We start from the raw sequence: 72,089 nt of genomic DNA, 5'->3' as shown, positions 1-72,089 counted from the left end.
CCATGAATATATGATAATATAAAAATAATTATACGACATCACCCTTCGTGCTTTTACTCTCGTCCTCACCTGATAATATAAATGAAGTAGTACGACATCACCCTTCGTGCTTTACACTCTCAATGGCACGGCATCACCCTTTGTGCTTTACACTCTCAAATAGCACGAAATCATCCTTCGTGCTTTACACTCTCAAATGGCACGACATCACCCTTCGTGCTTTACACTTTCAAATGGCACGGCATCACCCTTCGTGCTTTACACTCTCAAATGGCACTGCATCACCCTTCGTGTTTTACACTCTCAAATGGCATGGCATCACCCTTCGTGCTTTACACTCTCAAATGGCACGGCATCACCCATCGTGCTTTACACTCTCAAATGGCACGACATCACCCTTCGTGCTTTACACTCTTCCTTACCAAGTACATGTATATCATTAACACTCTTCCTTATCAAGTACATGTATATTATTAACAAGCAAGGTATGAAGCATAAATAACATCAAGGAGAGTGTTTAAACCAAAACACGATACAACAATTCATATCACAAATTTTTACTGACCACAACCAAATTTCAAATATGTAGCCGAATCAATAAATTTATCAACAAATAGCTCAAGGCTCCACACAACATATAATAAACCTCAAAACAATCAACAGAGGTAAAAAATACTCAGTATAGGGCAACGCCTTCATTAATCCAAATTTTTGATAATTATATTAACTCCTCAATTTAAACTTATTTAATAAATATTTGCAGATAAGGATTCCGTCATGAATTTAATTCCAAGAAAAATATCAAGTCAACAAACACATGGAATTCACATAAAATCCAAGTGATAATAACACCAAATTATTATATAAAATACACACTTGACAATTAAGGAACGAGGCGTGATAATTCAAGGATTCACTAATGCTAATAATTATCTAATTTAATACATAAGAATGCTTAAAACTTTAAATCAATAAAATTTGCACATATAAGCCCGGGTACTTATCGTCACCTCGCGTACACGGCTTTTCACATTTCACAAATGGCACATAAGACTCGATGCATAAGGGGTAATTCTCCCACTCGAGGTTAAGCAAGACACTTACCTTATTGAAATTATGCCGATATTTCAAAATCGCCTTCTTGCTTGAATTGACCTCCGAACAGCTCAAATCTATCCAAATTAATTGTACCACTTCATTAAAATTCATCGAAAATAATTCCTAATAATAAAATACCAACTTAAAATTTTATTCTAAAAAGTCAGTGCGGGGCCCACCCCTCGGAACCCGATAATTTTTTTACGAAATCCGAATACCCATTCCGATACGAGTTCAACCATACCAAAATTATCAAATTATGATAAAGGATCGCCCTTCAAATCTTAAATTAAAGTCTAGAGGATTTCTACCATTTTCAACCCAATTCACTAATTTAGTGATAAAAATAATAATAGATTCATGTAATTTAACCAAACTCAAGTTAGGAATTCTTACCCCCCAACGTTTTCCTTGAAAAACTCTCGAAAAATCGCCTCACCCAAGCTTCCTTGGTCCAAAAATGAAAGAATGAGACGAATTTGGACTTTATTCTGCTGCCCAGGGATTTGTTCTTCGCGTTCGCGACCCTTCCATCGCGTTCGCGATGAACAAATTCTCCAACAACCATTTTAAAACTCTTCTCAGACGGCCTCTAGTATAATGGTCATAACGTTTTGTACAAAACTCTAAATGATAAATGGTTTAACTTTCTGAAAACTAGACTTAACTTTCACTTATTGCTTATCTCCCCATTCCTTATAAATTGCGAGATATAAGCTTCCAAAGTCAGCCATGTGCAACAGAAATTTCCAAACTCTTCCCAGATAGCCTGTAGTGTATCCACCATAACCTTTGGTACACAACTCAAAATAATAAATGGTTTACCTTTCTGAAAACTAGACATAAAGATCTACAACTTTCATTTTTGGATCATCTCTAAATTCCTTATATATTGCGAGATATGAGCCTCCAAAGTCAGACCATTGCAACAGAGATTTCCTTCTTCGCGAACGCGAGAGTCCCTTCGCAAACGCGAAGAACAAGATCCCAGAAGCCAAATCCTTCTTCGCGAACGCGAGAGGCTCCTCGCGAATGCGAAGAACAACACCAGATATCCGAAAATCGGCATCCAAAGTAGCCCAAAATGATCCGAAACACACCCAAGGCCCTCGGGACCTCAACCAAACATACCAACGCGTCCCATAACATCATACCAACGCGTAGAACCTTCAAATCACTTTCAACAACACCAAAAATATGAATTACACACGGATTCAAGCCTAATGAACTTAGAAATTTCCGAATTCCACAAACGACGCCGAAACCTCCCAAACCATGTCCGAATGACCTCAAATTTTGCACACAAGTCAGAAATGGCATAACGAAGCTATTCCAATTTCCAGAATCGGATTTCGAGCCAGATATCAAAAAGTCAACCCCCCGGTCAAACTTTCCAAAAATTCATCTTTCGCCATTTCAAGCCTAATTCCACTACAGACCTTCAAATAATTTTCCGGACACGCTCCTAAGTCCATAATCACCATACGGAGCTATTGACATCATCAAAATTCCATTCCGAAGCCGTTTGCTCAAAAGTCAACTCTCAGGTCAACTCTTTACATTTAAGCTTCTAAATAAGAATTGTTCTTTAATTTAATTCTTAATTTTCAGTAATTCAAACTCTACCACACCCGCGAGTCATAATACATTGCGAAGCTGCTCTAGACCTTAAGTCACTGAACGAGGAGTTAATTCTTAAAACGACAAGTCGGGTCGTTAGAGGGAGAGAATGAAAAATGGTATAGGTCAATAAAATAGAAAAAAGAGATCCGGAGAAGAAGAAAGGATGAGAGAAATTTGGTGCTTCGAAGCGTTATAGGATTTAAACTTCAAAACCAGGTCCAAGGGTCCCTATTTACAGAAGTCATGGCACTAAAACCAAAAATGGTTCATCATGATTGGCACCGGAATTGAAGTGGTAGATCTAATTAAAGGTCACACACAAAATGAAGCTACACATCGGGAATGTGCGTCATTATGACTCATGATGTCAAGATTCCATCCTAACCCTTGGACAGGGTAAATCCAGCAAATCACCCAGGAAATTCGAAGCATTTGAAATGTGCGGCTCACAGAAGGCCACGTTGCCCGTTCGTCGCAACAACCACGACCCATACAGTTCGCTTGATAAGCTTAAATACCAATAACATAATCCGCTCATCGAACTCGCCCGCGAAGTCGACCATAATAAGCTGAGGGACTAACTGTATGAGTCAAAATTTATCTCTAGAATGCTTAAGTCATGATAGTATTAGTGAGACATTCACATGCCGCCATATGTCGAAGTGCTTAAATCGAAGGTTGCGGTCGAAGAGTCAGCAATGATTAAGGTCGAGGATTCATCAAAGATCGAGGTCGAACACCCTTGGCAGAGTTATAACGGCTAGTTTTAAGATAAGACACTAAAGAGAATATCCTAGTGGATATTCTCTGCACTTGTACTATTAGGGTTTCTAGGAACATGTTCCCTATAAATAGAAAGACACACAATGAGAGAAAAGATGGGATATTCATTTGTAAAGAACACATTTATTTTCTCTTAATATCACCACTATGGTGAGAGGTTAGGCATGGCCTCAACCTATATGTTAAAACCACAAAAAGGGAAGATTCGATACAAGAAGGGTTGATAAAACTAAGCTAATTGTCCCCTTAGTTAAAAGTAGAGGAGAACAAAACAGAGAAATACATAGCTAAAGATCCAAATTAAAAGCTTGTGAAGGAAAAAAAAACTCTTTCTCAATAGGACAAACCAAAATTGGGAAGGCTAAGCATTGAATGACTTTTTGGTAGTCCTAATTCGGAAGTTGACCAGCTGGTCATTCTTCAAAGCAGCTCTCACCTTCATAGGTAAAGTGTTAGCTTCCATGAAGAAAGTAGAATATTTCCTATGTATGCTCCAATTAGCTAGCAAGTCGGCAGTGCAATTGGCTTCCCTGTAGCAGTGTGAGAACTTAATGTGACCTTCCTGCCTCATCTCATGGATATGTTCAATTAAATGGGCAATCTGCCAAGGTGTTCCAGCCTGATTGTTTATTGCATTGATTAGGATTAGAGAGTCAGATTCAATTTCGACCTATTCATATCCATTGTCAATACACTAATTTATGCCTACTAGAATAGCCCTTGCTTCCGCCATATTGTTAGTACAGGAGCCAAAGAAAGTTGAGTAAGCCATAATGAGGTCTCCATATTGATTTCTTAAGCATCCTCCTCCACTTGCTAAACCTTTGCTACATCCATCAATATTGAGCTTTAGACAACCATCAGGTGGTTTAATCCATTTAACAGGAATAACCTTTAGTAAAGGCTTGCATATTTCCACAACATAGACTAAATGTTTCCACTCAGTAAAGATAGGCAAGGATGAGAACTTGACAGTAATCAGAATGCAAATCATATTCTGGATCTGGGCTACAAGTTTTTTGACAGAAAGTTTTCCATCTCCATATCTGATAGCACATCTTTGTTTCTAAATTTTTCAGCATATCAATCATGGGATGCAGTGTAGTAAAAAAGAGTGAGTAATACAGGGTGCCAACCCCCAGTTACACTTCTTTCAGTAATACATGGTGTCAGCCCCTGGTTACACTTCTTTCTGTAATACAGGGTACCAATCCCTAGTTACACTCCTTTCTGTAATACAGGGTGCCAACCCCTGGTTACACTCTTTTCAGTAATACATGGTGACAACCCCTGATTACACTCCTTTCTGTAAATACAGTGTACCAACCCCTGGTTACACTCATTTCGATAATACAGGGTACCGACCCTAGTTACATTCCTTTCGCTAATACAGGGTACCAACCCCTGGTTATACTCCTTTCGGTAATATAGAGTACCAACCCTTAGTTACATTCCTTTCGGTAATACAGGGTACCTACCCCTGGTTACATTCCTTCCTAGTGATATAGGGTCCCCGACCCCTGGTTATCTTCCCTCTTTATAATACAGGGTGCCAACCCCTGGTTACGTTCCCTTTCAGTAATACAAGGTACCATCCTCTAATTCCATTTTCTTTGGTAACATAAGTTACTTCCCCTCGTGGTTGCATATCCCCACATAGTTAGTTTATACTACTCATGATGTCTTCATTTCAACCAAATCAGATACTTTATATCTTTCTCTAGCACACAAAATTTTCCTAGTGCCAAACTGGGGCAGAAAAATTTTGTTCATTTTGTTCGTCTTTGATGGCTTTGCAGGCCCCGACGTATATCACAAGTGACGATTAAAGCTTGTTGTTTTATTTTCTTGAATTCTGATACAGAAAGCAAGCAATCGAGAATGAGCCATGATTTTTTCCTCAAAGAGCAGCAAGATCCAATCTAAGGTCAACACAAGCGAGCAGGTTAAGAATCAAGATTTGACTCCACAAGACACATAAATTAGGAATTTTATAACTCTTAGTTTGCAGACATATGTAGTTCTCTTCTCTTTTCCTTTTGATATAAGCAGCAAGTAACAGTAACAACAACAACAATAACAACAACAACGACAACAACAACAACAGTCTTAAATATAGTGTCTGATAGTCCCAGCTACCAAATTTTCCCAGAACTACACTGACCTGATTCCTCTAAACAAGGTTATGTAGGCAACCTCGGAAGCAGTGTTTGGTCACCATTCTTTTTTAAAAAAATGCTTTCATTGGAGTGATATGTGAGCAAAAATTAGCCATGGCATTCACTTTTCTTTGCACGAAAACTCTTCATGTTCTCGAGCAAAGAGGGGCAGCTGTGAATACCTAATTTTTATACTATTTTAACACCTCCTAAAGTCATTAGTGTTTTGTTACTTTAATTATTTTTCCCAATTTTTGTGTCTTTGATTGAATATTTTCTATCATAAAAATACCAAAAATAGTTCTTTCTTTGTTTGTGCATTTTAGGAATTAACTAACTATTCAATTGGTGAATTAATCTAGTTAATTGATCATTTGAATAAGTTACTTAATTAATTTATTTGTTTGTATAAATTTAGTTAAATAAGCAGGATTAAGAAAGTAATTAGGCCAAATTTGAAAGAGAAATTGGCCAAAAGTGCAAGATAAGGGGCTGCCCTTGAAAGGGACTGAAACGACGTAGTTTTGCCTCAAAACTACGTCGTTTCATTAAGTGACCCAAGATCAAATCTCACCCATTGATCACCCATTAATCTAATGGTCCATATTTGATCTCTCAAGAGGTATTTAAAGCCTCAAAAATCTGAAAAATTCCCTCATTTCCCCCATAACTCTTTCTCTCTTCTCTCTCTCTCTCTCTCTCTCTCTCTCTCTCTCTCCTCTCTCTCCTCTCTCTTCTCTACGCCGCCGCCGAAAATCATCCACCGGCGGCGGACCACCTCCAAACACCTCCAAATTAACACCATGTAATCTCCACAATCTCCTCTTCCCATATCTCCAAACCAATTCCTTCAAAAAACCCTCAAAACTCCTTAAAATTTAGATCTAGGAAACTTTAGCCGCCACTTTTTGGCCCAAATTCTTGAAGCTCCGGCCAACACCACCCTAAAACACATACATTAATGGATAGAGCTCCACGAGACCTATCTTTTCCTACCCATTTCACCCCCAAAATCCTCGTTGTCGTCGGCCCGCTGCCCACTGCCCGCCGCCGCTCACACTGCCTCACCACCACCAAAATGCCCCGAGCCCCTATTTTAGCTATTGTTTTACTCAAAGACACTTGTTTCTTTTGGCGAGATGCTGAAACTCATTTCGTTCTTAGCATCTACCCAAAAGAAACATGCGTTTCGGAGTCGGTCAATCACCTCTTGGCATCCCTGGAGTTTTTTCGTGGCTCGCCCAGTTTCAAGCATACTCGTTAGGTGTAATCGTCATCACTTTAATTAATTTCTGATTTTTTATATTAGTAGATTAGTTTCTGATTTTTGATTTTTCTGTTTTGGTTGTTTCTTGTTAATTAGAGTTTCAAGTTAGGTTTATTTAATTGGTTATCTCTATTTAGTTTAGCAGTTTGTTAGATTGATATTGATTTAAACATGATCTTTAGTGTATTATTTAAATCGTTCACTTAGTTTGTCGATTATTTAGTTATTGTTAGTCGTTGTCCGATTGTTAACGATGCTCGTTCTGGTTTGAGCATTTAGTTTGTGAATTTAGTTGTTTGTTTAGTAATTAGTTTGCAAAAATCGAATTCATTCCAATCAAGTTGGTTTGAATACTTAGTTCGATTATATTTTTAGTTTCGTTCATACTTTGTCCGTCCATAGTTATTTAAATTTGATTTGTGTTGAGCAAGTAGTTTGGTGTTGATGGTTAAAATCTAGTTTATTTATCACCAAATAGGGTAATAGTAGCTTACCTTTTACTAGTAGGGTGACTGAAATGATATTTTTTCTCCTTGCTTCTGACATAGCAGATTTTTAGGCTGTCCATTCATATTTTGGACAGATTTTGAACAGTGTTTAGCACACAAAGTCAGTCTTTTGGACAGATTTTTGGGGAACTGAAATCTGTCCTAAAAAGTGACTTTATTTGCCTATTAAGGGGGCTGCTGTTTCCTCATCTGAGGACACTGGATCACACATTTGTTGGATAATCTTTACACCCTAAAAATACAACTTGGAGAGTAAAAAAATCAGCAACTAAAGCACCCTTTAGTAAGCTAAAATGGTGAGCTTTGTGAGTAAATTTTAGAGTGCAAACTTTTAGAAAAGTATAAGTCTTCTTTAGAGCTGGTTCTGGGTTTCTTCTAAGGTTTTCGGGCTGTTTAAACACGAAACTGTTGTTGTTTTCTATTGTGTTTGCTGTTGTTTCCTTTTTCCTGCCGAGCTTTATTTCTTCACTGCTGTATTTATTTTTTGCAATCCAGGTATTTTCTTAAACTTTGCAATGCAAATTTTTATATTCAATGGATAAGAGTATGGCTCTTTTTCAGCTCTATGGATACGCTTGATGTGCTTTACTGGAATAAATGAATGTTTAACATGTTATTCATATTTCAGCATATACATCTGTAATTTTTGGTTGATCTTCCATTTTTCTTTACATGTGTAGCTCAAATAATATTATGTTAAGTGTATCTAGTTAAGGAAAAGAAACATCTTTTAGAATTATTATGTAGAGTTTAGTTTCCTTTTGCCTTGATTTTATGTATTTGTGGTTTTGTCATTTTAATTTTTCTTTTAGTGCTAAAAATAAATGATAGTAATACTTCTCTTCTTGGTTAGGTTGAAATGAAGTTGGGGAATAGTATGTGATGAGTGTGCGGGAGAGAGGAGAGAACCAGTGAAAGATTTTCTTAAATGTGTTATTGCTATTTTGAACTTCTATTTGGTTGAGCTTGATGCATATGTTTTTTCTCAGTTATATGTCTAGAAGTCCATGATCATTAATGCATTATTTTTAGCTACATGTCCTAGTTGGGTTTACATTAATTTTAAGAATATTTTAGGCCACTATCACCTTTGGTTTAAATTTGCTCGCCATTTTTTTTAACATCAAGGCTACTGGAAAATTTGAATTTGTCAAGTTTAAAGTAGTAAACAAGTTTTGACTCAGTCTTTTAAACACTAGGTTTCTTTATTAAATAAATAGTTTTAACAAATAAATTAATTTAAAAGCTAGGCAATTAGTAGGCGCATTTTTAACTTCACGAAATTGCTTGCGTAGCGTGAAGTTTAACATTCAATAAATTAATTCAATAACCTCACACCATAACCATTAGTTTTAGTTAATTCTTTGCTAAAATCGCGGATTCACTTGCATAGCGCGATAGTTAACTTTTAAAAAATTTCAAAAAAAAAATAATTTTCTCAAATGTAGTAATTTTTTCCAAAGTCATATCATGCTAATAATCCTTGTCATGACTACGCATTCGCTTGCATAGTGTGGTTACGATATATTGTTATTCTTTATCAATTCTAATAAAGCAAGTATTAAAAGCGGATAGGTAAAACATGAAAATCATATAAATCATAGTTTGTCCAAATTAATTCAAGCCAAGTTTTAAGTCAATAAAGCGACCGTGCTAGAACCACGGGACTCGGGGAATGCCTTACACCTTCTTCCTGGTCAACAGAATTCCGTACCTGAACTTTATTTTCGCAGACCAATAATAATAGAGTCAAACCTTCTTTTGACTAGGGATTCAAATAAAAGGTGACTTGGAACACCCAAAAAAAAAAAAAAATCAATTCCAAGTGGCGACTCTAAACAATAAAATAATCCATACCCAAGTTTGTCACTTTAATTGAAAAAACTCTTTAACTCATAATCAACACACATATTATTTTGCGGGTAGAAAGGGGGTGTAACATGACAAATATAAATTGCTTGCAAAAAGCACTACTCAATGAATTGGCCAAACATAAATTGTTACTTTGTAAAAATATTTTTTTAAAAAGCACTTTTGAACAAACGTACTTTTAAAAATAATAGGTTTTGGCAGCTTGGCCAAACGGGCTCTAATAGAATGTAATTTTCCCCTAAATTTACTTTCCTTGGTGGATGTGGGAAAGTATGAGGAAAGAGGGTAACATTTCCATGGGGCGTTTGTAACGACCCGACTTTGTCGTTTTGTGAATTGGCATCCCGTTCAATGGTTTAAGACACCGAGCAATTTTGTAATATGTATTATGACTTGCATGTGCGGTCGAGTTTGATTTTCGTAAGATTCGTAATTTAATTGAAAGAACAATCCTTATTTTTGAACCTTAAATGAAAAGAGTTAGTCAGAGTTTGACTTTTGAGCAAACGACTCTGGAATAAAATTTTGATGATGTCAATAGCTTTGTATGGTAATTTCGAATTTAGGTGTATGTACGGATTTGAATTTGAAAGTCTGTAGGACAATTCGGCACATTTCGGCGAAAAATTGGAAAATGAAGTTATTGAAATATTCATAAATTCGACCGTAAGTCAATTTTTTAATAATGAGGTTGGATTTTGATTCCCGAAATTGAAACAGCTCCATTATGATATTTATGACTCGTGTGCAAAATTTGAAGTTATTCCGGATTGATTTGATACGTTTCGGCGCAAATTATAAAAGTTGGAAGATTTGAAAACTCATAATTCGATTCGAGGCGCGATTCAAAATTTCGACGTTGTTTAATGTAGTTTGAGGCCTCAACTAAGTTCGTATTGTATTTTGGAATGTGTTGGTATATTTGGTTATGGTCCTGAGGTCCTCGGTCGATTTCGGAAAGTTAACGGATTGGATTTCGGACAATGGGAGCTGATGGAAATTTCTGTTAGCTAAAGCTGGGCAGCAACTGGTGTGATCGCTTCTGTGATGTCTTGGTCGCAGAAGCGAGGTCGAGCTCGAGCTCGAGCTCGCAGAAGAGACTGGGAAGGGGGATTGGACAGAAGTCACATGTGCGACGCATTTTACGTATTTACGTGATCGTAGAAGCAACCACTGGAACGCAGAAGAGGACAGAAGCAGGTGGACATGGCGTCGTATAAGCGATTGTTTTGTCGCAGAAGCGACATCGCAGATACGAAATTTCTCCCGCATATGCGAGCTTCTGCTGGGTAGTGTAATGTGGGGCTTCGTATATGCGCATGTTGGCTCGCAAAAGCGAGTCCGCAGATGCGACAACTTGTCCACAAAAGTGAAAAATGGATAGAAACTTAAGGACTAAAAAGGGTCATTTTGCTGTTTTCGATTGAGATTTTGGAGCTCAAATTTTGGACGATTTTGGAGGAGTTCTTCACGACTTCAACTTGGGTAAGTGTTCTATATCCGAAAGTGATTATATATCATAAATCCATGGTTATATTCATCGTTTAATTCGGATTTGAATGGAAGAAATTGGATTTTTTGCAAAATCTCTTCAATAATGAAAATTTACGATTTTGAGGTCAAGTTGTTTTCGGAATTTGATAAAATTGGTATGGTTGAACTCGTATCGGAATGGGTGTTCGAAGTTTGTAAAAATTCTGTCGGGTTCTGATAGGCGGGCCCTGCGTTGACTTTCAGTTGACTTTTAAATGTGAAATTTTAAGTCAACATTATATTATCCGAAATTATTTCCGATGAATTTTGATGAAGTTATCAAATTAATTTGGATAGATTTGAGCTTTCCGGAGGTCAATTCAAGCAGAAGGCTATTTTGGAATATCGGCCTAACTTCAAAAAGATAAGTATCTTGCCTAACCTTGTGTTAGGGAATTTCCCCTTTGGCATTGAATCTTATGTGGAAATTGTGTGGTTGAAAGCCATGTACTTGGGGTTGCGAGTACATACTTGGTTTAATTGTGCAATTTATACCTGTTAAAATTCGTAGACACTCTTATGTATTAAATTAGAAAAATTGTTGGAGCTTATTAAATCCTTTATTTGTCATGCCTAATTCCTTGTTTGCCAGGTTGTTTTTATATCCTAATTTTGTGTGATTGTCACTTTGATTTTTATGTGAAATTTCGTGGTTAGTTGGGTTGACATTTCTTGAAAATAATTTCATTATGGGTTTCTTATCTGCAAATAATTCTTAAATAAGTTTAAAAAGAGGCATTTGTATATTTATCTGAAATTTGGATTAAAGAAGGCGTTGTCTTGTGCTGAGCTATTTTTCCATCCTTGTTATTGTTTTTGAGGTTTTACATATATTGTGTGAAGCCTTGGGCTATTTGATGTGAAATTAATTGATTGTATGGTACATTTGGAAAGGTTGTGGCCTACGGGTAATTTGTAATTACGAGTTAATTATGTGGTGTTGTTGTGATAATCTTCTGTGTAAATTGTTGTGCGATTTGGGTTATTGTTGTACGACGTATAAGGGTGGCATTCCATTGTTAATATTATGCAGGTATAAGGGTGGCATTTCATTGTTGTTATGTGTGTTGGGATATTGTCTAGGCGGAGTGATAGGGGAGGCTATTAAATGAAGCGATAAGGGAGCTTATTAAACAGAGCGATAATAGAGGCTATTAAACAGAGGGATAAGGGCCGCTATTATAGGAGTGATAAGGGTGGATATAGGAGCGATAAGGGTGACTATTGATATATGTCAGGGCGGAGGAATAAGGATGGCTATTGATATTGTCGGGGCGGAGGGATGACGGTGGCTATTATATGGAGTGATATGAGTGGCTATATGAGAGATAAGTGTGGCTATTGTCAAGGATGATTTGTGATGGTGTGAGATTACTCTGTTGGTGATTTTTATGTGACATTGTGATTTCCTTGTGATTTCTTTTATATCTTGTCAACTTGTTTTGTTAATTCAGTAAATTTGATCAAAATTTGACGAGCTTAAAACACACACTTTGAATTGTGCTCGTTAGTCAAAGATAGTATAGTATAATTATCGTGTCTACGTGGATTGGATTTAAACAATATCATCGTAGTTTGTATCTAGATTGCTATCCAGGAAGATCAACAGTTGAGGTTTATATAATTAATAATTTAAAATATACAACTATTAACTAATGGCCATCGCAACAAAGGTGAGCAAGGGAGTTATCAATAGGAGAAAATATGAGTTGATGGGATATGTGCAAGATAATTGTTTGGAATTTAACTCTATGTAATTCACTTCTAATGTTCAAGCGAGTCTCTCAAATTTACTTAATTATCAGTACAATTATTTAGTAGAAACTTCTCTCTCGATTGAGTCTCAACCTCACAATATGAACCAATTTAAGCTCGGTGAAGATATGCAAGAATTCGTAATTGATTGGTCTTTAGGAGAACCTCTTTCGATTATCCTCCTAACTAGGTTTAATTAAGGATTCAACTAGCCTCATTCAATTACTTAGAAGAGTCTATGAACTCAACCAACAATATAATGCAAATATATCACAAGTTATACCTCTTTCGATTATAAGAACAAGTGAACATAGATGCAACAGTTAAATCTTCCAAAAATAATTCAAATACATAAAAATAGAGTTGTAATCCACAAACAACCATCAATACATTAAATCCATCAAAACCCAAAAGGTTCTACTCTATAGACATAGAGAAGTTCTTCACAAATAAAACAACAGTAGAAAAAAACAAAAATACAGTCCAAATCCAGATTTGAGCGAGGAAGGAAGGATAAAATCCTTGTGCTCTTGCTTCTCCCTCTTCTCATTAGCTTTCTTAGGTCTTGGTATGTCAAAAGTGTATCAAAATGGTGTTTTGGGGTATTTAATCCGCCCCAAAGCAAATTTCGGACGAAACTACCCTTTGTTAGCAAAATAGGGCTTTTCCCGGACAAGACATGCGCGACCGCGCACCTGGTCGCGCACTTTGCACACCATTCTGCCCCAAGTGCGCGACCACGCACTTGGTCGTTCACCTGGGTTGTATAAGTTGGGAATTTGGAAAAGTGCAAAACATGAAAGTTGTAGCTCTTTTAAATATATTTCCAACGATATATTGTGGAGCCCAAGAAGATTTCCGAGAGAAATGTTATGTGCATTTTACTGGGCACTACGTAATATGCCTGCTCGATTTTTTGTTTCGTTCCACTATCATCCGTTGATCCCTGAACTCGATTCTGACTTAATACTTGGACTTTTACTCATACTTCAAAGATCTAAAATAGCATGAATTCATGCCACAATATCTACACAGCTCGGAATCACTCCTACAAGGCATAAAACACACAATAAGTACAAAATACGCCTATTTAAAGCTCAACATAAGTAAAGTGCAGTGAATTAGCCTAAATGACTAAAATACATGATTATAGCCTACAATCAATAACAACCTAATACATGTTGAAATGGTGAGCATGTGACTATTAACGGGCAGATTATATTATTGACACGTGAGTTGTCCGCGCGGTTGTGATATGAAATGTGGGCACGAGGTGCCGTGGATATATAATAATTACGATATTGGCACGCGAGTTGTCCGTGCAGTTGTGAAATGAGATGTGGGCATGAGTTGTCGCGAGTAAATGATGATTTTATTATTGGCACATGAGTTACCCGTGCAGATCTTATATATTGATATTTTGGCACATGAGTTGCCCATGCAGTTGTGATAAAAATATGGACACGAGGTGCCGTGGTGGGCTGAGACCCGTACTACAAAATATGAAAGTGGGCTGAGACCCATACTTTTATGATTATGAAATGAGGTATCACAAAGTGACTTTTATTTTAAAGAATTATATTCAAAAATATTATATGAAAGAATTATATTGAAGGATATTTATTTGAAGGGAGTATATTCGAAATATATTTATTTGAAAGGATTATATTCTAATGAATTTTATTTGAAAATCTTATAGGTGAAGTATTTATATTTGAAGGACTTGATTACTTGATTGTACTTGTGTTCATTATTCGTTTGAGCAATATTTATGGTGTTCTCGTGGCCTTGTTACTTATATCTTTGATTGATTCTTGTTGCCATCATTGCTATTTGTTTCATGTTATTTTGTATGCTATATTTCACATGTTATTAGACCAGTGAGTGTCTTGACTGTATATCGTCACTACTCCACTGATGTTAGTCTTGATACTTAATGAGTACCGACCGTGGTGTACTCATACTACACTTCTGAACATTTTTGTGCAGAGATAGGTACTGGAGATATTGGACTCGAGCAGAGTTAGTATATTGATCGCAGGGATTTAAAGTAGAGCTGCTTGGTCGTCGCAGCCCCTTGGAGTCTTTCCATTTTATTATATTATCAATTATTATTCGAACAGTATTGTATATTCGATCCTTGAGATCATTTCATGTATTCAGTTAGAGTTCGTGACTCAGTATTACCAGTCTTGGGAGGTTGTTTGAATATTTTCGTTGTTTGTTTTGACACTTGTATTCAATTAAAAAAAATGGCTTGAATTGTTATTATGATCGGCTTACTTAGTCTTAGAGACTAAGTGTCGTCACGACGCCCATGGTGGAATTTTGGGTCATGACGCACTATTTGGTCGCCGCTATTTAACCTGTACCCAAAGTACAAACAACTTCAGATTTTTTCCCCCTCATCCTCCTTATCCTCCTCCCTCTTCTTAACTTTGAAGATAAAGGTTAGGGTGAATTTATATGGTGTTTCTGAGCATGTTTTAAAGTGATTTATGGTCTTTTACAGTAGTGAGTTGTTGTGACATTTTATTTTTTTACTAATGTTTAGGGTTTCTTCTTTTTATTATTCTTCTTCTTAATTGCAAAATAGGTTTGTACGATTTATCATTGTTTGGCAAATTGATGATTTGAGTTTGCTCTTGATGATATTTGGAGGTTACGTTTTAAATTTGAGCTCATTTAAAGTAGATTTAGGTATCAAATCGTATATTGGATTGTTGAAATTCGAACAACAAGTTTATGTTTCTGGACAATTTGCATTTCAGACCTATTTGGCCTTAAGTGCATGAAAGCATTGGTTGCACTTCAGACCTATTTGGCCTTAAGTGCGTCTGAAGTGCATTTTTCACTTAGACCAATTTGGCCTTAAGTGCATGAAAATATTTGTTGCACTTCAAATCTATTTGGACCTAAGTGCATTTTAAGTGTAATTTTTTACTTTAGATTTAATTGGCCTTAAGTGCATTGCACTTCAGACAAATTATTTTCGTTCAACTACTTACAATTTTTTCTATAAAGTGAGTACTTAAATTGTGACCCCAAAATTGGGTATAGATACAAATGCCCAGAAAAGAGATCCAACTGTGGATGGTAGGCTTAAGAAGTATGTGAGAGCCCGGGCCAATCATCAGCACACAGAAATCACCTATCACACCTCATCCACGGAATCACAAGCCATCGACGCACAACAGATACCGAGCGCTCACATGCGCATACGAATGCGTGAAAGAAATTCAAATAGTTACGCTTCAAGCTGAATTAATGCCTCACGATAAGGAAAGAAAAATTAAAAATTTATCCTAAATGCCCTGTAGTTAGAGGCGAATCTAGGATTTGATGGTGGCGGGTGCCATAATTTTCTTTAATGTAGCCCTTGTAATAATTAATATAGAGTTTGTTCGGGACACTTATTCTGTTTATTTTTTTAATTTATTCGGGAAATTTAATTAGCATTTTTTATTTGCAAATATGAAAATTACATCTCTATCGCATACCCTATTTGTGAAATTTCACTGGATATGTTGTTATTGTTGTTGTTGTTAAATAAAAATTACATCTCAGACATCAAGAAGCAAATGTAATTAGCATTTTAAAGAAGGAATCACACCTTCGTTATTAACAACACAAGTAAAATCAATATTTTCAATTGGGAACTACATCTTTTTTGTATGCTAAAATAAATCTGTACAAGTAAAATAATATCTTCAACAAGAGAATTTCACCAATCAGAATAAGAATAATAAAAAATATCTTCAATAGATAAATTATACCCAAGAAGTAAATGCAGAATTAGATAAACTACAAGATCCCAAAATATAAATTAATAAATCTCATATTTTCTAGGAAATGCTTGCGAAATATTCATCATAATTTAACAGTAAAGAGATTTAAGTTGTATTTAACAATTATAGAATAACATAAATTTTTATGTTATAATAAAAAATTATAAAAATTAAATTTGATCTCAATCCAAAATTTCTATCAAGACCCGAGTTTTTTGATTTCGAAAGAAAAAAATTAAAAGATTTGAGATTAATAGAGATGCTTATTTTATGAAATTTTCAATTTTGGAGGTTCATTTTTGAGTGATCTTGTTAAAGATCACATATAAAATAATAGGATATAGAAAAAAATATAAAAAATAATAATAAACGATAAATAGAAATTTAGGAGGTAGTCTAAAAGAAAATGATTGGGACAAAGTAAATAAAAAGCACAACGAAAAGAAAAAGTCAGATAAGGTTCAAGATAAATTCGAACTTGAATTTTACAGAGGAGAAAAGCGTTTGAAAAGGTCTACTGGCTATGTCACCTTTGACTAGTTTGCAACTTGGGGTGGCGGGATCAAATATTTAACCTCGTTTAAGAAAATATTTGTATAAATATATGATAATTTTACTAACGTAGCGGGTGCCACCCTACCCTACAAGGTGGATCCGCCAAGTCTCTCAGAAGATAGGTATGGATGAAGCTTTGCAAATGAACAAAAATGACTAAAAGGTAAATGGACGTATTCACGAATAAATAAATAAATGAAATGGAGATTCATCATGTCACGTCTTCATGTTGATAGTTCGTAGTGTTTGTAAAATGGAGATAAATGAGAACAAAATCGAAATACTTAAACAAACATTCATATTTTAATTATTATACCTCTTTCAAAATGTTTATTTATGATACTCTATCCAATTGACTATTTATTGTTATTTGAAGTGAATTATTCTACCATTTGACAGGAGGCAAATTTTTTATCTTATAATATATTTTATTCAAATTTTGGCTTTTCAATTTATATGGGGACAATTTATCCACTTCAATTTCAAAAAAATTGGTCGAATAAACTCATTCAACAACAGAAAGTGTCAAACAAACAAGAAAAAATGAAATAAAAGTGGCTGGATCGTTGCTTTTGGCTCTCTAGCGCGGGGTTGAAGTCCAAATTAGAATTCCCTCGACCGTACCCCTATTTCCCCTTTCCTTCACTTTCAATTCAAGTGTTCCTATCAAAAATCCGGATCTTGTCGTATAGAGAGTTTTCCTACTGCTCCCTCTTCTCTCGATTCTCATCAGATCCAGTGCTACATTTCTTCTCTTTCATTCGGTAAGCTCACGCCGTCGCTTTTACATGTCTTAGCATTTTTGTTTTGCTCTGTAATTTTGAAATTATTTGATAATTTACGAATTTTATTTAACCTTTTGATGCTTGGATCTAGAGAATTTCTATTATGCTCGGATAAAGGAAGATTATTGATTGGCCGTGAATTCCCAGCATTCAGTTGTTGCTAGCTAATTAAACTAAGTAGTATTTACTGATCAAATAAAAAAGAAAAAGGAGGGCGAGTGCCCTAGGTTTACGCCAGCTAATATTAGTCTAGAGATAATGAATAACATGGAAGATACAGAGTATAGAGGATTCTTAGAGCTGATTCAGCTAGAGGCATAGTTGATTGATTGATTAATTGATTAATTGATTGGTAGATCTTTTGTATATTCTGGTTGGATTTATGCGTCTTCCATTTATTTTCGCGTTTAAAGTACTATAGTTGCAGGTTGCAAGGTGGTCCTAGTTGCTTAAATTATCGTAATCATTTTCTCTGCTTCCTCCATCTATGTTTGGGAGTCTTGTGGATGCTCCTGCCAACAGTCCACATCTACGGAGGTCTGGAAGCCGAGCAGTTGTATCTGATCTTGGTAAGAAAAGTTGTACTTTTCATGCGATTTTTGATGCTTGCTCTCTGTTTTGTTTTTCCTCAATGGTTATGTCATATAGACTTTTAATAAACGTAATCATCTAGGTGTTATTGAGCTTGGAGGGAGTCCTGAAGAATCCCTTTTGCATAGCATAGAAGTCGATGAAATGAAGGGTGTGACGACACCATTGAGCAGCGCGGCCATAATGCCATCTCCTGTTCTCTTATGGAGATTTAAGGTGTGAACTTTAAGACAGTTTCAGTATATGAACATTTGATCTTTGTGCTCTGTTTGGGTATTTTGAGATCAGGATCAGGCCTGAGTTCAGATCTGTATTATGGTGAAACTAATCTAGAGCTAGTTTTCTGGTTCATGTTTGATATTTGTTTGTCACAGTTTAAAGTTATTTAGGATTCAATTCAGTCCTAGTTCTAAAAATCAATATCTGGATTTGCAATTTTTTTACATGAATAAGACTAAGTTTGACGAATTATTCTCCATGATGGAGCCTATGAAATGAAAAATGTAGTAGCGATGTATACGTAATCATATATCATTTACAACGCAGTACAACTTAGCAAACAAATAATAGCCTCGAAATCATCCTATTGCAATGTTATGTTCTACAAAATTGATGGTGTTAAGTTTAGTGCTCTATACATAGTACTCTCTCTGACTCATCTTATATGACACCATTTGATTGGACAATAAGATATCAGTTTGACTTGTATATTACATGCGTGATAGTTTAATCTAATTAGTTAGATGGATTCGTGTGTATTAATAGCATAATGATTTCAAACATTTGCAAGATAAAAATGATATCACGTATTTGAACCCTGCTGTAGACAAAAGCATGGTGTTTAAGTAGAGAAGGGTATAGGGGTGGGCCTATTATCCACCGAGTTTCAAACCGTGTGCTAGCTAGCCCTTGAAGATTTCTCAATTAGAAATAAATTTGGATATAAGTAAAAAAAATTAAAATTCATAAAAGTAAGAAAAAGAATAGAGTGGAAACTGGGAAGCAAAATGATGCAACAGAATAGATAAAAGGAGAGATAATCCACTTTTTTAGCCAAAACAAATCAGGACAAGTTCAATCCACATTGAGACATTTATAGCCAATTTTGACCCTATATATAGTAGGATCTCACCATTGCTAAACTAAGTCTTTTCAAAGAAAAAAATTCAAACCAGATCGGAGTGCTTCCCCAGTGTCTATATCAGAAAACCAGTTCGGGTTCATGCCGTGTCGCTCTATTACAGAAGCTATCCATCTTATTAGGAGGTTGGTGGAACAATACAGAGATAGGAAGAAGGATTTGCACATGGTGTTCATTGATCTAGAGAAGGCGTATGACAAGGTCCTAAGGATGTTCTTTGGAGATGCCTGGAGGTGAAAGGTGTGCCGGTAGCTTATATTAGGGCGATAAAGGATTTATACGATGGGGCTAAGACTCGGGTTAGGACTGTAGGAGGTGACTCAGAGCCCTTTCCGGTAGTTATGGGGTTACACCAAGGATCTGCGCTCAGCCCGTTCTTATTTGCCCTAGTAATGGACGCATTGACACACCATATTCAAGGGGAGGTGCCATGGTGTATGTTTTTCGCTGATGATATAGTTCTAATTGACGAAACGAGAGGTGGCGTTAATGAGAGATTGGAGGTATGGAGGCAGGTCCTGGAGTCTAAAGGTTACAAGTTGAGTAGGACCAAGACGGAATATTTGGAGTGCAAGTTCAGCGATGTGTCGGGGGAAGCGGACGGGGAGGTGAGGCTGGACTCGCAAGTCATCCCTAAGAGAGAGAGTTTCAAGTACCTAGGGTCTATTATCCAAGGAGATGGGGAGATCGATGGGGATGTCACGCACTGTATCGGAGTGGGGTGGATGAAATGGAGGTTAGCGTCTGGAGTCCTGTGTGACAAGAAGGTGCCACTGAAACTTAAAGGAAAGTTTTATAGAGCGGTGGTTAGACCGGCCATGTTGTATAGGGCTGAGTGTTGGCTAGTCAAGAATTCTCATATCCAGAAGATGAAAGTAGCCGAAATGAGGATGCTGAGATGGATGTGCGGGCACACTAGGCTGGATAAGATTAGGAATGAAGATATTCGGGAGAAGGTGGGCGTGGCTCCCATGGACGACAAGGTGCGGAAAGCGAGGCTTAGATGGTTTGGGCATGTGCGGAGGATGAGCCTAGATGCCCTGGTCAGGAGGTGTGAACGGTTGGCTTTGACAGGTATGAGGAGAGGTAGAGGGCAGCCTAAGAAATATTGGGGCGAGGTGATCAGGCAGGACATGGCGCAACTTTAGATTTTCGAGGACATGGCCCTGGATAGGGAGGTGTGGAGATCGAGCATTAGGGTTGTAGGTTAGGGGGTAATTGAGCGTTTTTCTTCGTGTTCTGGCTAGTCTTATAGTGTTTTATATAGGACTGCTAGCGGTTATTGTTCCATCACACTTTTTATTTTTGTTTATTGTTTTTTACTTTTATTTTTTATTTTTATTTTCAATTTTTATTATTGAATAATTATTGTCCTTCCCACTTATTTGTTGTCACTTACGGTGCCGATCTTATGTGTATGTTTTCTGTTGTTGTTATAGATTTTTTGTTTTTGAGCCGAGGGTCTCCCGGAAACAGCATCTCTATCCTCAAGGGTAGGGGTAAGGTCTGCGTTTACTCTACCCTCCCCATACCCCACTAGCGGGATTATTACTGGGTGGTTGTTGTTGTATTGGAGTGCTTCCCCAACACTACTTTGATCATGCTTTAGTCTTTGCTTTCTCCATAAGTTCCTTCATTTGATAGCTTATTGTTTCTTTGAAGGAAGATAGATTATGAAATTGGACAAAGCAGTGAACTATGAAACCATACCCACCCAAAGCTATTCTATTTCTTGAGACTAGCTATTACTTTATCTAGTGTTTAACGGCTTACTTTGACGTAGTAATGGGGCTCATCGGTGTTAGCTCATCGGAGACAGTATCACAGGAATATTGACCTTGAAAAATGATTCCTTGATTTTCAAGTAGGTCTCAATGAGTGATAAGTTGACCAATAAGATTTGGATATCCGTTTAACAAAATCCGAAAAAAGGATTTGGATATTCTTGAGATAATATTTGTTTACTTCTCTTTGTTATTTCTTCAACTTTAATCATCCCATGGGGCCTCTTTTCCTGCATTTCTTGTTGTTGATGTTGTTGTTGTTGCTGCTGCTGCTTTCTTTTCTTTATTTCTTATGCTTCTCTGAAGTCTGAAAGAGATGAAATGCTCTCCTATGATTCTAAGCACGCTGTTCTGTTCAGGTACTTCTGTTCCTCATTTGGGGTGTCAGTTGTTGCAAGGTTAGTATGACCAAATTTTTGGGAATGTACTTGGATCATTGTGAACATATTCGCGTTATGTTTAACGAGTATTTCTCCTAATTTGCAGATTGGCTGGGATTCAGTCATGAGAATGAGTGTAAACCTTCGTGATCTATTCTTATATGAGGCTTTTCTTTATTACAATCCTCTTCTTCTTGTGGTTAGTGAAGATCATTATACTAGTTTATGTAAAGTCCTTTCTGCAACATTACTCTTATTTGCATTTCTTTGTTTTTGGTGCTGCAGACCATGATGGTTTGGTTTTGGGGCATAAACCTATGGGTTTTCGCGCAGGCTAATGTCAACTATGCTAAAATTTTTGATCTTGATCAGAATCATCTCTCTCACAGAGAGATTTGGAAGGTAACTTACACTTGTCATGAGCTTATAGTCTTGCAACTTAATGCATCATTAACCAACTCATTTTCACTTAAATGCTGTGGTGCTGATGCATTTATTTTAAGATGGCTAAGTTAAAAAAGGAAAGAGATGGCTTAGTTCCTAATGTTCTCATTAAAAACTTCCTAGGGAAATATCATCTGTTACTTAAAGTGCAATATGTAGATTTACACTACATTCTTAAGCATGGTTAACTGAGTTATTTGGGTTTACTTTTGCCTCGATATGCTAACTGTGGAACTTTGAGCATTGAGGTTTGGCTATATAAGTCTGTTTCTCAGTAAACATTCTACAGCCTTTTAAACCTAGTGTGGTAAGATTTAAATATCAGATAAGACGCCATGTATTCCACGAAGCTCCCTCTTTTTATGCGATATATCTAATATCATTTAAATATTTAATAAACTCAATACAATTTGCAGAAAAAGAAGATTTCTGATATTTCTTTCCTATGAATTCACCATGTCAACCTTTTGAAAGTTGATTTTAATACCCCCTATATTAGCTTAATGGAACTTTTGCCCTGCTTGAAGTTTCTGAACTTTGTTTTAAGATTTTTTTAAGATACGTAAAGTGAAATTTATTTCAAACCAGCTAATCCATATTGAGATTTGAGAGCCATGTCGCTCTTACCCTGATAAGCCATGGTTCATGAAGTCGAAACAACAGTGTTATTGATGAGAGTGCTGCAATATTTTTGTCTCTTGCATATCAGATTGAAGGAAAGAAGTAAAGGGAAAAACTAATCTATATTGCATGACATTTGCCTCCTTCATAACTCTCCATGAGCTGTCTTTTAGATTTTTGTTTTCCTTGTACAAATAGAAAATTTTAAAGGTCCCTTGATAATGCAGTGTGCTACTTGGATGACGATCATTGTGCCGACAAGCATGACGGCCTATCTCTATCTCTATTCACATGGAGAAGTTTCATTGGCTGCATCTCAACCAGTGTAATAGATGCTTCCTTCCCTTTTAATTGATAGCAGTTTTTGCTTTATCCAATTTAAGTCATATTCAATGTGAACTGTTGTTTTGGTTCCTGGAAAAGCTTCTGATAAATTATCGAAAGGGAAGATGATCATTTGTTCATAATAACTGTCCAAATTTGGTTCGGACTTCAAGTTCCTCAGCTTGGTCATACTGTTATACAAAATTCTCAAGTTTGTCAGTTGCATTGGATCAGAAGTATTAAGGATTCAAAACTTCTTATTCTCTTAACTAGAGGATTTGGCATCAGAATTTGTATATTCGGATCTTACTTTTTCCAGTTCAAAGAAAAAAAAAAGAGAAAGAAAAAAAGAAGAAGCTGTGCCAAACCCTTCTGATTTTAGGGGCAATTACTGTAACGAAACCTCGCTGATCTTTAGTTTACTCACTCTACTGAATAGGCAGGTGCCGCAGAAGTCTTGTAAATGTGATACTTCTTATCTACAATTTTAATGAATCTTATGTCATTGTAGGTGCTTCTATACGCTGGGTTTGCCATGACTCTGATATTTCCATTTGACATATTCTTTTTGTCATCTCGCTACTTTTTGTTAAGGACTCTTTGGCGGATAGTTTTCCCGTTACAGGCAAGTTTGCGTTTCTATGTTACATCGAGAAATACTTTTGACTTTTAGCCGTAAAAATTGTACCATTGATCTCTCAATATCAAAATGAAAATGATATGAAGCTCCATTGATTATCCTTCTCAAAAAAAAAAAAAAAAAAACTCTATTAAATTTTACCGGAAAAAGTTATGCAATTCATTTATTTCTATATTTTATTGCACTTTTTTTTTTTTCAATTGAAACCATTGATACCAGCATGGGTGAATATTTGATGATTACAAATTGTAATGTACTTTGACTGGCATTTTAGTTATAATTTTGAAGTAATCGAGTACTTTAGTACTAGCTGATATGGGCAGAATTAGGTAGCTTCTAAATAGGATTTCATCTTCTTCAAATGTCCATCATTCCCTCTAGATCTGATTGGATTTGGTGGAAAGAAATATTCCCTTTCCCCTAAAGTGGATTTCTGTTTGATTTTTCATAGTATACTTACTGCGTCAGAGCATTTCTATGTTAGTTTCTTAATATTGTGAAGCATCTTTTAGAGGAATAACCATTTACATTCTAAATCATGCTTACAGAGATTCCTGAAATTAATCAAAAATATCATACTAATTTAGATAGAGGGTTCCATATTATTATTGGTTTGATACTGTGATTAATTCTTTTTGGTATCGATGCAGGCTATATCATTTGCTGACTTCTTTCTGGCTGATATATTGACTTCTATGTCAAAGGTATGCATCTTCTTCTCGCCCAAAAGAAAAGAGGACGTTAACTCATTAGCTTGTGTATCCTTATCAAAAGACTCACTACTTTGTATATTTGTATATACTGTGACATAGTCTAGTTCATCCTTTTCAACTAAATTATTCTGTTTCTGAAGTAGGATTATGCATCTTTTTGTTTTCTAGTACCCATTTCTTTTCAATAAGTAGGTCACGCCTAGTTCTATCAGTCACGCCTAGTTCTATCAGTTCATTACTAGCTTGGAAACTATACTTGGAAGTTGTAATTTGTAAATGTTTTGTCGTTTTTCTTATTTGTACTTAGCATTTGATATTGTTATTTAGCCACATTTCATGATGATACTATCAACAGGAGCTCTATAGTACCATATTCCAAGCTGCATAGACTTACGTCAGATTTATCATCATATTAATGCATTGGTCAGGTTGTACCATTGTTGCAGACTGGCAAAGTTCGTAGTTGATATCCCATGAAATGCGGCTTTTGCTTAGAGAATATGTTATAGCTTGGGCAGATCATGTCATGACAACAGAGACCTGAACTAAACTTTAGGTTCTGCTAGTCTAGGGTTCAATTTGTTTTGACTCTTGAGTAGACCACAATAACCCCAAAAGTAAAGAATGAACCAAAGAAGATTGCTCATCTCCACCCATTGAGACTTGGTCCTTTACCCCTCTCAAAAAGCTGCCAGCTTCACTACGTTTCTGTCATCTTAGTTCATCCTCTTTTTGCAATAATTTCTTCTCATATTAAAGTGATTCTTTTATTTTCCTTGATAAAAGAAGTTCTTTCTTATCTACCGATACCATTAACATGGTTGATAAACAGATTTGAATTCTTTCCAGAACAATTGATCCTCCTGGAACCTCCTTGTTCTTTTGCATTGTCAGCTGAGCCAGAAGAAAAATATTTGACTAAGTTACCCTGTTAATCCCAATTTGACGATCTATTTCCAGAGTGATTGCTTTCAGATTCAGTTTTTCCTTTAGATGGTGAACTGTAAGCTCTTATGAGTTATCCCTGTGCTTCATTTTGGCCTTGAGCCAAAGCTGTGTCCAGTCAAATCAATCTCATATATACTTGTTGTTTTAATATGTTAGGCAAGTTAAAAGATTATTTATTCCATCAAAAAGCCTGGTAGTGATTCTTTTGTGGAACTTGCACATTTTGCGATCAAAGCCTTGTAGATGTACAATAATTCACCTGCTTGTGTCATACCTATTGCTATAGTTTTTCGTCGAGAGTGTTATTGCATAATTTTTGTCACCTGGTGTGGCAATGCCCAACGTTTTCATACGTTTGTGCAGGTATTTTCGGATCTGGAACGTTCGGTCTGTAGAATGGTTCATCGACAGGTTTGTTCCTTTCTGTCCTATCCTTTTGGTGAGAATAAGAAATTCTGATATGATATTGTTAGTTTTTTCTTTTTGTGATAATGCGAGATGCGTTTAGTTGTATCTAGAAGAGAGGGTTGTCTAGTGGAAGAGACCCTCCACCTCTATCATGAAGTTCGGTATTCAAGTCACCGGGGGAAAAAGTGGCGCCACTAGTGGTCAGTGGGGAGTTGGGAATTTACAATTTTAATGAAAAGAGTGTTGCATTTGGTTGTATCACTCTCTTTCAAACTATGATGTATGTTAACATTTAACACCATCACTTGCTGTAAAATTATGTTCACCCATCACATGTCCATTCATGTATAAGTTTTGATCAGTGGACTAATATTTCAACAAAAAAAGCAGCTTTAGATCAGTATCTGTGCAGTGTTATAGTCTAAAGTCAAGGAAATTTTTGATACACCAGGTGACTGACTGTCTTCTTGTAATGTTTTAACCAAGTCAAGAAATAATTGGCCCTTTTTGGGGCTCCTAAGTAATCTAGCAAATTGTTGGATTGACATCTAAGCAAAGCTGATCGCTTCTTTCTGTTCCTCAGCCAAATTAGTGGTGTTTGCTTAGTTTGTAGATCTAGCTGCATTATCCTCCCTTTGCGAGGAGTTCTATATCTGACAAGAGAGCAGTTTCTCTGGGTTTGATAAAGTAGTAGGAAAGTATTCTCTACAATAATTTTCAGTTTATATATATAAAAATACGCACACATTAAGCGTAGGTAATCAGGCTTTGAGATTTTCTTTGTCACTTAATATCATTTTGTTTTCTTTGGGTGAAGTTTGTGTCAGATTTTTTATTGCCTCTGTACAGAGAATCTTCTAGAATGCCCCTTGCAAGTAGATTTTTGTGAAAGCTTGCTCTATTACCTGAAAGATAACTAATGACATGAACAGGTTGCTACCATTGCATGGTTTGAAGCTGATTCTGTTTGTGGAAGTCATGCTGTTGCAATTCCCATTGTTCTTGTATTGCCTTATCTATTCCGTCTCTTTCAGTGTCTTCGGCAATATAAGGATACTAGAGAGAAGACTACCCTGTTGAATGGTAAATTCCTGTTTTTGCTTTTGCATTTTCGTTGTTAAGGAATCGTGAGCTGCTTTGTTGGTAAATTCAGTGGGTACCTTTGTTTTGGATTGGTTTTCAGTTACATTTTCTATTAAAGATTATTCCTTGATGCTTGACGCTGAAGGGAACTATTCCTCTCTGAATATATAGTGCATTTTAGCTGTCTTATAACCATGGTAAATATCGAAGTGCTGATGAAGGAAAGTGAGGGGTCGGCTGAAGTTTTCTAGAAATTGGCGGGCCTTGAGGGTTTAAATAGTAGAAAACTTATTGTGTATTTGATGATTAAAGCCTTGGAAGAAATCTGTGCTGATTCATTGTGAATAGCAACTGTTGGGAGAATGGAGGAAAAGAGGATGATGAATAGTTTAATGCTTTTACTTACCATTCATCATCTTGGTTTTGTTCTATGCTTATATCTTTTGCTCCCTAAAATAAAAAGGACTATGAAGTTTCCAGGAGTGTCTCACATAATTTATAATGTTAGTCTAGTTTATTGTTGATCCTAAGAAAAGTAGTAATGTTCCAAGTTCTTCATTTTTTAAGCATGGATTTATACATAAGCTATCTCTCTTCAACTTGCTTTTAATTTTCCTGGTTTCAGCTTATCGTTGGGTCAATACTTAATAGTGCTAATTGTCCTTAATGTTTCATTTCAGCGTTAAAATATTCAACTGCAGTACCTGTGATATTTTTCTCAGCCCTTAAGTATCACGTCTTCCCTGACAACTGGGTTAATATTTATCGTCCTTTATGGCTTCTGTCGGGTGTGGTGAACTTTCTCTACTCATTCTATTGGGATCTGACAAGAGATTGGGACTTGAGGTCAGTGACATCTTTTTCATGCGAATTCTTCAGAGCTTTAGCTAATTTTTCAAACTGTATGCGGGCACTAATGCTTTAGTTTTGCACCCAGTTATTGCTCATCCAACTCAGACTTTGATTTAGTTGTTTATATTTTTCTTTGATTTTGCTGCCTTCCAACTGTTTTAACTGTCATGCTTTATATCTTAGTGTCCCAATGTTGACATTGTTCTTAAAATAACAAAATTCGTCCTCTAACAATTCAAACTAGTATAACAAAATACCACACCATTTTATTGATGTGACATTTTCCGACCAGCTTCTCTACCTTTCTGCATTTTAAAATTACGTGGTTATTACTAAGGTACAAACAAGTTAACATGTTAAACATATTCCTACAAACTTGATATGCTTGTCTATCCAAAACTATATTACTCTTAACCTTCAGAAAATGGGATGTAGGGAGTTCTGCGTAGAGACTGGATATTGAGTTCTCATGTTTGTGGTTTGAACTATTTTGCATAGGATATTTTGGAAATTGATTTGTACACTCCACTTTTTTACTCCCTGTGTTCTAATACTTGTAGTCGTATAAATGACAACTTTCCCCTTCCCCCTCCCCTCCCCGCCCCCCAAAAAAAAAAAATTGTTTTACATTGCACTCTATCTCTCGCGATGTCTCCTTCATGTATTTCCATAATTCTAGACGAAAATATTGTATAAACCCAAAAAAGTAAATGAGTAAATAAATATTGAAATCATGAAATATATGTTTTATTCATTGAATTCCTAAGGTTTTTTAAAAAGCATATAATTCACAAACATAGACAATAACTAAGGGGAGAAGAAGGCGCATTGATTTTATCAAGAATTGTAAGCTCTTATTTCACAAAGCATTTGAAGCAAAAATGACAAAGATATTAGAAATGAATATAACGAAACAATGAAAGTGTGGTCTCGAAGGGGATGCCCTAATGGTTGAGGCATGAGAGTAACAACCTAGAGATCCTAGATCCGAATCAACAACATTTATATGTTTGAACTCAGCTACATACAACACTTAATATGTGTCCTTGTGCTCCCTTCAGGTTCAATCCCAGCCAGCTACATACAACACAATAATGGTTAAATGTGTAAAAGCTGGACTGCACGAATCAATTCCCATGTTTTCTATTTTAATCACGCATTTATAATTGGGAAGTCTACCACAATACACTTCCCTTGGCCACCTGTTAATGTGCAAGAATGTCTTTTTTTTTAATAGGCAATATGCAAGAATGTCTTTTACTAGAGGTCTTTCTGAGATTATTCTTGTTAAATCTGATTACTCGAAATTGCTTCTTTCTGCTAGTTGCTTCACTCGGATTTTCAAGTTCAGCAGACCGAATGCATTATCACACTTGTTATATGGGCGGAAATGGGTAAGCCTATACCTTTTGTTTATCATCACTGCTTCCGTAACTTTGTGACATTCTACTAGTTGGCTAATTTTCCGGCTTGTTTTCTAGAGCAAAATTAAGGGAGAATTCAATGATACTATTAGTGTTCCCTTTATTTTCATAATAATCTGGTTGAAGCTGAATTGATGTTACATTTTTTTTGGCCAACTTTTTAACACCCTGCACAGAAGAAGATTTTATTGCCTCAGTTGGCAATTCTGACATTTTCTTGTCGTGAAATATTAAGGGTGTTAGTTTCTGACCTTTTGGGAACTTGCAGGTCTACTTTTGGGTAATTGGAAGCAACCTCATCCTGCGATGCACGTGGACATACAAGCTGTCTGCCCATCTCCGGCACAATTATCTCACTGTGTTCGCAATAACTGCGCTTGAGATCTTCCGTCGCTTCCAGTGGGCGTTCTTCCGTGTAGAGAACGAGTGGAATAAAACGAACTCTAAACCAAATATTCAACTCTCCACGAGTGACAAGCCAACTGATGAACAAAAATTACTAGACCCAAACGGTCACAGTGTATAGACTATGGAACATTATCGATCCTAACAGCATTGTAGGAGGTTGATTCAGCCTTCTTTAAACCCGGCAAAAAGGTTAATGGAATTCCATTTTCCCCATTTGCACATAAGAATATCTGTCAATAGTATAGTATGAGATATAAGGTCAAGAGACATTAAATAACATACATGATTCAACCGGCATTCCTTTTTGGAAGACTTTATCCCTGTTCTTTGTTGGGATTTTTAATCATTTTTTGTAAGATACTCATTACCGATTTTTGATGTAACATCCCTTGGAGTTGTTTCTAACTTTATGGTGTCTCGAGATTATTGCATTTTCGAATCAGCAAATCAAGCTGGAACTTATATTTCTGTGGATTATTCATGATCTTATTTCAAGTACTGAACAACTGTAATTGTTAACCTTTACTATGAAAAGGACGCAATATCTGAGTTCTTGATAGAGTGGGACTGATGGGAATATTTGTTAGTTGCACTTGCTCTTTCAGTTTTTTCTCCACATTACTCCTGTTGTGTCAGATGCTGGCATGGGTAGGGTTTTACTGTCTGGACTTTTTATGTTGTCATACATTATTGGTTATCATACTTTATAAACATGTCATTTGACCCTACTTTTATTCCAACATTTGAAGAACTAAAGCTACATAGTTAAGTGGGTGCATATAGATTGATTGAACCAGAGAGAAGTTAAATGATAACTAAAGTACTGTAAAAAGGGCAGCCCAGTGCACTAAGCTCCCGCTATGCGCGGGGAAGGGTCGGATCACAAAGGTATATTGTAAGCAATCTTACCCTGTATTTCTGCAAGAGGCTCTTCCCGCGGCTCGAATCCGTGAAAGAATTTGATTCAAATAAGAGATGAAAGCAATTAGAGTTGTTTAGAACAGCATGTGAATACAAAAAAAGCACTTAAACTTCCTTCACATATTCAAGTGGTCCTAAAAATCCATCATTTCAATAACACAGACTAAAAGGGGAAAATCTAGAAGAGTGAATTTTTTCTCACCAAATATTAGGTGATTAAGGAGAAACTGAGCAAGAAAAAATAGAATTTGCTAGTGAGGCAAATATTCTTTCTCCTTTTGTCTTTTTGCAATATTGTCTTCTCTTATCCACACTATTCACAGCCATAACATTATCTCACCAGCATATCCTGTGGCTTCAGTTTCCCACTAAACTATTAGTATTGGGTATGTAGTCTATTCACATAAAACTGTCGTAACCCCACTTACCTGTCTTGTGAACTGTTCATAACTTCCAACCACATAATTTTCAATTTTTAAGCATTTAACAAAAACACATCATTTTCGTGAAAATCTTAGAATTCAAAACCAAAGTACACTTCGAACATGCATTAATTTCTCTCAAGGTTCCCACACATGTTCTTGCATGAACCTAGGTTGCCCAAAGAATTGGAGTTTCAACAATTTCCCGCCATTTTTTTTTTGTATTTGAACTTATTGTTTAGCAGTTATCCATTTTTGTAATCTTGGTTTTCCATGGAGAGAATTTCCCAAAAGGAAAATGTTTTATTCGAATATGGTCCTCAAAGATCATTTGAGAACTCACCTAGTGACATGGACATGGATTTTAACGATGTTTTCGGGGGTCCCCCCAGACGTTTTTCAATCCAAGAAGGGAGAAAGAGGCATAGTTTCAATGACCCAATGGAGTATGAAGAAGATTCAGCAGGTTCATCGCGCAATTCATATGAAAAGCCAGTTTTTGGGGCAGAAAATGCTAATAGAAGGCGAAATCAAGGTGAAGATTTCTATGATGATATATTTAGAGTTGATGAATCACCAAGGAGGAGTGATAGGGACCCTTTTGGCTCAAATCCCGGTTCCAGAGTTTTAAGCCCCGTTCGTCCTTTGTCACCAAAATTTGAAGCTTTTGCTACTTCACTCCCTGCTCAATTCAGGTAATTTGTATACCTCTTTTCTCTTGCTTTTGCTTTTGATTTAATATGTGGAAGGATTTGAGTTATATACTGACAGTGTGAGTTTTTCATATTATCAGTGCAATTTAACTAGTTATAGCAGGTTACTACAATATTAAGTTACCTGTTGTAGGTTGACTTAACCTGATTGTAATTTTTTTGTTCTTTACATCGTCAGTGCATAGAAATTAAACTCTATATAATTGTGGAGTTGGTAATAATTTTGATATCCTCCACTTCCTGACTTGGCAAATAAGGGAAAAGGGCTGAATTTTTGGTAGCAGTAGGGCCTTGACACTGTAAAACAGGAAAGAATGTTAGCTTGTAATTGCTGTTGAATTAATGAAGATAATCTGTACTCCTTTCGCGGTCCCTTTTTGGGCACAGTGGTAGTATTGTAACAACGGTATATCTACTAGAGTTGTTTCAATCTTCATCTTTAACAGGAAGTACATAATTTCAGTTTAGACTAACTTTATGTGGCAACAACTGATCTACTCTCTAGCTGATAAAGGAAACAGGTCAATTCTAGTTTTTTTTTTTTTTTTTTTTATAACCTTTGGTAGTAGTAAGATTTTCTAAGGAGGGGTAGTGAAATTGTCATATTGTTGCTTCATAGATTGGTTATTAGTGTTTGTTTGCTCTTCAGTCTTCCTGCCAAGTTGACGAAAGCAACAGATCTTCCCCTATTTGCTTCGGGAAGTCATAGTCCACAAAAGAAGCGAGAGAAAGAGATGAAAAATGATGCTCCCACATTTTATCGACAAAGTCCATTATCCCGTGAAGGTACTAGTATTGGTGATGAATTAAGATACATGTCTGAATCTGATGAGCAAGACATAGGAGGCAATCTGAAGAAGAACGGAGAAAGCAAGGAAGCTTCCAGTACTGAATATCAATTTCATTTCTCCATATACAAGTGGGCAGGCAAAGGAGTTCCCGTACTTATTCCACTGAAGGGAGGGAAGCATTTCAAGTCTAAAGAGAAAATTAAACTTGAAATATGTTCTAGCTCCAATGGAAGGATAGAGAATGATGACATGGATACCAGATCGCCGCTGGGAGAAAACCTCAACATATCCAGGGACGGGAATTCTCAATCCTTTAGTACTACAAGTAAGAACTCAGAGAGAAGTGACAATGCAAATGGTATTGTTGGGGAAACTGTCGGCATTCCAAAGTCAAAATCCCTTCAAAGTGTTAAAGATGACACTATATTAAGAACTGAAAGGGAAACAGAAGAACCTTTCTTCAGACAGAAGTCAGGTTTAGGTGAGGGAATCCAGAAAGAAGTTCCAAAGAACTCTGAAGAAATTATAAAGGATGAGTTGAAGCCTCTTCGTGCATTTTTAGTTAATGAGGCCGAGGAAAAAGGTACTTTCTAATTTCAAACCTGGCAACTACAGACATTTGTAGTCTGTCTTACACAAAAAAAATGTTATTTTTGCTTTGCAGGCGGTGTTAAGATGGCACAAGACACAGAAGGGAAGAGTAACACGGTCAAAGCTAAGAAAGAAGCAGCACGATCAAAAAATAAAGTCAAGGAAAATGTGAAGAAAATTGATGCTGAGGTTGACACAAATTTGAAGAAAGGTGATGTTGAGGCCAGTGACAACAAGCAAAAAAGCGATTCACAAGCTAAGAGAAAAGGGAAGAGAGGTTTAGACAAAAAGCCTATAGTAGATACAGGAGTTAACAGAGGTAGTCCGCAAGCTTCTCCGTTAAGATCAACCGAGAATTCTAGTAAAGCTGGAATTAAAGGAAAGGTTCAAGACTTTGTAAAGATGTTCAACCACGAGGTTCATTCAACACCCCAAGAAGGTGAAAGTCGAAGTAAAAGCTTTAGATGGAAAGCTAGCAGCAATACTGGAGTTGAAAGTGAAAAGAGTTTCAGCATGCCAAAAGCAAATGAGAAAGTTCAGTTGCCCACCGTTAACAAAACGCAAGATGCAACCCAAAATGTACCAAACTTCTCTTTAGTACTCCCACCAATTCTAAGATTTTCCTTTCTTAATTAGACTTCCAATGTAAGGGGGACAGTTGGTTCACTGTTGCTCCCTGGTAGTTATCTGTAGAAGTTCTGATTCTGTGTCTTGCTTTTTGCAGGTACACCAAAATGTTAACAAGCAGGAGAAAACAACTAAATATTCCCAAACGAAAACACCAACTCCTAAGACTAAAGATTATTCAGATCAAAAGGCAGCTCCATCAACTAATGGTTAGTTATACTTATTTTGTAAGAAACAAAATGATGAACCTTGTTTCAGTTCCTTTACTAACTTGTACCTGCTTCTACCTTGGTTAAGACACGAGAAGCCCGATCCTACTCTCTTCTGAAAAATCTATTACCTAAGGAAATGTTGGGAGTTCATTTAAGGTTAACTATAAGCAGCTACCTCTACATTATTGTTCTCAATTTCATTAAATTCGGACTTTATTTTTTTGATTTCAATAGTTCATTTCCACTGTAGCCTGCAAACGTTAAATGAATAGTTGGTACTGGAAGCATCAGCGTTTACTCATTTCTATACCATAAAGCAATTCCTCACTTCTGTGTTTATTGCAGAGTCAAAACGAGATGATCGAAAAGCTTCAGTTGGAAGCATGGATGATCTATTTGGTGGAAATTATGTGGTATGGGTTCTTTTTTTAAGTTTCTTTAATTGACTGTTTGTGAGCATTTATGTTGTCTGGCATTGCAATTTTTGCTGTACCAAGAAAAAAAGTAATGCAAAGTATTAGAGAGGGAAAAGGATGTTAGACGAAACAGAAACATCCAATTTTAGAGTATGCAACTTGTTACCAGTTTGATGTCTTAATAGGTTGGGTGATATGACTTCACATCTTTGCAACTAAAGTTTACGATGATCAAACAGGAAAGCACATTTGTGGAATGACTCAGTTTGTATATTTGTGTTCCTGATGAGATAGTTTACCTTTTCGTAGGTGGAAGAATTATTTGAAGATCAGGGCAACGCTTCACAAACTAATAGCAAATCTGAGGACAACCAAGTAATTTATTTCTTTTTGTCGGTATCTCTGCTGAATTCAAGCATCCATAACATGATTGTAATTGTTTGCGATTAAATTATAGGCTTCAGATGCCAAAATTAAGCAATGGTCACAAGGGAGGAAAGGAAATATTCGCTCGTTGCTCTCAACCTTACAATTAGTAAGAGTGTTTCTTCTTTTACATCTTTTTTTCATGGCTTTCCTCAATATGACCTTAAAACTTAAACCAGTGTTAAGGGTTAAAAAAACTCAAATCCATCAGTTTCTGTTGAAGCTTTAGTTGGTGATCATATTTGAAGTTTTTCGGAATTTCTTTCCTATTTTTATATATTTGTGGAAAGGAATAGGATTTTTTTTCTAAGGCTGGAATGGCTAATTGTTAAAGCACAATCATTTTCAAACAGGTTTTATGGCCAGAGAGCGGATGGAAGCCTGTGGCGTTAATGGATTTAATTGAAGGAAGTGCAGTGAAGAGAGCATATCAAAGAGCGTTACTCTATATACATCCGGATAAGCTCCAACAAAAGGGTGCTGCTTCTCACCAGAAATACATTGCAGAAAAAGTTTTTGATATTCTTCAGGTACCTTATAATTTTGTTGAATAGTACATGTAACTTTTTCCAAAGCCAAAAATCCCAGTTTCGGATGCAGGTTTTAGACATGTCAGCACTAAATATAAAGCAATTTTTTTTCCTAGAGCAAGTCTTACAACATTACTTTTATAGTGTGAGTGTGTAGTAGCATATGAACCCTACACGAAACTGTGATGCAAATGAAAAACTGATCATTGTTGAGTATTACAAGTCATATACATTTTCTGGTTTAGACAGTTAAGTCTATGATTGTTCTATTCGTCATGATTCTACTACTATTATTCAGCCATGCTATTAAGTTAAGTCATGTTTCATGAGCCGAAATCCTTTTACTTATATTGTCGAATCATATTTAGCTAAGTTTGTTTGTTGCAGGAAGCTTGGGATCATTTCAACTCGCTTGGTCCTATGTAACATTCACATATGCAATGTGGTATCTGAGGAGGCACGGTTACGAAAAATCTGTTCATCTGTGTACATACCAGGCAATATCTTACATATCCAGTCCACACAACATACCATAAACTGGTTCATCTATACTTAAAAGAGCAGACAAAGACTTTCATCAAAGTTCATATATTCTTTTTGCCACAGCATAGTTATGAGTTAGTGAAAGTTGTTACAACATGCGATAGTAGGCAGCAGGAAGCTGGCCTTATTGGGATTATTGTTGTTGTTGTTGTTGTATCAACATAACTCTGATTCCTCACTCAACTTCTTTGTTGGTGAAATCAAAGGTGAGCCTGAAGTTTTTGGAACATATAGGCATCCTCAAGATTAAAGAGTTAAACTTTTTTACGCTTACAATGTAAATAACACTTTTACACTACCTAGAAGATAACTACATATTACCGTCCATAATAAGTAGGATTAACAACTTGAAAAATAAGGCAGGTTACCGGCTTCAACATTTTAAAATACATTGAAGTGTAAAAGTCAGTGTAATGTTAAATACCAATTGAATTGTGTGGATTAATGGTAAGTGAAGATACAAAAAGGTTTTGAAGGTACCCATTATTAGCTGTTGAGATAGGTGAAAGTTGGTGTTTGTCTACTTGAGATACAAGATGTTAATGAAGGTTTCAAAAGAAGAGGCACAACTACAAGCAGCTACATGGACCGGGTTGGTTCGGATTTTATCAAAACCAAACCAAACCAATTATATCGGTTTGGATTGGTTTGGTTTTGTTGGATTTTTCGGTTTTTTTGTTACATGAATATTATTTCAATCTTGCATTATTAAAGTTATAGATAAAGTTTTGATAAGTGAATATATGTTTACTAAAAAAAAATAAAAAATAACAAACATATGATTTATTAAAGTGATCTTACGGGAGAATTGTTTTTAGTAACACATAATAGTTTATTTTCTTAGTCGTCTACCAATAATTTTTGGTTGATGTACGCTTTCATGGTTAACCAAATTTAATAATTAAACATAAAAATAAATATGATACCTAAATAATGATATGTTCTATGTAATTTTAGATTATCGAAATACCATTTCAAATTCGAAAAATATATAATAAATCTTGACATATGAATATGAAAGAACAAAGAGATATCGACGCATTTTAATAACACATAATAAGAAAGTGATACAATTTATTATTTAAAGTAAATAAAAATGAATACACTTTATAGTTGTATTAAATATTATATCCCATGAGAGGTTCTCAAATATTTCTAGACATCTTTTAAATAAAATTTTAACAAAAGTCTTAAAATTATATATAAAAATTATATATTTATATGTCGGTTTGATTTAGATTTTTTTTTACTCAATACCAAATCAAATCAAATCAAAACTAGTCGTGTTTTTTAATCGATTTGGTGCGATTTTCCGGTTCTGTTTTTAAAACGCCAAGCAGCTGTACTTCTTCATGGAAAAGCTGTCAATCTTGTAAAATGTGCTTGATATAATTGATTTGCATTATTATAGCAGAGCAAGAACTAGTACTTGCAATAAACTAATCCTCATTGGTTTACTAAAGTTTTATTGGAAAGACCATGTCCTTTTTGGCTACAATATTGGTCCCCTAACTCCCCCCCCCCCCCCCCGCAAAAAAAAAAAAAACACTCCAACTCCTACCCCCAAAAAATGAAATAATCTTTAGAATGAAATATGAAAAATCAGGATTTGGGACCCTTACTTGTGATCTAAAAAGGATAAGCCTAAATAAACTATAGTTATAATAGTAGAAATTTCAAATCCTTATAAATCAACTTCATAGTTGCCTCCCACGAATGAGATAGGGTATCATATTCTAAAGTCATAAATGTCCTTGTCAAGTCCACTTTAGGATCTCAAGCAAGATTTAAGTGACTCGTCAAACATAGATTGAGTACCGATTTATAATTCAGAAATATTGAGTTCTCAAATGTATATCTAACTCTATCAATACTTATCTTTTGTGCGTATATATAAAAAAAATTAGATCTCAATGCTACTGAATTCACGAACCCATGATTGAATCCGTGAGAAGACAGAGCTAGTTTAGAATTGATAGAGAAGTTGCAGTAGTTATTCATTCAAATTGATAAAATTCATTTGTGAAAAATGTTAAATTTCTAAAATCGACCATAACTTGCAACTCCAATATATACAGTTTAGAAAAGTACTGTTATTGTGCAACTTGCATATAATAGAGTTCCTATTTAAGTGAATAATGTAAGTAGGGTTAGGTTAGGTTAGTAAAAGAGGCCAAATGTGCAAACACTGACTTGAGACAAATGGCCATGGTCTATGGCCTAAGCTGCCTTTCTTCTTCTAGGATACACATCCAATTTCAGCAGCCCACTAAGCCCAAAATCCAAATAAAGCCCCATTATTCCCTTCTTTCCCAAACAAGAGAGTAATTCTTTTCAAACCCTCAGTCTTCCATTTCCATGGCAGAAGAGAGACGCGTGGTTACTGTGGGTGGAAAAGGCTCATCACTGTCGTCCTCCTCCGTCTTCGAAATCGCCAACGGACTCAGTCGCCCGAGAATTGACTCTTCAGCACTCTCCAAAGTATCATCTTCCTCCAATTCCAAAACCAGCAACAACACTAATGCTCCTACACAATCTTCCGCATTTTCAGTACTCAGTAATTTAACACCCGAGGAGTCTAAAGCTTCTCTTGTAGTTCTCCTAAACAAGCTCTTACTCTCTTCTTCGTCTTCCGCTGCCGTCACTCAGCTCTATGATATCATCCTCAATGACGTGTCCTCGATTTCGTTTGATAATACTATTGACGGCGTTTCGCCAGGGGAATTTTCTGTAGCAGCAATATCTGGAATCTCCGCTATATTGGATCATAGAAGTTCAGCTTTGTCTGTTATTATTGACGCCGTTGCTGCCTTGTCCTGCGAGGCCTTGGGTGCGGACATATCAGCTTTCAACTTGAATGATTCCGGTGATGGTTCCACTGCCAAGGACGTCGTGTCCGTGGCTGCTGACGTCAAGATCTTACTTAACGGTTCTAAATTCGTGAACAAAAATAGTGATGAACTTGCAGTTTCTAGTGTTCCAGTTGTGCACGGCAAGTTTAGAGAAATTTGCCGGCTCCTGCACTCCAGCACACGTGTGCAACTGAACTCTGCTGTTGTATCTAATTCAGGATCTTCTGGAACAGCTAGTGCAATGTGCACCACATTGTTTTCATTGGCTGTGGCACTTAAAGATTTGGGCAACATCAGTTATAACAGAGCGAAGCGCACCAGAGATGATGAAATTTCTGCAATGCTGCAAAAAGAATGTCCTCGACCTGATCAGCTGAAAGCTGTTTTTGCGTCTTTGGTTTCAGCTCACTCGGATGAGGAATATGTTAAGTTTTCACATGATGTTAACTCCTTACTGATGATGGTAGAGAAAATAGTTTCATGGGAGGCCTTAGCTGCTTTCTTTTCGCTCGAAGAAAAAGACTTTATCAGCGGTAATACGAGTGTATGCGAGGACAGTGCAAAAGCAGGTAAAAAAGGAGGCAAGAAGAAGAAGATTCTTGGTAAAGGTACCACTGCTCTGCTGCAATTTTTGAAGGATAGGCTGCTGAGCATGCCTATTCAGACTGAGGCATTCGAGAATTTGGTTCGCCATTTCTCGTCTCTGCTGGACCCGAAGGACTCGGGATTTGGCACATTACTGAGAAAGGTGAAAGATATTGTGGAGAGCAATGAGAGCCGGCGGTTGCCTAAACTTCCAAAGGTAAGAACCATACTGAGTTATCTTTTTCCCGCTCATTGAATTATTCGTAGCTGTGATAATTTGGGAACTGGTTTAATACTTGGCTGTCTCCTTTATTTGTTTATGTGAAAAAGATATGTGGGCTACACATAAAACAATGCTGGAAACCTGCTAATCTGGTTTTGTTACCAGGTCAAATGATACCAAATCCTTAAGACAATGCTGGAATGGTCCAAGAACTTTAATAAATCCCTGTGTATGCCCCTTTATACCCGATAACACTATATAGCTCAAGAGATATGGAAACATTCTATTTAAAAGCGCAAGAAAATAAGAAATTTGGCAGCAGTCATTTAGAATATGAATATGTTTCCTTTAATATTTATTACTTCTGAATAAGTTCTGATGTTTATCCTTGTAAAAAGGTCTCAAGTTTATCGAAAACAGAAGTAATCTAACTCTTACGCTTTCACTCAATTTCCTTTTAAACACTTTAATGTTCAATTTACTAAAGGAACAAAAAGAAACAGTGTGATATTCAATTGTTACGCTTGCTCAATGCCTTCTCTTATGGAATAGTTTCTGTCAATGTTGAGTTTGGTGGAGGTTTTCCAGCAACTGGATGGAAATGCTGAAGGATGTACACTAGGTTTTAGGTGATGCAATGGCAAAATTGGCCGGCCTATAATGAGAGGATTCAGAGGCGGAGTGTGAGTTATGAAGCCTTAATAGCTATAAATCCCTTTGGACCCAAGAAAGATTGTGTGGGGAAGTTTCTGCATCAGCTTTATGGCTAATAATATTGGTTAGAACTTAGAAAGGCTAAATCACTTAAGAAGCTAAGACATTGTGCTGTAAACTTATTGTGCAGTATCTATTTTATCAGGAGTCTTTTATGTTGAAGTTGGACTCTTATTTCTGAATTTTGTATGTTTCATCCCCTGGCAGAAAGAGGAACTAGATCTTTAACTTACCTTCACAATGTTTTCTGTTAGGTAATTTGTTTCCTTATCGAACAGTGTTATAGGAGGTAGAATTGTTAATTCGGAAATTAAAATACCTTCAGTTTAAGTCCTGATATTCTTATCGCCTCGTCATTGACATATCAACTTAAAAGAGAATATCAATAGTTATAGCTTTGTTTTGTAGGTGCACAAAATGGATATTGTTAACTTTTCATTTAACATCAAATTTGAATGTTCAATTTTTTTGTCACAGGGTACGCGTGATTTTGCAAAAGAACAGATGGCTATAAGAGAGAAAGCATTCTCAATTATAGTTGAGGTTTTCAAAAGGCATGGTGCTTCAGCTTTGGATACTCCTGCTTTTGAAATGAGAGAGACACTGATGGGAAAATACGGGGAAGACTCAAAATTAATCTATGACCTTGCTGATCAGGTGTGCTAGTTGTTTAAACTGCTATTTATTTGCTGATTTGCTGGTGCACCTTGTCACATGTGAGTTTCACGCATGCACGCATACACATATTTGCGACGTGCACACAACGTTTAAGAGGTGCATTTTATTTTCATTATTAGAATCTGAGTTGTGTATTTTTCCTGATCTTTTTTGTACTGATGAATCCCCTTTCCCCGTCAACGTTTGCAGGGGGGAGAACTTTGCTCTCTTCGTTATGACCTGACAGTTCCGTTTGCTAGATACGTAGCAATGAATGGTCTGACATCCTTCAAGCGTTATCAGATAGCTAAGGTGTACAGAAGAGATAACCCGTCTAAGGGTAGATACCGTGAATTCTACCAATGTGATTTTGATATAGCTGGTCAGTTTGAGAAGATGATGCCTGATTTTGAGGTCATAAAGATTTTGACCGAGTTGTTAGATGAGCTTGATATTGGAGAGTATGAGGTAAACTTTCTAATGGTTCTCAAGCCATGTCCAAATTCAATCAATACTTGTTAGTTGACCTTGGAATGATATTAATCCTGGTAGGACACAATTTAGTCCCCATCACTTGAAATATGATTTTGTCTTATGATTCTTTCTCGCTCCCCTGCCCCCTTCTCTCCCTGCGCATGCTCTCAAATCATCATCTTACATTACCACAGTATTTTTGGCTATTTCATTTGGGCAATTTAAATCTTCTAATTGTTTTGCTATGTTGCGCGGATTCTCCAAAATGAGGCCGCACCCGTGTCGGATCCTCCAAAAATATACTATTTTTGGAGGATCCGACACGCACCCCATAACATTTTCGGAGTGTCCGAGCAACATAGTTGTTTTGTGGCTATGTATATCTGCCCGGAGTTATACCAATTTTATTTGTGTATATATTCTCTTTATGTTTCTTATAATCCAAAACATTCTGGTATCGTTTCTCATACAATCTTAGGGAATCATCTGTCCTATTAGTGGTGTATGACATTAACTAATTATGTAAAACATCTATTTTTTATTCAGGTAAAGCTTAATCACAGAAAGCTGCTTGATGGTATGTTAGCTATATGCGGGGTGCCACAAGAGAAATTCAGAACCATTTGTTCAAGCATTGACAAGCTGGATAAACAATCGTTTGAGCAGATAAAAAAAGAAATGGTGAGGCATCATCTCAGGTCGGCATAAACTTGTACATTTTATTAAGATAGCTATTCAATATTTTATCAGTTACTGGTGCTTTGCTTAGTACTGGCTTGCTGGTTTTGGTTTCTCTCATTCTTGGTTCTCCAGATGTTGGCATTTCGGTCATCTTAAAGCTATCTCAGGGCTCGGTTGTTAACTCCTAGTCTATAATATGTGTGACTAGACATGCTGATTCATGCGCTGTTTAATGTAGCAAAAACACGTAATGAATTGTATTCTCTCTTCCTATAACCTAAGCAATTTTCTCTTGGTTGGACTACTTGAAACACAACCTAGGTTTACACTTCGTTTCTTCTCTTGTGCGTTGCTGGACTGCCAATGTTCCTTCACCTCCCTGGCTTTTGTCGCATATTTGTTTTGTTGGGGGGGATTTAGTGCTCTAAATTCCAGAACTTTCAGGCTATAGAGTAGTTTGAGTTTTTTTTCTTGCGGTGTTTACAATATTAAAGCCAATCAGGAGAGCAATGAGATGAGAATTTTGATGACCCATTGATGCTGTCTAGTTTGGTTCAACCATAGCTCACAGGTTCTTTACCAAGTCAAAACTTGGTCTAACTGGACGGCAGTGCTACTGATTCCCAGTTGAACTGTTCAACTGACTGGTCTGTTTTGGTGTTAAAACATTGAAAAGGATGATATAATGAACGGAAGAAATGTTTAATTTCTTCTATGTTTCCCTCGCTTTTTCCTTGGGGTGTGGATACCAGGATGATCTCGAATTTCAATGCAAACTCTAACTTTGTTTCTTATAAATCATTTTTTTTCATATGTTCTTGTGGACTTCTAGCATGTTAGAAGGTAAGGATTCTCTTAAGGTTACTCCCTCCGTATGGTTTTTTCTAGTATCTCACTGCAATCTGTGAATCGTTTTAGTTTCTCCTACTGAGTAGTTTTCTTTTTAAATATTTGATTATCTATTTTCTAAAATCATTGTTGTTCCTGCCTCTTAAGATTGCTCATATTTCAGCCATTTACTTTTCAAGGGCCATTAATCAATTTCAGGGTGAAATTAGATGTCAATATGTACCTAAGGGACTTAGGAATGACATGAAAAATACTGCTTTTCTAGATCTTTTAATCAAATTACTAAAGAGACTTATGTCTTCATAAAAAGAAATACTAAAGAGACTTATGTTGAAAAATCTGTCAAAAATATTACTCCCTCTGTTTCAATTTAAATGACACACTTTCCTTATTAGTCCGTTCCAAAAAGAACGACACATTTCTATATTTGGAAACAATTTAACTTTAAACTTTTCATTTTACCCACTTTACCCTTAATGGGAAGCTTTTATAGCCACACAAATGTCATGGCCCTACAAAGCTTTTAGGACCACATATTTCAAAAGTCTTCTTAATTTTTTCTTTAACTTTATGCCAAGTCAAACTACATCATCTAAAGTGAAATGGAAACGGAAGGAGTATCTTTTTGAAACAGAGCGAGCATGTCATTAGCACTCTAATGCCACTGTATTTTGTACCAGGTGGATGAGAAAGGCTTAAGTGATGAGATATCAGACAGAATTGGTACATTTGTCAAATGGAGGGGACCTCCTGTGGAATTATTATCTAAGCTTAAGCAGGAACGCAGTTTCTTGGAGAACAATGAATCCTCACTTGCATTGGATGAATTAGACACCATGTTTAAAGCTCTTGAGAGGTCCAGGTGTATTGACAGAGTCGTTTTTGACTTGAGCCTTGCAAGAGGTCTTGACTACTACACAGGAGTCATATTCGAAGCTGTCTTTAAAGGAGCTACTCAGGTAGATCTCTCAGTGTGCTAAGGAGTTTTTAGTTCCAGTTAGCTATGCTTTTGCAACTTTGGCTTGTTGATGTGGTGATAATCAATTCAGATTTTGTGCATTCAGGCATGTAAGAAGTTTATATATAAATTGTTTGAGTTCTCAACATTGTCAGGAGTCGAAAGTATCTCTCAAGTACCTTTGATCATTATATTAAGTAATCTAAACTGGAGTAACCAGTGTACATAATTGTAGATTCCTCTTGTCTCACATACTATGTTTGGAGTTGAACGCTACTCTAGGTAATTGACTCTTTCCAAGGTGAACAGCATGTTTCCAAGCCTCCAAGTGCAGCCTCGTTTTCTTTAAATGTCCTATCATTATACCCTGATGAACATCTGTGTATCAAATTGATGGTGAAGTTCTAGTAGTTTGATTATGGCATTTTCCAATATATAACTCTGTTCCTACTTCGTTGTTCTTCCTATTATATTTTTCAGTGCATGAAATGTTCATAAATGAAAGTTTCTCTTCTCTGAGCACTACTGCTGGTCTGGAAATGCCTGCAGGTTGGTTCGATTGCTGCTGGTGGACGTTATGACAATCTAATAGGGATGTTTGGCACACGGCAGGTTCCTGCTGTTGGGATTAGTCTGGGAATCGAGAGAGTGTTTGCAATCATGGAACAGGTTCAGAAAGACAAGAATCAGGTGATAGTAGCTAAATAAACATATCTGATTTGTTCTGAAATAGACTTTGGTAGTTTTCACCTTCTCTACTCTTTGCACATCAATAAGTAAATAAAAGTGTCCCATCTCTAGCATCTTTGAGCCTTCTTTTAAGATTATAAATGAGACAGTTCACATAATTCAATATGATAACAAAGCGGTAGTACCGATACTATTACAAACCTACTCAAGACTTGATGAATGTCCCTAGCATTTCATGGTGCACATAATGCAGTTAATAAACGAATGTACTCCCACAAGAAACTGAAAATGTAGAGTGAAAATGGGGTTGATGGAGAACAATTGAGAGACTGTTCTGTTTTACTTGGTTTTTCTTTTTTTATTTATCCGCTCAATGGCAAGTGCAATCTGCATGTCTGAAGATGTCCTAACTTTGTTGTAGTACTAGCTCCATTTCATTGCCTACCTTTATGTGCTTTTCTCGTCCGCCTATTATTTTATAAGCTCCTCTCTCTCTCTCTCTCTCTCTCCATGTTTTTCCCTGAAGTGTACAATTTTCCAGGAAATCCGAGCCACTGAAACTCAAGTTCTCGTTAGCATTCTTGGTGATGACAGTGCTTTAGCTGCTGAGCTGGTTGGTGAATTGTGGAATGCTAAAGTGAAAGCAGAATTCATGATACATAAAAAAGTGATGAAGCATATTGATCGGGCCAGAGATTCGAGGATCCCTTGGATGGTACTTGTTGGTGAACGCGAACTTAGCGAAGGAGTTGTAAAATTGAAGGATGTTGTTGCAGCTATTGACTATGAAATCCCCAGAGGTAACCTTGTGAACGACTTATGCAGACGATTAGACATGTAATATCTAGTTATTAATATTGTTAGATTGATACAAGAATGCTTTTTTGGGGGGTGGGGGTTAAAATCCTCCATTTTGGTGGGGCTTAGCATTGACCCCTACCTGTCCATTAATCCACACAAGTTACATTTTGAGAACCCATTGCGTGTGAAATAAACTAAACTGAGATTCTGTAAGTGCATTTTACATTGATGGGAGGACTCCTTCCTTTAACACTTAGTCTAACTTTAAAATGGATTATGTGCTCTAGTTTTCAAATGCAATCTATGCAATGCAAGTGATACATCTCTACTTGTTCATCATGCGTTTGGCGTTCATTTTCTTTCTATATATAGGGTATTAATATTTTTCAAAAAGATTTCCTTAATCATGTTTGCCCTTTCTCTCCTTGAAGGGCAAATTGACTTTCAAACTAGCCTAACCGATTCAGATCTTTTGCAACAAAATTTGTTTTGACAAGAGTGGGTTGCTCTAGTGGTAAGCACCTTCCATTTCCAACCAAGAGGTTGTGAGTTCGAGTTATCCCAAGAGCAAGGTGGGAGTTCTTGGAGGGAAGGAGCCGAGTTTCTATCGGAAACAGGTTCTCTACCCCAGGGTAGGGGGTAAGGTCTGCGTACACATTACCCTTCCCAGACCCCACTAGTGGGATTATAGTGGGTTGTTGTATTTATCAGTTTGTTTGTTTCTTTCTTTAAAGGACATAAACTCCACAGTTCAGTAACAATATGTGCAGTAACCTTCGATACTCTTGTTGAGTGTTAAGGAGATTCAAATTCTATTCACAAATTTCGGAAACAATACGTCTAATCCTATTAATATTGGAGACAAAATTGACAGCGAAGGCAAGCAAAATTATAGATCTTAAAGGAGGAGAATCGTTATCATTTTGAAACTCAAGAATACACACGAAATAGCAGCCAACTACCTTGACGACTCGGCACATATAAACTATTCTTTCCCTATAAAAGGATGATAAATTACAGTATCTACAGCACCAATTGTTTAAACACCCCCCCCCCCCCCCCCCCACACACACACACAAACACCAAAAAAGAAAACACAGACACCCGATTTAAAAAAACAAGTAAGAAAATACAAAATAAATTTTTCACATAGTACAAGCAAAAATTAAAACTTATATATTTGTGCGGCTCGACAGAGACTGGCTCAACAAACATGCCACGCATTTTAATAAGAGTTGTTGGGTGGCACTGAACCAGCGGATCTAGAATTTTTTGAACGTGAATACATCACTAAAAAGAAAATAGAAAAAAGTTTTAAGTATGAATTTATCCATATTTCTCCGGGTAAATAATTTAATATTCAACCAAGTACACTATTTAATCTTTTTGAAATATGGGTGTTAGACCAATTATAAAAAATATATACATAAAATATTTAGTTTGACGGAAATATTGTGGGTTCCATAATTTGGGCTATAGATCCGCCCACTATCATGATCCTATGAACATTTCTTGAACGATCTCAATCGAACCTTGAATATTTAGCCAGATTACTAATGGAACGATGCTCCTTAAATAAATTCAAAAACCTAATCTAAAGAAGTCATAATGTCTGAGTTTGTACTTACTCCTTGGATCGTATGTAGTAGAAACACACAACATTCATTTCATGATGTTCAAACAAGCATCACATTCAATAAAAAATAGCTGAGTTGGCCATCTTTTGGGATGACTATTAGAGTTTAGCCATATTTTAAATTGTAGTGGCAAAGTAACCACTGGTCTGATTAAATTGGCGTATTTCTTTAAATTTGGACTTTATTTTTTGGATTTCAATAGTTCATTTCCACCTGCAAATGTTAAATGAATAGTTGGTACTGGAAGCATCGGCGTTTACTCATTTCTATACCATAAAGCAATTCCTCACTTCTGTGTTTATTGCAGAGTCAAGGAAATTGACTGTTTGTGAGCATTTATGATGTTTGGCATTGCAACTTAATGCTGTACCCAAAAAAAAGTAATGCAAGTACTAGTACTAGAAGTGGGAAAAAGATGTTAGACGAAACAGAAACATACAATTTTAGAGTCTGCAACTTGTTACCAGTTTGATGACTTCAGATCCTTACAACTAAAGTTTCTATGATCAAACAGGGAAGCACATTTGTGGAATGGCTCAGTTGTATATTTGTGTTACTGATGAGATAGTTTAACTTTTCGTAGGTGGAAGAATTATTTGAAGATCAGAGCAACGCTTCACAAACTAATAGCAAATCTGAGGACAACCAAGTAATTTATTTCTGCTGAATTCAAGCATCCATAACATTAAATTATAGGCTTCAGATGCCAAAATTAAGCAATGGTCACAAGGGAGGAAAGGAAATATTCGCTCGTTGCTCTCAACCTTACAATTAGTAAGAGTGTTTCTTCTTTTACATCTTTTTTTCATGGCTTTCCTCAATATGACCTTAAAACTTAAACCAGTGTTAAGGATCAAGAAAATTCAAATTCATCAGTTCTGTTGACGATTTTGTTGATGATGATATTTGAATTTTGTGGGAATTTCTTCCTATTGTTATATTTATGCAAAGGAATAGGATTTTTTTCCAAGGCCGGAATGGCTAATTGTTGCAGCACAATCATTTTTAAACAGGTTTTATGGCCAGAGAGCGGATGGAAGCCTGTGGCGCTAATGGATTTAATTGAAGGAAGTGCACTGTGTTGAATTTTGACGAGATTAATATGAACTAGTGTGAACATTTGAAGCCTCATTTTAGGAAGAAATTGGTAAATGCATTTTTCATGCATTTATATTTCATGTTCACACTTAATATGATGTCAAGCATAACATTATTAAGGCCATTTCCCTTCTATAAATAGCAAGAGTTTTGTTCATTTGAAATCATCTCTCACTTGCCTTCTTATCCCCTAAGACATTTGAATCTTCTTTCTCTCTTGTAGTATTTCACTTGTATTTTTTGGAGTGAAATAAAGTTTGAGTTGATTGTGTCCGAGGACTAGGCAAAAATCAAATTTTGCCGAACCTCGTTAATTTCTGGTGTTCTTTTTATTATTGTCTCATTTACTATTTATTAGCTACCTTTAGATATAGTAGTTGTGATTTAATCACTTTCTATATATTCGGCTTCCGCAACAATTGGTATCAGAGCCAATGTTCTATCTTAGTATGCTCTGTGGTTGCAGCATAGTCTGAACTTCCACATCAGAAAAGAATTACTTTGGTGTTCTGTAGTGTCAGCAAATAAATCGTATTTGTAGCAAAATGGGAGATAATAAAAATGAAGAGTCCACACCGAGTGTCAGTAATACGCCGTTGACATCTTCGCTTATGACAAGAATTATGTCAAATGCGAAATTTGCAGTTAAAATTTTTGACGGGTCAGGACATTTCGGGATGTGACAAGTTGAAGTTCTTGATGTCCTTTTTCAACAAGGGCTAGATATTGCCATAGAAGAAAATAAACCAGACAATATCGGAGAAGGAGATTGAAAGATTATCAACCGCGTTGCTTGTGGTACCATTCGATCTTACCTCGCAAGAGAACAAAAGTATCCATACACAAAAAAAACTTCTGCAAGTAAATTGCGGAATGCGTTGGAGGATAAATTCTTGAAGAAAAACAGTCAAAATAAACTTTACATGAAAAAAAGATTGTTACGCTTCACATATGTTCCTGGTACTACAATGAATGATCATATCATCAGCTTTAATAAGTTGGCGACAGATTTGCAGAATATGGACATGACTTTTAGTGATGGAGATATGGCCTTAATGTTATTAAGTTTACTTCCCGATGAGTACGAGCACCTCAAAACTACTCTACTTCATGGGAATGATGAAGTGTCTCTCAAGAAAGTTTGTTCTGCCTTGTACATCTATGAACAAAGAAAGAGAGAAAAATAAAAGAGTGGAGAAAGAGAAGCACTGGTCATGAGAGGTCGTTCTCAAAATCATATGAGAACGAAGAAAAGAAGATCCAAGTCAAGATCCAGACCCAACAAAGATGAATGCGCCTTTTGCCGAGAAAAAGGGCAGTGGAAGAAAGACTGTCCAAAGCTGAAAAACAAGGCCAAACCTAACAATGGGAAGGCTGTCATGGATTCAAATGTAGCTGATTGTGACGACTCTAATTTCTCACTAGTTACAACTGAGCCATTCAAACCATCTGACATATGGCTGATGGATTCAGCTTGTAGCTATCATATGTGTCCCAACAAGGACTGGTTAATTGATTTTCAAGAAGGGGAATGTGGAGTTATTCATATCGCGAATAACAATCCTCTTACCGCATATGGTATTGGTTCAATCCGATTAAGGAACCATGATGGATTGATCAGAACATTAACAAATGTTCGATACATACCGGAATTGAAGAAAAATCTCATTTTTGTAGGAGCCTTAGAGTCAAAGGGGCTCAAAGTCGTTGCAGAAAATGAGATAATGAGAATATGCTCCGGTGCACTAGTGGTAATGAAGGAAATTCGGCGAAATAATAACATGTACCACTATCACAGTAGTACAGTTATTGGGACAACAAAAGTGACATCCAGTGATGACAAGGAGGCAGAAGCAACCAAGCTATGGCACATGCGATTGGGACATGCTGGAGGAAAATCCTTGAAGATTTTATCAGATCAAGGATTGTTAAAAGGAGCAAAGACTTACAATTTGGTATTTTGTGAGCATTGTGTCAAGGGAAAATAGACAAAAGGTTAAATTTGGATCAGCTATCCATAATACTAAAGGTATTTTGGATTATGTTCACTATGATGTTTGGAGTGCTTCCAAAACACCTTCATTAGGTGGGAAACACTATTTTGTAACCTTTATTGATGACTTTTCCCGAAGAGTGTGGGTGTATACTATGAAAACCAAAGATGAGGTACTGGGAATTTTTCTCAAATGGAAGGCGATGATAGAGACTCAAACAGACAGAAAGATAAAGTGTCTTCGCATAGATAATAGTGGAGAATACAAAAATGATCTTTACAATAAGATTTGTGAAGATGATGGCATTTTGAGACATTTCACCGTCAGAAATACACCACAACAGAATGGAGTGGCAGAACGCATGAACCGGACTTTGCTGGAGAAGGTTCGGTATATGTTGTCTAATGCTGGCTTGGGCAAAGAATTTTGGGCTGAGGCAATAACATATGCATGCCACCTCATTAATCGTCTACCATCTGCCGCTATTGGAGGCAAGACACCATTTGAAAATGGTGTGGAAAACCTACTGAAGATTATAATTTTTTACATGTGTTTGGCTCAATTGCATACTATCATGTGAAAGAGTCAAAATTGGATCCAAGGGCAAAGAAATCTATATTTATGGGGATTACTTCTGGAGTTAAAGGATACCGATTATGGTGTCCAGAGACAAGAAAAATTATATTCAGCAGAGATGTTACATTTGATGAATCTGCCATAACAGATAAGGTGACAGTTAAAGATGTCAAACAAACTGATAGTGCTTCAAAGCAGGTGGAGTTTGAAGGAAAATTAATTTTCCCAACACAGGGAGAAAATGAGGAAACAATAGAAGATTTTTCCCTGGAAGAAGAGTCAGTAGAAGGGGAGATTCCAACTCAGGAACCCCAACAACAACTTGAATGAATAGCAACCAGCAAGCCAAAAAGAACAATAAAGAAACCTCTTCGTCTCATAGAGACGGTGGCTTGTGCAGCCTCAATTGTAGCTGATGATGTTCCTACCACTTATAATGATGCAGTCCAAAGTTCAAAAGATGATAAGTGGAGGATTGCCATGAATGAAGAAATGCAGTCCCTTCATAAGAATTGCACATGGAAATTGGCCAATCTCCCGAAGGGAAAGAAAGCAATTGGGTGCAAATGGGTATTTGCAAAGAAAGAAGGATTTCCTAACCAAGAAGATGTTCGCTGCAAAGCAAGATTAGTGGCCAAAGGGTACGCTCAAAAGGAGGAAATTGATTAAAATGGAGTATTTTCTCGAGTAGTGAAACATTCCTTCTTTAGAGTTTTGCTGGCTTTGGTAGCACAGTTGAATTTGAAACTAGTTCAGTTAGATGTAAAAACTATATTTTTACATGGAGACTTGGAAGAGGAAATCTATATGACTCAGCCAGAAGGATTTAAAATTGCTGAAAAGGAAAATATGGTGTGAAAACTTGAAAAATCGTTCTAAGGATTGAAACAATCTTCTAGATAATGGTACAAATAATCTGACAAGTTTATGTTGCGGCAGAAGTACAGAAGAAGAAAATACGATCATTGTGTGTATTTGGGCAAGCTTGAAGATGGATCCTTCATATATCTTCTCCTATACGTTGATGATATGTTGATAGCTTCCAAAAGTCAAGAGGAAATTGAGAAGTTGAAGATTCAACTAAGAAAGGAGTTTGAGATGAAGGATTTAGGTGGGGCAAAGAAAATTCTTGGCATGGAGATAAAAAGAGATAGACATTCAAAGAAACTCTATCTATCTCAGAAAGAATACTTGAAGAAAGTAATAGATCGATTTGGCATGAATGAGAATACGAAGTCGGTTAACACTCCTCTTGCTCCTCACTTTAAGCTTAGTGCTGCTATGTCGCCGAAGAATGAAGTTGAACGAGAGTATATGTCAAGAGTGCCATATGCGAATGCCGTTGGTAGCTTGATGTATGCAATGGTTTGCACAAGACCTGATATTTCTGTAACTACCCGGGCGGTCGTTTTGAGTATTATAAACCCGTTTCCCCATTTACTGCTCAAATTGTAAATTTCAGTTGTTACTTGGCTTGCCAGGGGTAATTGGTTTGGGTCCGGTGAGGTTTTGAAATGATTTGGAGCACTTAGTTCCAAGGTTTAGAATTTAAGTTGAAAAGGTTGACCGGATGTTGACTTATGTGTAACGACCCCGGAGAAATTTTGCTAAGGAAATTAAGGTTTTGGTAGTGCCGAGGTAGATCAATTAGTACAAAGATTATAAAAATTTCTCGCGGCGAGCTTGCTCGCCGCGACTCGGACTTATTAGGTTGAACAATGCACCGATGTGTAAAGGAAAATTCTGTCGGAAAAAGGTCATTTCTGCAACCACTATGCAGTCGCAGAATCACTCTGCGGACCGCATAATGGTCGCAAAGTGGAACAAGAGAAGGGCAAGATTTGAGAAAAATCTGCGATGCACTATGCGACTACAGACCTGTTTTGCGGTGCATTATGCAACCGCAGAATAAGTATGCGGACCGCATAATGACCGCAGACCGGGTCAGTAACGCCCTGCTTTGGAGACCAAATTATGCGGCCGGTATGCGGACCGCATACCTGTTATGCGTTCGCATATGCGACTGCATAACTGCGTCGGAGCTTCTATTCTTTCTAATTTTTTACCCGACCCAACTTCGATTTATAGCTCTTGAAGCTCATTTTTTAGCCAAAATATGATATTTTAGAGAGAGGTGAGAGCATTTTAGAGAGATAAAGTGAAGACTTAGTCATTTATCCATCAATTCTTGTTCAAGGTTTGAAAATTTCACAAGGATCTTGCTAGCGCTTCAAAGAGGTAAGAATTTCTTTCCTCAATCCTTTAATTTCGGGTTTGGAATAAAAATGAGTGATTAATAGTATGATTCTTGGGTATAAGAGTATTATGTATACATACCAATAAGGTTGTGGAAGGATTGTTAAGTTCAAATTTGTACGGATTGGGTTGAAAATAGTAGAAATCTTCATAGACTTTAATTGAAGATTTGAGGGTCGAGTTGATGTCAGATTTTGGTGAAATTTATATGGTTGGACTCGTGGTTGGATGGGCATTCATATTCTGTAATTTTTGTCGGGTTCCGAGATGTAGGCCCTACGGACGATTTTTGAGTTAATTTCAGATTTTATTGGAAAAATTAGTATTTCCTTATGAAATTAATTACAATAATTTGTATTGACTGAATCAAATTAATTGTGGCTAGATACGAGGCTTTCGGAGACCAATTCTCATGGCAAGGGCATAGCGAAATAAATAAGTACACGGGTTGAGGTAAGTAACAATTATAAATCTAGTCCTGAGGGTATAAAAACCCCGAATTTTGGTATCATGTGATTATTTTGGAGGTGGCACACATGCTAGGTGACGGGCGTGTGTGCGTGTACCGAGGGGATTGTGACTTGGTCCGTCCCGAAAAACTGTATAGTTGAATAATTTATTGTTAGCTATATGATCTCTATGTGTTGAAGAAATTTGACTATAAATCATGTTAGAAATCATGCTTAGGCTATGTTATAGTACTGTTGAGACCCGTAGAGGTCGCGTACTTGTTGAATTATTTGCTAATTTTTGTCTTGTACTCAGTCATAATTTTTCTTGCGTATTATACCTCTGTCTTTCTGGATATTTGTTGATATACTATGTTATCTTTGTTTGGGCTGATCTTTGTGATTTCTGAGAGCCCGAGAGACTTGAGAGGTTGAGGACTGAGCAAGGCCGAGGGCATGTCGGTGAGGTAAGGATATTATGGCACGTGAGTTGTCCGTGCAGGATATTATAGCACGTGAGTTATCTGTGCAGCACGTGAGTTGTCCGTGCAGATTATGGCGCTTGGGCTGTAGGAGCCCCTCCAGAGTCTGTACACACCTCCAGTGAGCACGGGTACCCATTGAGTATGAGTGCTGAGAGTTGAGAGCCGAATGGTTGAGCTGTTATGATAAGTTGAGTGACTGTTGCCTGAGAGGCTGTACTTGCTTTGCATTTGTTGTTGCACTTGGTTGATAAGTTGAGTGATTGTTGCCTGAGAGGCTGTACTTGCTTTGCATTTGCTGTTGCACTTGGTTGTTATCTGTCATTGTTATAAAATCTCTAAAAGAATTTATATCCGGATTACTTGAAATTGAACTGTATAAAATTAATTTGACTTAAACTGCCGGATTTAAATGCATGTATATTCTTTGCTGGAACTACTGAAAGTGAACTATGACTATGTAGCTCGTCATTATCTTCAGTTCCTTAGTTATTATTATTACTTGCTGAGTTGGTTGTACTCATACTATACCCTGCACTTCGTATGCAGATCCAGGTATTCCTGAACATAGCGGGTGTTGATCATTTCGTGCAGTTGATTTTCAGGAGATTTTGAGGTAGCTGCCGTATTCCGTAGACTTTGTCTCTCCTTCTCTATCTCCTTGTTTACTGTATTTGGTCTCAAACTATTATAGACCGTATTTTCCAGACTTGTACTCATATTAGATACTCATGTACTCGGTGACAACAGGTTTTGAGAGTGTTGTATCGGAAATTGCTAGATTTTTGGTATTGTATTAAACGTTACATTTTTTTCTTCTAAATTTAAAGGAAATCGTGGGTTATTGATGTTGTCGGCTTGCCTTGTACTGAGATAGGTACCATCACGACAGGTTAGGATTTTAGGTCGTGACAATTTCACATGCTATTGGAGTTGTAAGCAGGTATATGCATGATCTAAGAAAGGAGCATTGGCAAGTTTTGAAATGGATTCTACGGTATATTTATAATACTGTAGATGTTGGATTGATTTTTGAGCAGGAAGATAGTGAGTATCTGGTTGGATATTGTGACTCGGATTACGAGGGTGATTTGGACAAGCGTAGATCAACTACTAGTTATGTTTTCACTATTGCAAATGCACCAGTTAGTTGGAAGTCTACTTTACAGTCAACGGTTGCTTTGTCTACTACTGAGGCAGAGTACCTGGTAATTACGGAGGCTGTAAAGGAGGCAATTTGGCTTCAAGGGTTGCTTAGAGATCTTGATATTGGTCAAGAAAATATCACACTATTTTGTGATTGTCAGAGTGCTATCCGATTAGCAAAGAACCAAGTTTATCATGCAAGGACGAAGCACATTGATGTTCGATATCACTTTGTACGAGATATTATAGAAGAAGGTGGAGTCATGGTGCAGAAAATTCGGACTATAGACAACGCTGCCGATATGCTAACAAAAGTAGTGACTGCGATCAAGTTTCAACATTGTTTGAACTTGATCAACATTGTTAAACTTTTAAGATTGGAGTTGAAGACACAATCAAAATTTATTAGTAAGAGAAAATTGCAAAAGTGGAATCTTGCCAAGGTGTAGATTTGTTGAATTTTGATAAGATTAATGTGAACTAGTGTGAACATTTGAAGCCTCCTTTTAGGAAGAAATTGGTAGATGCATTTTTCATGCATTTACATTGCATGTTCACACTTAATATGATGTCATGCATGACATTATTAAGGCCATTTCTCTTCTATAAATAGCAAGGGTTTTGTTCATTTGAAATTATCTCTCACTTGCCTTCTTATCTCCTAAGGCATTTGAATCTTCTTTCTCTCTTGTAGTATTTCACTTGTATTTTTTGGAGTGAAATAAAGTTTGAGTTGATTGTGTCCGAGGACTAGGCAAAAATCAATTTTTGCCGAACCTCGTTAATTTCTGGTGTTCTTTTTATTATTGTCTCATTTACTATTTATTAGCTACCTTTAGATATATTAGTTGTGATTTAATCACTCTCTATATATTCGACTTCCGCAACACAGTGAAGAGAGCATATCAAAGAGCGTTACTCTATATACAAAGCTCCAACAAGAGGGTGCTGTGGCTCACCAGAAATACATTGCGGAAAAAGTTTTTGATATTCTTCAGGTACTGTATAATTTTGTTGCATGGTACATGTATGTATTTGCAAAGCCAAAAGTCCGAGCTTCTGATACAGGTTTTAGACATGTCAGCACTAAATATAAAGCAATTCGTTTCCTAGAGCAAGTCTTACAACATTAATTTTATAATATGAGTGTATAGTTGCATATGAAACTATGATGCAAATGAAATGCTGATCATTCTCGAGTATTACAAGTCATATACATTTTCTTGGTAAAGAATTATCAGAAAATCATGCTAGTCTTCATAATCTACTATGATTATTTAGCTATGCTATTAAATTAAGCGATGTTTCTTGTTATTCTGCTGTTGTTGGTAATATGCCGTGTTACTATTGCCATTTCATGGTTTGTGCACTATTGTTTTCTTTTCAAAAAGTGATGTGACTATATTTCACATGAGCCGATGGTCTATCGTAAATAACCCATCTATCTTCTCAATGTAGGGGTAAGACTGCATACACACTAGTTATTGTTTCATGAGCCTAAATCTTTTACTTATATTGTTGAATCATAAAAGATAAGTTTTTTCTGGTGCAGGAAGCTTGGGATCATTTCAACTCGCTTGGTCCTATGTAACATTCACATATGCAATGTGGTATTTGAGGAGGCACGGTTACGAAAAAATCTCTTCATTTGTGTACATACCAGGCAAATATGCCATACATATCCACTCCATACAACAATAACAAATCTGGGTTTTCTACACTTATCAAAGTTATACTCATTTTTTCATTGCACAGTTATGAGTTAGTGGAAGTTCATAGCAGCAAGCTGGCCTTATTATGGACTTAAATAGGAGAGGAAACAGTTGCTAGTTCAGGGACTGTAAAGTTACTTTGGCTTATAAGTCAGTTTCTGAAACATCAACATAACTCTGATTCCTCACTCAACTTCTTTATTAGTGAATTTAACTGCGAACCAGAAGTTTTTGGTACATATATAGAGATACTCATAGTCATGAGTTTAACTTTTATACATTGACTTGCTTAAATTTTTTTTTTATTATTATATCAGGCCACCTATAAAATAACTATAGGAAATCGTTCATAAAAAGTAAGATTAGTAACCTGAAAAATAATGCCAGATTTATTTGCAATATTAGTGTTAAAATACAATAATAATGTAAAATATTGGTATAATGTCAGTCAGTACAAGTTAAATTCCAATTAAATTGTGTGGATTAATGTGAAGTGAAAGCACACAAAGGTTTTGAAGGTACCCATTATTAGCAGTTGGGATAGGTGAAAGTTGGTGTTTGTCTACTTGAGATACAAGAGGTTAATGAAGGTTTTAAAAGAAGAGGCACAACTACGAGCAGCTGTACTTCTTCATGAAAAAGCTGGCAATCTTGTAAAATGTGCTTGATATAATTGACTTACATTATTCTAGTAGAGCAAGAACTAGTACTTGCAATAAACTAATCCTTTTTGGTACTGAAATATTTACTAAGTTTTATAGGAAAGATCATGTCCTTTTTGGCTACAATATTGGTCCCCCCCCCCCCCCCCCAATCACTCCAACTCCTACCCCAAAAAATAAAATAATCTTTAGAATGAAATATGAAATATCAGGATTTGGGACCCTTACTTGTGACCTAAAAAGGATAAGCCTAAACAAACTAGTTCTAGTAGTAGAAAATTCAAATCCTTATAAATCAACCTCATAGTTGCCTCCCACGAATGAGATAAGGTATCATATTCTAAAGTTATAAATGTCCTTGTCAAGTCCACTTTAGCATCTCAAACAAGATTCTATAAGTGACTCATCAAACATGGGTTCTAGAGGTAGACAGAGGACGGATTTATAATTCAGAAATAATGAATTTTAAAATGTATATCTATCTTTATCTATACTTATTTTTTGTGCGTATATATATAAAAAAGAATTCACGAACCCATGATTGAATCCTGAGAAGACAGAGGTAGTTTAGAATTGATAGAGAAGTTGCATGAGTTATTATTCAAATTGATAAAATTCATTTGTGAAAAATGTTAAATTTCTAATACCGACCATAACTTTGTCACTGATTTTTATCATTTGCTATATAAAATTTGTAACTTCCAAACGGTTTAGAAAAGTACTAACATTGTGCAACTTGCATATAATAGAGTTCCTATTTAGGTGAATAATGTAAGTAGGGATAGGTTGGTAGAAGAGGCCAAATGTGCAACACTGACTTGAGACAAATAGGCATGGTCTATGGCCAAAGCTGCCTTTCTTCTAGGATACACATACGAGATCGCACGTTTCGCTATTATTTAATACCTTAGGCTGTTAATAGGTTGACGCAAATTTAGGACCTATTGTGTATGTTCAACTGACTTGTTGCTTTAACCTCAAACTATATATAAGTATTTAAATTTTATCTAAAAATATAAAATGTAATATATAACAAGATGACAATCATATTGACCATTGAGTTAACAGAGAAAAACGATTATTTTAATGGAGGAGATGGGGAAGAGGAGTTTGTAAAAAAAATGTTGGATTGCCTAAAAAAATTTAATGTGGGGGACACGTGGCAATCCCAAGTGTAAATTACTATATTTAAAATTTAAGTAGAACATCTCGAAAGTCAAACCAAACCAATTAAAAAAATCGATTAAGTTTGGTTTGATTTGATTTGGTATTGAATAAAAAAATCGAATCAAAACCGACATGTAAATATATAATTTAATATATACTTTTAAGACTTTATATAGAATTTTCTTTAAAAAATATCTAGAAATATTTGGTTCTCTTATGAGATGTTATATTTAATAGAATATGAAGTGCTTCATTTTTATTTACTTTAAATAATGAGTTATACCATCACTTTCCTTCCTTTCTCTAGCCGATGGTCTATCAGAAACAGTCTCTCTGCCCTTCTAGGGTAGGGGTAAGGCTGCGTACATCCTACCCTCCCCAAACCCCACTTGTGGGATTATACTCGGTTGCTGTTGTTGTATACCATCACTTTCTTATCAAATGTTATTGAAATGCGTCAATGTCTTTGTTCTTCAATATTCATATATCAAAATCTATTAAATTCTTATATCTTTTTTGAATTTGAAATGTTATTTCGATAATTTTAAATTAAATAGAACATATCATTATTTAGCTAACATATTGATTTTTATGTTTATTTAATAAATTCGTTTAGCCTTGAAAGCGTACATCACCGAAAAATTATTGTTAGACGACCAAAAAAATAAGTATCATGTGTTAACTACCAAAATTCTCTCATAAGGATATTTTAATAGATCATACGGAAAAGGGCTATTCATGTCCATGTACTATTGTATATTAGTTATTTTTACTCCCGTTATACTATTCAACCTTTTCTATCCTTGCCGTTAGAGTTATTGATAAATCTTCCCTCTCACTAACGGACTCAGTCGAAACGGACACATGGCTCAATCGTAAGACACCCGTTCCTTCTTTTTTTTAATATTCGTTTGGTTACCCATCTTTGCACCTGATTTGAGCCCAAGCGCGACCTGATCCGTAACCCTTTAACGGGTTCATTTAAATAGATTCTCCTCGTCCTTTTTTTATCTCATTACACCCAAATCAAAGAGACCCATTTTCTTCATCTTTTCAATACCCAAATCTTAGGGTTCATGGTATCTCTTAAATTTTTTGTCTCCTCCTCCGATTTTCACACAAGGGATTGCTATTATTATGATACAATAAATTTGTAGTTGGTTTCTTCTTGTTTTTCTCCATCGATCATTTAAATTTCTTACCTTTGTTACCGTAAATTTGTCATTTAATTTCAACAATGTCACAAGATAGTTGTTCGTCTCAAGAAGTTGGTTCGAAGATGAGGTGTTTATGCGGTATGACTGCCCACTACTTTACGGCTTACACTCCTAGCAACGTTGGTCGGAGATTCTACAAATGTCCTAAACCTGATGTGAGTTAATTTATATAATTATCGTGTTGTGATTGTTCAATTCTTTTCTAACTTGAAATTATTTGAGTTATTTTTCCAGAAAACTTCATGTGATTATTTCGAATGGGTTGATGAAGTACTATCAGACATAGTTGTGACTGGTATTTGCAAGTTGAAGTCACAATTGGATGCAGCTAAGCTTGAAAGGATGAAATTAAAAGAAAAAGTAGAAGCAATGGAGGCCATAATTGAAATTGGAGAGACCGAAACAATCATGTTGAAGTCGATGTTGGATGCGGCTTATCTCGAAAGGGACTTATTGAAGAATAAAGTTGAAAAAATAGAGGCTACAAATCAACTAGAAAGGACCAAATCCAAGAAAATGAACTTAGTTATTTTGATATCACGGGTCCTATTTGGTACCTTAATTGAAGCCTGTTTGATGAATTAAATGATATCTAGTGTTGGGCTATTTTGTATTATGAAGTTAAGTTAGGTTGTATGATGAACATGACTTTTAGAGCAATGTATTGTATGTTATTTTGTTGGGCGAAAGATAAAGTTAAATCTCCTTGCACCACCTATCTTTACTGCTAAAATAGTCTGTTTTGAAGTTTGAACCGGAAATTGTCTGTTTTGAACCAGAAATTTGAGAACAAATCAAACAATATTTTGGTGAAGCTATTACAATAGCTAAATCGAGTATTGCTATTGCATTTGTTTGAAGATTCTAATCTATTAAAACATCCAAACCTGAGTATCCAACTAGATCAAAACCATCCAAATCTGGGTTTGTTCAACAATAGCTAAGATTCAAATAAATTGGTTGATACATATAACATGATATTAAAATGACATAACAAACGGATTAAATAACTATTACCATTAATTTAAAATGATAAATATAGGGGTCGTTTGGTACGCAGACTTAGTTATCCCGGAATAATAATCCCAGGACTAATGTATTCCACCTGGGAGGTGAGATAAAATAATTTCAAGTTTGATGGGATAAGGTGGGATAAGGTGGGATATTCAGTATTAAGTCTAGGATTAAATTTATACCATGTTTGGTTGATGGTATAAATTTAATCCCTTACTTTATCCCACCTTATCCTGCATATCAAACGACCCCTTAAGGTACAGTTAAATTGACATACGGATGGCATATTATAACCCCCAAAAGAAGTTACCACCTAAGTCATACTATGGCATCTAACTGTCATCACCAACCTAACAATAAAAGAGTAGTAGTAAATGTACTCGTAGAAGCCATAAATTACATCACCAACTAAATTGTTTTGACAAAAAATTAAGTCCCAAACCATTACTAAAAAAACCTACTTCCCATTACTCCAACATAGTACTCTTCTTTTCCTTTCTTGCCTGCAGTTTTCCAATTTTTTTCTAAGCTTCCATCTCGAGCTGGTTGCTAGTTACAGCCTTTTTTCCCTTCCATGTGAGTCATTGTCACGACCCAAAATCTCACCTGTCGTGATGGCGCCTATCTCAATATTAGGCAAGCCAAAAGTTTTAATAAACCACCATTTTTTTTTTAAATTTGAAAAGGCAATAATTAATTCAGCGGAAGAAATCTCAAAATTTCAAATATATCACTCCCAAAATCCGGTGTCACTGAGTACATGGGCATCTAATATGAATACAATGTCTGACTGATAAAAAGCCACTGTCTGAAAGTATGGAATAGTACAATAACTAAAGGAAAGAGAGACAAGGTCACCGGACGCCAAACAACTACCTTGATGACTCTCCAACTGATAGTACTCTGAAATCTAATAATGTCCATGTCCGAAAGCACCTGGTTCTGCACACAAGGTACAGAGTATAGTATGAGTACAACTAACTCAATAAGTAACAAGACTAACCTCTGGGCTGAAAGAAATGATGAGCTCCGCAGGTACAATCTAGTAAAAATAATGGTACAGAAATATAGGCATGCTTTCAAGTTCAACAGTAAACTCAGTACAAGTGAAATAGATCAATACTGTATGATATGAGGCATATGACATCTCAATAGAAATACCTCAAGTAAATACAGGTCACAAATTATCTGGTCACTTGGTACTATTTATGGCCAATCCTTCTTTGAAGATTTCTACCATTTTTAACCCAATTTATATCCATTTGAACTCAACAATTTTTCCATAAACCTTATTGATATATATAAATGATACCATTACACCCAAGGATCATACTCTTAATCACCCATCTTTACCCAAACTCGAAATTGAAGACTAGGGGTTAGAACCTTACCTCTTAGTTGAAGATCTTGTGATATTTTCTTGTTGGATTTCAAAGCTTGAACAAGATCTTGATGAACAAAGCACTTGGGCTTCTTCCTTTCTCTAGAACACTCTCCCTTCTCTTTAAAAAATGTTAGATTTTTTCTCCAAAATGAGTCCCAAAGCCTATTTATCAAAATGGGTTCGGGTTATGAAAATAGAAAAATTAACCCTCCGAAAGCAGGTCTGCGGTCGCATAATGGACCGCATAATGGGTATACGAGTCGCAAAATGCACCGCAAAATCGTTGCCCAGAAATGGGCTTCACTGTACAGGTTTGTGACCATTTTGCGGTCGCATAACCACTTCTGCGATCGCATAATGATTTTGCGATCGCAGAATTGCTCGCATAATCATATTTTTCCAGACTTTGGTAATTTGGTCATAACTTCTTGTAGGAATATCCAAATGACTAACGGTTTGAAGCGTTAGAAACTAGACTCGAAGATCTTTCATTTGATAGTAGATCATCATATAACTCTCTCTCTCTCTCTCTCTCTCTCTCTCTCTCATATATATATATATATATATATATATATATATATATATATATGTATGTGTGTGTGTGTGTGGGTTTGTGTGTGTGTGTGTGTGTGTGTATATTCTCGTTCAAAGTTGGGTCTTGTGCGAACTCACTTGAAACTTTAGTCTATTATGAAATTTTCAACTTCTACATTCGATGACGAAACCTATCGAATCAAGTCCTATTGAGCTCAAATTTTGAACACAAGTCACAAATGACCTAACGGACCTATTCCAATTTCCAGAATCGGATTCTGACCCCGATATCAAAAAGTCAACCCACCGGTCAAACTTCCCAAAAATTCAGCTTTCGACATTTCAAGCCTAATTCTACTACGTACCTCCAAATAAGTTTTCGGACATGCTCTTAAGTCCAAAATCATCATACGAAGCTATTGGAATCATTAGAATTAAATTTCGAGGTCGTTTACACATAAGTCAATATCCGGTCAACTTTTCCAACTTAAGCTTCCAACATGAAAATTCATTTTTCCAAGATAACTCTGAAATACCTTAAAACCAAAACCGACAATTCATACAAGTCATAATACCTCGTAGGAAGTTATTCAAGACTTTAAATAGCTGAAAAGAACGTAAATGTCAAAACAACCGGTCGGGTCGTTACAATCTCCCCCACTTAAACATACACTCGTCCTCGAACGTGCCAAGAGTAGTTCTTAACTTTCAAATCTCTATTCCACCTTACCACGCACATACCCGGGGGTGATCTCACGTCACCCTATTCTATATAGGCCTGACCACACAACATAACTGAAAATTATTAATTTAACATTAGCCCAAAAACCTTGGAGCCAAATTTCTAACATCCAGAATTCTTTCCAAGATCTAAATCTTACACACCGTATAAGTCTGAACAAGCTGTATCAAGCCATAGTCATAAACCTAGATATAATCACATTACATACTACACAACTCACATGCTCGCAACACCATTCTCGATCAGAATCACTGTAATTACTCCAAACCAACCAAGTACAAGTATTAATAACCCACATTCAATAGAACCTCATTCCAAAACCTTCGTGCACTGCCAATGATGAAAGAAACAATCAAAAACTCATAATCACTCATCAGATCAACTAACCATGGAGCTCTCTCTCCCCAACCAGGACCATAATCCTCTCCTAAGCTGGTTTTCAATATTATCCTCCCACTATATCGGAATAAAACCTGATAGTATCCATTCTAGGTCCAATGACCTTATATTATTAAACACAACTATCCTATTGACATGCCACACTAATATAACTCAGGACACAACTGCGCAATCTGTGTACCCAAATATGAAAAATATCTCAAAGAAGAGAACCGTATTGTGAGTTCAACAAGCACCACCACAACTGCAATGCTATAAGCTCGTTATATATAGTAGAACCAAGACACACCTATTTAATAACAGTAACCAGCTCTTCTAGAGATCACATTAACATCACTCGCACGGATAACTCACGTGCTATAGTATCAATATCTGGACCCGCACGGACAACACACGTGCTAATAATATCAGTATATGGATCCGCATGGATAACTCACGTGCCAATAACATAATCCACCTATCATGGTCACATGCCTCCAGTCAAAGCATATCATAGAGGAGCAATCAAATAAGTACACATGTATATGATAAATGAAATAAGATTCACATGCTCCTGGACTGGTATAAATAACATGCCATAGCGTAAGCATGTGCAAAGTCTGTTGTCACACTTCAAATAGGCAAGTTAATGCAAAAATAGTAACTACCCCATTTATTCAGGGGAATTAAACTCTTTGTAACCTCAAATATAGCCCAGATAGTTCTCAACAAAGGTACGAACACGATAAACGTTATAACTTTACGCTTAACAGTCAACTCTAGGCATAACATAGCCTAAGCATTCTTTCGAGTATGAGTACTTGCCATGATGCCCACACATTGGCTCAAACCTCACATATATGCACACTTATAGCGCGTAGCTATCACAAATAATTAACGCAACTAGTGCCTCCACTGAGTTAAAATAAAATACTTCTGAGATAATATACTTCTGAGAACTTCGAGTCTCCAAATTCATCGAGAACACTTTAAAATTCATCTGCACATAACCAAGCTATTAGAACTAAATTACTCTAACTCGACCAAACCACGTAGATCACCAAAATCCAAGAATATTGCCTCCAAAATATTTGTAGAGTTTCACAACATCATAATTACCCCTATAAATACCACAACCGAAACACACTCTGAAAATACCTTATTTGAGTCTAAGGCCGTTCCATTCACCTTCCTGATACCGAAATATAAAATCCATAATGATATACAAAAATGCCACAAGTCTCGACACCATGCATCCAACTTAAATCTCATATTTTAGCCATAAACAAATCTGCCAAAAATTCTTAATTGTTACATATTAATCTCGAATCCATTAGAACTTTCTCGAGAGTCACCTCCTTTGTTCAAATTCACATTACACCGCCCAAATGGGCCAAAAGACATGTGCCCCATTAGCACAATAACACTCAAAGGAGTAACTCTACTCTAATACCACCTATCAAATTCATACTCCGTGCGCACAACATCATTCACAAATAACAACTCACTCATCCCATGATTTTCATATACTCATAAAGCGCAATATAACCCGTATCTAGAAATTTCCTTACTCGAGTCATTCTCGAACTCCACCTCTACAAGTCATCACCGATTCCCAAGTATATTTCAGACCAAGACAAAAACAAAAATTGACACATAACCATGAATTGAATTGTCAATAGAAGGCTCCCCCACTTGGCTCAAAGCCATAGATTAAAATACTTGATAACTTACAATACCCATACTTTATTACTGCCTTAATACCACAGTCAATTCAATAAAAATTCTTCTCAAACTCAAGACACACCAACCATAAAATACCTCAATTATCCGCTAATCTCGCATTCATTCTCTTAACACTCAAGTCAACTTTCTCAACCATATTTACATTCACGTCTCAAATTGGCATCTTGTTATACCCTTTCGTAACCACAATTACTATGAAATCACTTAATATTTCTGAGTTCAAACTTATTAATCACACACAAAAATTTAATTTGTCCTAAAATTTAACAACATGAAAGATCTTTCAAAACATTCACATTCGAGATTGTATGTCACATCAAAATGAAAATAAAGCACCCAATGGCCTTCCTTTACATTTCAAGGAAACACTTCTCGTCACATTCAAATCGTCTTAACATATCCCGCAGTTACATCATACTCATCACCAAGCCATTCCACCGCTTATCGAGCCATAAATTCCACTCGTAGGGACATTATCGGACATATGAGTCCAAATATACAGGTTACAACTGAAGCTACCGAGCCTAAGCTGTGGTCTAAACCTGGCCTTAATTCCTCCAAACTGGCCCATCACCAAAACACAGAACACACATCTTGAACCTCGTTCATAGAATCACAAGCCGGCGATGCACAGCTGATACCGAGCGCTCATGTGCGCATACGAATGCGTGGAAGAATTCAAAGAGTTATGTTTCAAGCTAAATCAATTTCGCACGATAGAATACAAGAAAATGAAATTTTCCTAAGGGTTCGGTAGCCTCTCGAAAATAAGTACAGACGTCTCCGTACCGATCCGCAAAACTCTACTAAACCTGCTCATGACTCATGAGACCTATGTTACCTAGAGCTCTGATACCAACTTGTCACGACCCAAAATCTCACTTGTCGTGATGGCTCCTATCTCAATACTAGGCAAGCCAAAAATCCCAATAAATCACCATTTCTTTTAAATTTGAAAACAAAATAATTAATTCAGCGGAAAAAATCTCAAAATTTCAAATATATCACTCCCAAAATCCGGTGTCACTGAGTACATGAGCATCTAATATGAATACAACGTCTGAATGATAAAAAGACACTGTCTGAAAGTATGGAATAATACAATAACTGAAGGAAAGAGAGACAAGGTCACCGGACGCCAAACAACTACCTTGATGACTCTCCAACTGATAGTACTCTGAAATCTAATAATGTCCATGTCCGAAAGCACCTGGATCTGCACACGAGGTGCAGAGTGTAGTATGAGTACAACTAACTCAATAAGTAACAAGACTAACCTCTGGGCTAAAAGAAATGATGAGCTCTGCAGGTACAATCTAGTAAAAATAATGGTACAGAAATATAGGCATGCTTTCAAGTTCAACAGTAAACTCAGTACAAGTGAAATAGGTCAATACTACATGATATGAGGCATATGAAATCTCAGTAGAAAGACTTTAAGTAAATACTGGTCACAAAATATTCGGTCACTTGGTACTGTTTATGGCCAATTCAGCCCAGGGGTGTTCCAACTCGTATATATATGCACATCGACTGACAATCAGTCACCCAGTACCGTATAAGGCCAATCCAGCCCTGAGATAATTTATCCCTAAATATAAATGATACTGACAAGATTCATGTCCACATAACTCATTACAATACAAATAAGTAAGGCAAGTCCATGCCCTGGAAAAATACATCCTATATATATATATATATATATATATATATATATATATATATATATATATATAAAAGCAGTAAGTAAGGCAAGTCCATCCCGAATATCGATAATCATCTACGCTCACTGGGGGTGTGTACAGACTCCGGAGGGGCTCTTTCAGCCCAAGCGCTATAAGTCGACCGCGCTCACTAGGGGTGTGTGCAGACTCTCGGAGAGGCTCCTTCAGCCCAAGCGTGATATAATGCAAATATGGCCTACTGCAGGCGGGCAGTCCCGATCCGTATAATAACAAAGCCTATAAGGCCTGCTGCAGGCAAGCAGCCCCGATCCATTTAATAATAAAGCCAATAAGGCCTGCTGCAGGCGGGCAGCCCCGATCCATTTAATAATAAAGCCAATAAGACCTGCTGCAGGCGGGCAGCCCCGACCCATTTAATAATAAAGCCAATAAGGCCTGCTGCAGGCGGGCAACCCCTATCCATTTAATAATAAAGCCAATAAGGCCTGCTGCAGCCGGGCAACCCTGATCCATAAAATAGAAAAGCCTATGAGGCATGTTGCTTTGCGAAGCTCCATAAATATCCTCACAATGGACAGTTATTACTAAGTGTGAAAAATATATTTTTGAACAATTAATTCAACAGCATCACGACCCCATGGGTCCTAAAATATCGGCACATCGCCTAAACATGATCTTTATTACTAGCCTCAGCTTAATTCCTCTAACATGTGCCACATGTTCAGATAATCATATGATTCTTTAATTTTACAACTTCACAGGATTTATTCAAGACACAATTTCTGTGGTGCACGTCTACATGTTCGTCACCTAGCATGTGTGTCACCTTCAACAACTCATATCATACCAAATTCGGGGATTTATACCCTCATAACCAAGTTTAGAACTGTTACTTACCTCAAACCGTATAATTCTTTACTCCGCTATGCCTTTGCCTCATGAATTGGCCTCCAAACGCCTTGAATCTATCCACAATTCATTCGATTCAGTCAATAAAATTTATTGGAATTAATTCCATAAGAAAATACTAATTTTCCATAAAAATCTAAAATTTAGCTCAAACCCGCCCCCGAGCCCACGTCTCGAAACCAGTCAAAAATGGTAGAATAACAAACCTCGTCCTCACTCGAGTCCAACCATAGAAATTTTACCAAATTCCGACATCAACTCGACCCTTAAATCTTCAATTAAAGTCTTTGAAGATTTCTACCATTTTTAACCCAATCTATACCCATTTGAACTCAACAATCTTTCCATAAACCTTATTGATATGTATAAATGATACTATTACACCCCAGGATCATACTTTTAATCACCCATCTTTACCCAAACTCAAAATTGAACACTAGGGATTAGAACCTTACCTATTGGGTGAAGATCTTGTGATATTTTCTTGTTGGATTTCAAAGCTTGAACAAGATCTTGATGAACAAAGTACTTGAGCTTCTTCCTCTCTCTAGAACACTCTCCCTTCTCTCTAAAAAATATCAGATTTTTGCTCTAAAATGAGTCCCAAAGCCTATTTATCAAAATGGGTTCAGGTTATGAAAATAGAAAAATTAACCCTCCGAAAGCAGGTCTGCGGTCGCATAATGGAGCGCAGAATGGGTATGGGGGTCGCAAAATGCACCGCAAAATCGATGCCCAGAAATGGGCTTCACTGGACAGGTTTTCGACCATTTTGCGGTCGCATAACCACTTCTGCGATCGCATAATGGTTTTGCGATCACAGAATTGGTCGCATAATCGCATTTTTCCAGACTTTGGTAATTTGGTCATAACTTCTTGTAAGAATATCCAAATGACGAACGGTTTAAAGCGTTAGAAACTAGACTCGAAGATCTTTCATTTGATAGGTATATCATCACATAAATCTATATATATATATATATATATATATATATATATATATATATATTCGTTCAAAGTTGGGTCTTGTGCGAACTCACTTAAAACTTTAGTCTATTATGAAATTTCCAACTTCTACATTCGATGCCGAAACCTATCGAATCAAGTCCGATTGACCTCAAATTATGCAAACAAGTCATAAATAACATAACGGACCTATTTTAATTTCCAGAATTGGATTCCGGCCCCGATATCAAAAAGTCAACCCCCCGGTCAAACTTCCCAAAAATTCAACTTTCGACATTTTAAGCCTAATTCCACTACGGACCTCCAAATAATTTTACGGACATGCTCCTAAATCCAAAATTACCATACGGAGCTATTGGAATCATCAGAATTAAATTCCGAGGTAGTTTACACATAAATCAATATCCGGTCAACTTTTCCAACTTAAGCTTCCAACATGAATATTCATTCTTCCAAGCTAACTCCGAAATACCTTAAAACCAAAATTAAAAATTCACATAAGTCATAATACCTCGTAGGAAGTTATTCAAAACTTCAAATAGTTGAAAGAAATGTAAATGCTCAAAACAACCGATCGGGTCGTTACAGTCATCTTGGTGAGTAGGCAGATTTGAAGGCTCACTCACACCAGTTGAACCATATCTTAAGGTGTTAACTCTTGTCATAGATGGAAGACTTGGTTCTTGTCTCACTTGAAGCCTTGTCCTTGTCTCTAAAATAATTTTTGGCCTTATAGAAGGGTCTTCCTCATTTGCAAATTCTGGAGGTAAAGGTTTCCTACTAGTAACATCTCAGAGATTTGAAATGCTATAAAAAACAGTTGGGGTAGGAATGAACACAAGTGGACTGCTGGAGGCTTGACTATTTTGAGATTAATGGGGACCCGATAATGGTATTTCTTCATCAATGTCTTCATAATCTACAGTACGTTTCCTTTTCATTGCCTGCTTTCCTTTAGATTGAGCATTAGATGGCTATCATAAATAAATAACAAATTGTTAGATAATAGAAAGTCTACTATTAAAGACTAATAAGAGTAACAATCACCTTTGTACACCCTTTTGCATTATGATTTGGTTCTCTACAGTTGCTGCAGTTCATGGTTCTCCTTTTTCTTGAAGCAGGCCATTCACTTTGTCTCTTGATTGCCTCATCGTTTTGCCTATTTCTCTTTACCTTAGGCTTGCCAGCTAACTTCACCAAAGGTGGTGGTTCCACGGCCTGTGATGGGTCTATTTTTCAGAATTTCACACCCCTAACTGGCTGCAACTTATGTGAATAAGTCTTTAGAGCAATCTCTTTGCTATACCACCAATGCATTTGCTCCAGAGGGTCATTCCTCTGGTATTCTTGAGAGTTTTCATTGCATGCAACTGCATTGCTTCACTTCTATTTTGACAATATGTTTATCTGCTCCTTCTCTAATCTCATAACCAGCATCTCCATTAAAGTGAACCAAATATGTGTGAGCAATCTTCAAATAATCAGCATACAATTTCATGTTTTGTGGACTGAAGTCACGAGTCCATGACTTCACTTGATCTTCATGTTCTCTCAACAAGGTCATAACCTTAACTCTAATGTCTTCCAACATCTGGATTATTGGTTTATACCTTGCATCCAAGATCCATGCATTGAAGGACTCTATGGTGTTATTGTCCACCGTCATATTCTTGCACACGGTGTCAAAATAAGCTCTACATGATAATGTAGCAAATCTCTCATAGCATCTTCATCCATATTCCCCATATTTTTCAATTGGTCTTGAAAATCCTCCTCATTAGTGCTCCATGCACAACACAATATCTATGGTTAGCTTCAGGAAGTGATGTTCTCATTACCTCAATCATACCCTACAAGTCATGAGCAAACAGAAAAGAAAAAAGTTTAAACTATAAAAAATAGAAAGTTTACTTGCTATAAAAAAACAGAAAACAACTGAAATGAACTATACTACTAAACTATGAAAAAACATAAAGTTTACTGAAATAAGCTATAAAAAAAAATAGAAAACAACTGAAATGAACTATACTACTAAACTATAAAAAAACAGAAAGTTTACTGAAATAAACTATAAACAAACAGAAAACAACTGAAAAGTACCTTTTGCATGTCTGAGATGAAAGTGTGTCCTTCTCCATTCTATGCCAATGACCCTTTTAACAATCCCAAAAACTAGTCCCAAGTCCTCTTTGTTTCTTTGTCCACTACAGCCCATGTTATAGGATAAAAATGGTTCATTGAGTCTTGACCAACAACAACTAGAAGTTGTCCTTTAGATTTTTCCTTAAGAAATGTCCCATCCAATCTAGTGAAAGGCCTCAAACCAGCTTTAAACCCCATCTTCAGTGCATTGAAACAGATATACATTCTTAAAAATCTCCTCTTACCTTCAGCTAGTGCATTTTTTGACAAGTTAATAACAATATCACTTCCGGGATTACTGATCTTCAACTCATTGGCATATGCCTCTAGCTTATTATACTCATCTTTAAAACTTCCTTCCAGCTTATTAAGAATCAATGCTTTTGCCCTCTTGCATTTTCCATCACTAACATTTAACACAAATGCATCTTTCAGGTTAGCCCTCATCTCTTTCACTTTATATTTTGGATTATTTTGTAACTTTTTTTTAAAATAATATACAATAGTACATTAGTCAACAATACTATTATCATAAGCAATATAACAGTCATGATATAGGTTTAAGGTCTTGATTCTTACCCCTGGACGGTTTCCATCTTTAGAGATTAAACAAACAAATGGGCAGCCAGTTTGACACTCATACCTAAGCCTTGTTGTATCAATTTTTTAAAGAACTATCTCTTTCTTATTTGCCATAACATAGAGTTTTAAACACTTCCTAGGTTCAGAGATGTACTTGAAGATCATACTCTTGTCTAGTTCCTTATAATCAAAGAGCTGATCAGTAATGCTCATGTTTCTTTGAGTTGCAATAGTATCTAATTCTTCAGAATCATATTCTGAAGACTCAGAATCATACTCATCACTATCCTCACCCTCAGTTGAGCTACAGTAAGTAGCAGCCTCATAATCAGGTACTACAACCTCATCATATTGAGTAATATTAGGTACTTGGACTGACATCTCACATTCCTCAACATCAAACTAATTAATAATATTATAATCAGTATCAACCATTTCTATCAG

At 36.3% G+C, this 72,089-nt stretch overlaps 3 protein-coding genes and 2 long non-coding RNA genes across 7 annotated transcripts; all 5 read left to right on the top strand.

The window, feature by feature from the left end:
* The first annotated feature begins 17,447 nt into the window (after positions 1 to 17,447).
* On the top strand, positions 17,448 to 29,952 carry LOC104095062 (uncharacterized). 2 transcript variants are annotated; one of them, XM_009601113.4, is made up of 14 exons: positions 17,448 to 17,706; positions 18,155 to 18,296; positions 18,401 to 18,534; positions 21,603 to 21,641; positions 21,730 to 21,822; positions 21,909 to 22,025; positions 22,916 to 23,011; positions 23,524 to 23,637; positions 24,303 to 24,356; positions 25,677 to 25,724; positions 26,654 to 26,804; positions 27,485 to 27,650; positions 28,981 to 29,050; positions 29,349 to 29,952. In XM_009601113.4, exons 2-14 carry the CDS (start codon positions 18,215 to 18,217, stop codon positions 29,604 to 29,606), a joined length of 1,422 nt encoding a protein of 473 aa, XP_009599408.1. In that variant the 5' UTR covers positions 17,448 to 17,706; positions 18,155 to 18,214; the 3' UTR covers positions 29,607 to 29,952. The 2 variants fall into 2 exon arrangements, with proteins under 2 accessions (XP_009599408.1, XP_009599409.1); XM_009601114.4 differs by having other exon boundaries at positions 18,149 to 18,296.
* Positions 29,953 to 30,833: 881 nt separating this feature from the next.
* On the top strand, positions 30,834 to 35,909 carry LOC104095064 (J domain-containing protein required for chloroplast accumulation response 1). The gene is made up of 9 exons (XM_009601115.4): positions 30,834 to 31,526; positions 32,194 to 32,918; positions 33,000 to 33,505; positions 33,651 to 33,762; positions 34,111 to 34,178; positions 34,491 to 34,556; positions 34,639 to 34,716; positions 34,961 to 35,137; positions 35,525 to 35,909. Exons 1-9 carry the CDS (start codon positions 31,105 to 31,107, stop codon positions 35,561 to 35,563), a joined length of 2,193 nt encoding a protein of 730 aa, XP_009599410.1. The 5' UTR covers positions 30,834 to 31,104; the 3' UTR covers positions 35,564 to 35,909.
* A 2,086-nt stretch (positions 35,910 to 37,995) lies between these two features.
* LOC104095065 (histidine--tRNA ligase, cytoplasmic-like) lies at positions 37,996 to 45,486 on the top strand. The gene is made up of 7 exons (XM_009601116.4): positions 37,996 to 39,334; positions 40,532 to 40,711; positions 40,922 to 41,179; positions 41,732 to 41,866; positions 43,396 to 43,674; positions 44,223 to 44,363; positions 44,905 to 45,486. Exons 1-7 carry the CDS (start codon positions 38,039 to 38,041, stop codon positions 45,202 to 45,204), a joined length of 2,589 nt encoding a protein of 862 aa, XP_009599411.1. The 5' UTR covers positions 37,996 to 38,038; the 3' UTR covers positions 45,205 to 45,486.
* A 1,811-nt stretch (positions 45,487 to 47,297) lies between these two features.
* LOC104095066 (uncharacterized) lies at positions 47,298 to 48,311 on the top strand. The gene is made up of 3 exons (XR_686052.3): positions 47,298 to 47,450; positions 47,498 to 47,575; positions 47,815 to 48,311. It is a non-coding gene; the product is annotated as an uncharacterized lncRNA (long non-coding RNA).
* A 6,911-nt stretch (positions 48,312 to 55,222) lies between these two features.
* On the top strand, positions 55,223 to 56,790 carry LOC104095067 (uncharacterized). 2 transcript variants are annotated; one of them, XR_686054.3, is made up of 3 exons: positions 55,229 to 55,593; positions 55,695 to 55,800; positions 56,355 to 56,790. It is a non-coding gene; the product is annotated as an uncharacterized lncRNA (long non-coding RNA). The 2 variants fall into 2 exon arrangements; XR_686053.4 differs by having other exon boundaries at positions 55,223 to 55,800.
* Positions 56,791 to 72,089: the final 15,299 nt, after the last annotated feature.

This window comes from Nicotiana tomentosiformis, chromosome 4, assembly GCF_000390325.3.
Source record: "Nicotiana tomentosiformis chromosome 4, ASM39032v3, whole genome shotgun sequence".
NCBI classification, from domain to species: Eukaryota; Viridiplantae; Streptophyta; class Magnoliopsida; order Solanales; family Solanaceae; genus Nicotiana; species Nicotiana tomentosiformis.
This window is presented reverse-complemented; position numbering and strand designations above follow the sequence as displayed.

Excerpts from the sequence above, each read along its gene's own strand:
- LOC104095062 (XM_009601113.4), top strand. The coding sequence starts at position 18,215 with ATGTTTGGGAGTCTTGTGGATGCTCCTGCCAACAGTCCACATCTACGG. Across the intron at positions 21,642-21,729 it reads GGGGTGTCAGTTGTTGCAAG|ATTGGCTGGGATTCAGTCAT; the intron begins GTTAGTATGACC and ends CCTAATTTGCAG. Across the intron at positions 23,638-24,302 it reads GGATAGTTTTCCCGTTACAG|GCTATATCATTTGCTGACTT; the intron begins GCAAGTTTGCGT and ends GTATCGATGCAG.
- LOC104095064 (XM_009601115.4), top strand. The coding sequence starts at position 31,105 with ATGGAGAGAATTTCCCAAAAGGAAAATGTTTTATTCGAATATGGTCCT. Across the intron at positions 31,527-32,193 it reads TCACTCCCTGCTCAATTCAG|TCTTCCTGCCAAGTTGACGA; the intron begins GTAATTTGTATA and ends TTTGCTCTTCAG. Across the intron at positions 33,506-33,650 it reads CGCAAGATGCAACCCAAAAT|GTACACCAAAATGTTAACAA; the intron begins GTACCAAACTTC and ends TGCTTTTTGCAG.
- LOC104095065 (XM_009601116.4), top strand. The coding sequence starts at position 38,039 with ATGGCAGAAGAGAGACGCGTGGTTACTGTGGGTGGAAAAGGCTCATCA. Across the intron at positions 40,712-40,921 it reads TCTATGACCTTGCTGATCAG|GGGGGAGAACTTTGCTCTCT; the intron begins GTGTGCTAGTTG and ends CAACGTTTGCAG. Across the intron at positions 41,867-43,395 it reads AGCAGATAAAAAAAGAAATG|GTGGATGAGAAAGGCTTAAG; the intron begins GTGAGGCATCAT and ends ATTTTGTACCAG.